This window comes from Lissotriton vulgaris, chromosome 4_1 (genome assembly GCF_964263255.1).
Source record: "Lissotriton vulgaris chromosome 4_1, aLisVul1.2, whole genome shotgun sequence".
NCBI classification, from domain to species: domain Eukaryota; kingdom Metazoa; phylum Chordata; class Amphibia; order Caudata; family Salamandridae; genus Lissotriton; species Lissotriton vulgaris.
The window spans coordinates 1,301,783,520-1,301,849,296 of record NC_141691.1 but is presented as its reverse complement, the minus strand read 5'-3'; the positions used below and the strand labels follow the sequence as shown (position 1 = coordinate 1,301,849,296).

At 41.7% G+C, this 65,777-nt stretch overlaps 16 non-coding genes across 16 annotated transcripts; all 16 read left to right on the top strand.

Moving 5' to 3' along the window:
- The first annotated feature begins 9,966 nt into the window (after positions 1-9,966).
- TRNAI-AAU (transfer RNA isoleucine (anticodon AAU)) lies at positions 9,967-10,040 on the top strand. Its single transcript has one exon. It is a non-coding gene; the product is annotated as a tRNA-Ile (tRNA).
- A 1,648-nt stretch (positions 10,041-11,688) lies between these two features.
- Positions 11,689-11,762, top strand: TRNAI-AAU (transfer RNA isoleucine (anticodon AAU)). The gene has a single exon. It is a non-coding gene; the product is annotated as a tRNA-Ile (tRNA).
- Positions 11,763-14,278: 2,516 nt separating this feature from the next.
- Positions 14,279-14,352, top strand: TRNAI-AAU (transfer RNA isoleucine (anticodon AAU)). The gene has a single exon. It is a non-coding gene; the product is annotated as a tRNA-Ile (tRNA).
- A 2,517-nt stretch (positions 14,353-16,869) lies between these two features.
- Positions 16,870-16,943, top strand: TRNAI-AAU (transfer RNA isoleucine (anticodon AAU)). Its single transcript has one exon. It is a non-coding gene; the product is annotated as a tRNA-Ile (tRNA).
- A 3,631-nt stretch (positions 16,944-20,574) lies between these two features.
- TRNAI-AAU (transfer RNA isoleucine (anticodon AAU)) lies at positions 20,575-20,648 on the top strand. The gene has a single exon. It is a non-coding gene; the product is annotated as a tRNA-Ile (tRNA).
- A 4,240-nt stretch (positions 20,649-24,888) lies between these two features.
- On the top strand, positions 24,889-24,962 carry TRNAI-AAU (transfer RNA isoleucine (anticodon AAU)). The gene has a single exon. It is a non-coding gene; the product is annotated as a tRNA-Ile (tRNA).
- A 789-nt stretch (positions 24,963-25,751) lies between these two features.
- Positions 25,752-25,825, top strand: TRNAI-AAU (transfer RNA isoleucine (anticodon AAU)). The gene has a single exon. It is a non-coding gene; the product is annotated as a tRNA-Ile (tRNA).
- Positions 25,826-28,340: 2,515 nt separating this feature from the next.
- TRNAI-AAU (transfer RNA isoleucine (anticodon AAU)) lies at positions 28,341-28,414 on the top strand. Its single transcript has one exon. It is a non-coding gene; the product is annotated as a tRNA-Ile (tRNA).
- Positions 28,415-30,066: 1,652 nt separating this feature from the next.
- TRNAI-AAU (transfer RNA isoleucine (anticodon AAU)) lies at positions 30,067-30,140 on the top strand. Its single transcript has one exon. It is a non-coding gene; the product is annotated as a tRNA-Ile (tRNA).
- A 733-nt stretch (positions 30,141-30,873) lies between these two features.
- On the top strand, positions 30,874-30,947 carry TRNAI-AAU (transfer RNA isoleucine (anticodon AAU)). The gene has a single exon. It is a non-coding gene; the product is annotated as a tRNA-Ile (tRNA).
- Positions 30,948-31,986: 1,039 nt separating this feature from the next.
- Positions 31,987-32,060, top strand: TRNAI-AAU (transfer RNA isoleucine (anticodon AAU)). The gene has a single exon. It is a non-coding gene; the product is annotated as a tRNA-Ile (tRNA).
- An 8,545-nt stretch (positions 32,061-40,605) lies between these two features.
- Positions 40,606-40,679, top strand: TRNAI-AAU (transfer RNA isoleucine (anticodon AAU)). The gene has a single exon. It is a non-coding gene; the product is annotated as a tRNA-Ile (tRNA).
- Positions 40,680-42,331: 1,652 nt separating this feature from the next.
- TRNAI-AAU (transfer RNA isoleucine (anticodon AAU)) lies at positions 42,332-42,405 on the top strand. The gene has a single exon. It is a non-coding gene; the product is annotated as a tRNA-Ile (tRNA).
- A 5,152-nt stretch (positions 42,406-47,557) lies between these two features.
- On the top strand, positions 47,558-47,631 carry TRNAI-AAU (transfer RNA isoleucine (anticodon AAU)). The gene has a single exon. It is a non-coding gene; the product is annotated as a tRNA-Ile (tRNA).
- A 15,237-nt stretch (positions 47,632-62,868) lies between these two features.
- Positions 62,869-62,942, top strand: TRNAI-AAU (transfer RNA isoleucine (anticodon AAU)). The gene has a single exon. It is a non-coding gene; the product is annotated as a tRNA-Ile (tRNA).
- Positions 62,943-65,454: 2,512 nt separating this feature from the next.
- Positions 65,455-65,528, top strand: TRNAI-AAU (transfer RNA isoleucine (anticodon AAU)). Its single transcript has one exon. It is a non-coding gene; the product is annotated as a tRNA-Ile (tRNA).
- The last annotated feature ends 249 nt before the right edge of the window (positions 65,529-65,777 follow it).

Sequence of the window (65,777 nt, the reverse complement as noted above, 5' to 3'; positions counted from 1 at the left end):
GACCAAGGACAGAGCCCGGGATGGGGAGGCCGCCCTCCCCGGGCCCTCACGGGCCCCGGCCGGAGCTGCTGAACTCAGCCGAGCGAGTGAAGGCTTCCAGGGCACAACGGAGCCCCGTCCCGGGGCTTTGGCAGTGTGGCAGGCCGGTGGATGGGGCTCAGGGCCGTAGCACACAACCCGGGGCCCGCCCGGGTCCCTGGACCCAGCCTGGGCTCCCAAGCCCCGAGGCGCAGGGGAAGCCTCCCCGGGCCCTCCGGACCCCGTCCCGGCCACCCTGCCACGCAGCAGGACCAAGGAGAGAGCCCGGGATTGGGAGCCCGCCCTCCACGGGCCCTCAGGGGCCCCGGCCGGAGCTGCTGAACTCAGCCGAGCGAGTGGAGGCTCCCCGGGCACGACGGAACCCCGCCCTGGTCCTTTGGCAGTGCGGCAGGCCAGGGGACCGGGCCCAGGGCCGTGGCACCCGACCCAGGGCCCGGCCGGGCCCCTGGACCCATCTGGGAGCCCAGAGGCACAGGGGACACCTCCCCGGGCCCTCCCGGACCCCATCCAGGGCTTCCTGCCACGCGGCAGGCACAGGAACGGACCCGGGGCTGGGGCAACATCCTGGCCCGCCCAGCTGCCGGCTGAGGACCGCTAGGCCGAGAGGGGTCCCAGAGTACCTTGTCCCTAGTAATCCGGAGGAAGGCTACCCCGCTTTCTTGGAACAAGTGCGCACCGTGAAGCTCCGGGGACCCTAGGCGCAAACGTGCCCGACCTCCTGGAGCCCTGGCTGGGATCCGGGAGGCAAATGGCACCTCATAGGGACTTCCAGGGAAGTTTGGCCATCTGGTTGCCCCCATCGGAAAGCATTGCGTGCGACCAGATGCCCGAGCCCTACCGTGCGACCAGATGGCCGGGATTGAAAGTGCTTCACACCCCGAGCCTTCGTGGTAGGGCTCCTGCCTGCCTGCCTGCCTTTCCTGCCTGCCTGCCTCCGTCCGCGGCGGACGGGAAAGACCATCCGCCATCCTAATTTACCCCAGGCTTAACGGGTCACCCTTAACATAGCCAGGACGATGGGGCCGATTATGATGGCGGACAGGAAAGACCGTCCGCGGAGGATGGGAAAGACCGTCCGCGGTGGCAACGGACAGGAAAGACCATCTGCAGGGCGGACGCGAAAGTGAAGGCCCGTCCCAGGCACTCGGCCATGCAGTGGAGAAGTGTGGCTCAATGGTTAGCGAGTCAGACCCTGATGCAGAGGTCTATCCCGGGACCAGGGTTCGATTCCCCGCCTCGGCGGGTCTTGGGCTCAAAATCCCACGGAACTGATCATTTTCGCCTCGGTGCCTATCCCAATCATGGGGTCCCACTCACTAGCCTGGGAGGGGTGTCCTGCCTTGCCCTGATTCAGAATCACCAGACCACACGGAGGTCTGACTGACCCTCTCCCTAGTAATCCGGAGGAAAATTACCCTCTTTTCTTGCAATCCGTGCACATGAGGTGACAGAGGGGACCCAAGGCGCGAAAGTACCCAACCTCCTGGAGCCCTCGCTGGGATCGGAGAGGCAAATGGCACCTCATCGGGACTTCCAGGGAACCCCGGCCACCTGGTCGCCCCATTGGAAAGCATTGCGTGAGACCAGATGGCTGGGCTCGAAAGTGCTTCCCACCCCGAGCCTTCGCGGTAGGGTTCCCGCCTGCCTGCCCACGCAAGGCAGGGCTCAGGGACACCGGCTGGGCCTCAGGCAAGGGGTGGACCACCAGAGCTCTCGGGCCTGGACGCCCGGGGGGTGGACTGCCTGGGACCCATTGGAGCACGTCCATGGTCGGACTCCCAATTCCGACAAATTCGTACGGACTCCTACCGACACGGATCGGAATCGAGCCCATTCTGACCCAGCAGATTTCAGGTTGACTTGCTATATACTTTACGTACGAATTTATTGGGGCCGATTCCGATCCGGTACATAGCACATCCGACCGAATGTCTGGGAATCACGGTTCGATCCCCAGCGCCGGCGGCAGAAAAGCCCAGCACCATGTGACTCTGAGGAATAGCTGACGCCGCGGCTAGGGCGGCTGACTCCGAAATCTGGAGATCACGGTTCGATCCCCGGCGCCGGCGGCAGAAAAGCCCAGCACCATGTGACTTTGAGAAATAGCTGACGCCGCGGCTAGGGCGGCTGACTCGGAAATCTGGAGATCACGGTTTGATCCCCGGCGCCGGCGGCAGAAAAGCCCAGCACCATGTGACTCTGAGGAATAGCTGACGCCGCGGCTAGGGCGGCTGACTCGGAAATCTGGAGATCACGGTTCGATCCCCGGAGCCGGCGGCAGAAAAGCCCAGCACCATGTGACTCTGAGGAATAGCTGACGCCGCGGCTAGGGCGGCTGACTCGGAAATCTGGAGATCACGGTTCGATCCCCGGCGCCGGCGGCAGAAAAGCCCAGCACCATGTGACTCTAAGGAATAGCTGACGCCGCGGCTAGGGCGGCTGACTCGGAAATCTGGAGATCACGGTTCGATCCCCGGCGCCGGCGGCAGAAAAGCCCAGCAGGATGGTCAGCACCTTCTCCTCCCACTCGGTGTATGGTAGGGGCTCCGGGGGGGTTCCACCGCCTGTGTGGTTGGCCCGGAGGAAGTTCCTGGCTCTAATGGACTTCACCCGGGTCTTCAGGTCGTGCCACCGCCTCTGGATGTCAGCCTTGGTTCTCGGGACGCTCCCGGAGGCATTGACCCTGGTCACGATACGGTCCCACAGGCTGTTCTTCCGAGCTATGCTCGTCTGCTGCACGAGGGATCCGAAGATGTGGGGTTCCACACGAATGATCTCTTCCACCATTACCCTGAGCTCGGTGTCAGAGAATTTAGGATTCTTTTTGGGTGCCATGGTGCTCGGGGGGTGTGTTTGTGTGGAGTTCGGAGGTGCTGGTGTGTGCTGTTTGGGTATGGTGTGGTGGGTGTTTGTGTGCAGGGTGTGTGTTATAATTGGAGCGGGTTGCGGCGCAGAAGATATGGGCAAAAGGCGTGCTCGTGGCAACTGAGGTTTTATTGCAGCGAACAGTTAATCTGTACCGCTTTTACGATTAGGGTGTTTCCGAGGGGACCGGCTTCTGCTCCGTCGGCGGTGGACGACCTTTTCCTTCTTCCGGGTCACGTCCGGTCTTCGGGGTGGGGTCTCTTCTTCCTCGGAGTCCGTCCCGACTATCGGAGTAGCTCTCCAGCAATCACCCAGAGAGAAAAGGAAAAGAAAAGTGTCAGGGGTAGGTTCCAAACAACGATCGGTGCAGGGGAGGGGAAGTGAGGGGACCACCGGTGCTCCAGTTAACGTGTGATCGGCGGGTTTAAGTGTGCCGGAAGGTTACCATGGTAGTTAAACGTCCCGTGGTGTTGTACCTAGTGTACGCTGACCTCCTACCCAGCCCCTTAATCGGTAACGTACCTGGAGAAGCCACGCACCTCCCCTGGGTGAGTGGCTGGGCGGCTCGTGGGAACGGTGGCCTCCTGGCTTTCCTCCGTCCGTGGCAGGCGCCGACTCTGCTCGCGTTTCCACTCCTGTCGTCCGGCTCCCTTCTTTCGCTCTCGCTGATCGGCTCTCGACGTTTCCACTGGTGTCTCCCGCTCTCTCCTCCTGGGGTCCAATCCTCCGGTCTGCAACTTCCTCCTCTCGAATCTCCGTCCTCCGCACGCTCTCTCCTTCCGTCCTCCAGGTGAACAAGCACACCTGAGACTCGTCTGGTTCTCCTTTTGAGGGGCAGGGCGGATAGGTCGGCTCCTCCCACTCGGCGTTTTCTCCAGAGTTAAAGGGCCATTCCATGGCGTTCGATTCCGTCCAGCTTGCACCCGGGTCCTGTGATTGAGACAGAGAGAGGGGAGGGGAGGGAACAAGAGTTAGGTCGGACCTCCCCTCGGTCATCCTCTTTGCGCGAGGGAGACCAGCACCGGGAGGCTCTGAGTCCTGCATGCCCTCCGAGACCCTTTTGTACACCCCGTTACACACCTCCCCCCTAGGACGCTCCCGATCGGGGAGGGGATGGCGAGACAGGTAGTCCGCATTGACGTTCTCAGTTCCCTTCTTATGGTGCACAGTAAATGAATAAGGCTGGAGCGCCAGGAACCAGCGCATGACCCTGGCGTTGTTGGACTTATTCCTTGACATCCACAAGAGGGGAGCCTAGTCAGTGTACAGGTGGAACGGTCGACCCTCGAGATAGTAGGCTAGTTTTTCAATAGCCCACCGTACTGCCAAACACTCCTTTTCGATGGTGGCATACTTTAACTCCCTAGGAAAGAGTTTGCGGCTGACGTATACAACCGGGTGTTCCAGCCCGTCTTTGCCTGTCTGGGACAATACGGCGCCTATGCCGTACTCTGAGGCATCTGTATGAAGCAGAAACGGGACTGAGAAATCTGGTGAGGTGAGCACAGGGGTAGTGGTTATGATGCGCTTTAGCTGGTTGAAGGCATCGGCCATGCATTCTGTGGGCTTGATGGGGGCGTTGGATCTCCCTGGCTGGCGTAGAGCATCCGTAAGGGGGGCTGCAATGTCCGCAAAGAGTGGGATGAACCTCCTATATTACCCCACCAACCCTAGGAAGGCCCTCATTTCTTTTCGGGTGGAGGGGAAAGGGGTGTCCACTATAGCCCTGACTTTCTCTATCTGCGGTTCTATCATGCCATGTCCCAAGACATAACCGAGGTACTCACCTTCTGGTAGGCTAGACGGGATTTCTTGGCGTTTACTCGTAGTCCCGCTTTCTCCAGTTCCTGAAACACCTGATGGATATGCTGTAAATGTTCTTACAAGGTTTTGCTGTGTATGACGATGTCGTCTAAATAGGCCGATGCCATGGAAGATACGGGGGCAAGAACGGTGTTCATGTGCCTTTGGAAGGTGGCAGGTGCCCCGTGGAGCCAGAACGGGAGGACGGTGAACTCATAATGCCCTTCGTGTGTGCTGAAGGCGGTCTTCTTCTTGTCCTCCTCCCGTAAGGGCACCTGCCAATATCCTTTAGTAAGGTCGAGTGTCGTGATGTATCGGGCTTCCCCAAGGCGTTCTATGAGTTCATCCACGCGAGGGATCGGGAATGCATCGAATTCCGAAATCTCATTGAGGGCTCGGAAGTCCATACAAAAGCGCCGACTACCGTCTGGCTTGGGAATCATGACGATAGGACTGGACCATTGGCTGGTTGACGGCCTTATTACCCCTAGCTCCAACATGTCTTGTACTTCTTTCTTTATGGCGGTTCGCCTGGCTTCAGGAACTCGGTAGGGTTTGATATTAATGACCTTTTCAGGCGGGGTATTTATTCGATGTTCGGCCAGGTTGGTTAATCCGGGCTGGTCGGAGAACAATCCCTCATGTTGTTGGAGTATTGTCTGTATATCCTTTTTTTGATCTTGAGTCAGCTCATCATTGATATTCAGCTGGTCTTGCGTGGAAGTAGACGGATCAATACTAGTCAGGATTTGCACATCGGTGGGAGGGGCTCCTAACCATTTCTTTAGAGAGTTTATATGGTAGGTTTGCGTTTTTCGGGGTCCGATCTGTAGGCTATATGTGGTTTTACCAATGGTTTTGACCACTCGGAAGGGTCCAGTCCAACTGGCACGAAACTTCTGAGTGGAGGAGGGTAACAATACGAGGGCCCATTCACCTACCCTCAACTGTCTCCACTTCTTGCCTTTGTCGTAGATTTGTTTCTGTTTTTGCTGACTGGTCCCCAGGTTGGCATAGGCCAGGTCTCTGAGCTTTCCCAGTTTGGATTTGAGGTTCTGGGCATAATCCAGAGTGGCTGAGGTTTCTTCGGGAACCTCGTTCTCCCAGGCTTCTTTTGTCATCTCCATCAGAGAGCGGGGTTGTCGACCGTATAAGAGCTCAAACGATGAAACGCCGAGACTGCTTTGGCGTTGCCCTCTTATGACATATAGAGCCAAGGGAAGGATTTGGTCCCATTCAGTCCCATTGACCTCCATCATTTTCCTCAATGTTGTCTTTAGGGTTCGGTTATAGCGCTCCACTAGGCCATCCGTCTGCGGATGGTACACAGAAGTCCTGATCTGGTGCACGTCTAGACACTTGCATACTTCCTTCATCAGACGGGAGACGAATGGGGTCCCCTGATCTGTCAGTAGCTCTTTTGGGAACCCCACACGGCTAAACAGCTCGATCATTCTTTCCGCGACTTGCTTCGTGGTGGTAGCCGTGAGGGGGAAGGCCTCCGGGAACCTGGTGGCGTAATCCACCAACACCAGCACATACTGGTGTCCTTTTCGGGTTTTTGGTAACGGGCCGATGATGTCCATACCGACTCTTTCAAACGGTTTTCCGATAATGGGGAGCAGCTGGAGAGGCACCGCCGGAGGTCTTGTCATGTTCATTGTCTGGCATATACTGCATTCCTGGCAATAACGCTGGGCGTCCTTATATATACCGGGCCAGTAAAAAAACCGTAATATGAGTTGGGTGGTCTTTTCGCTCCCGGTGTGCCCAGCCACTAGATGGGTGTAGGCGAAGAATAGAATTTGTACTCGGTATGAGACAGGCACCAGCAGCTGTTCTGGTTCGCCTTCCTTGGCCTGTCGGTACAGTAGCTCCTTGGAAATGAGGAATCGGGGGTATCTGGGATGAGGATCATCCATCTCCCTGTGGGCCTGCTCCCAGGCGTTCAAGAGGGTAGTGTCGTTTATCTGGGTGAATTTGAAGCTCCGGTCCATGACCCAGGGTTCAGGAGTTAGAAGGGCCGATTTCGGGGTTTGAGCGCTGTTTTCTCCTGTTCCTAGACTCTGCCTGAACCAGTGAAGGAATCGTGGATTGTCAGTGCCTATTATCAAAGGCTCCGGGAGGGTATTGAGGACACCTACCCTGACTAGCTGCTGGGGGCCTCCTTTGGGGGCTATGGGTATTTGAGCAAGCGGGTAGGTCCGAACATCCCCGTGTACACATCATATGGCCACGGTTTGGGGACCGAGGTATTGTGACCTGAGAACATGATGGGCCTGAATAACAGACTGCCGGCACCCTGAGTCTAATAGAGCCTGAATGGCCGCTCCGTTCACCTGTACACTCACCCGATATGTGCTCCCCATCTCGGCTGAGTATAGTACTGTCCGTGGCAGGTATCCCACCTCCATCGGTTCTTCTTGTGATTTCTTGGTGGGGCAAAACCTGGCGATGTGGCCCCAGTTCCCACAATCAAAACATTGTGGTCCAGAGCTGGATGGAATCTCAGGCTTCCAGCTACGGGGTTTCGGAGGTTCGAGGGGCCGCGGGACGGGGCGTCTCTCTTGTTTCATTGGTGGCTTCTGGGGGCGTTCATGTTCCCACCCCGAGGAGCGGGGTTGTGCTCTAGAGAACGTGGTGGCCGTCTCCACGGCTTCAACAGTGGTCAGGTTGTGATGTTGGCGGAGCCAACGTTGCGTAGCATAGGGAAGGGCTTCCAGGAATTGTTCGAGATATATACGGTCCATAATCTCAGTCTTAGTGCTGGTGGTAGGGGTCAGCCACTTATCGGCGGCCATCTTCAGTCTCACGAATAGGGTTTTAGGGGTCTCTCCGGGGGTGCCCCGTTCTTTCCGAAACCTTATTCGGTAGGCCTCGGTGTCCAGCCCTAGGTGATCGAGAATGATTTTCTTTACATCTTGGTAGGAAGTATCCCCGTTGGAGTTAGCGACCTGGTAAGCGGCTTGCGCCTCACCAGATAAGAGGGCCGCCAAGAAGAAGGGCCACTTGCTGATGGGCCACCCACAGGCCCTTGCGGCCCTTTCAAAATTCAGCAAGAATGCATCAGGGTTGTCTCCTGCATGGTATTTCTGCAGGGCCACTGCAGAGGAGCCGTGGGGGATAGTTCCTTCTCCTCTAGATCCCCCTGTGGCGACTGGATCCACCCAGGGTTGTTGTGTTTCCTCTCTGGCTGCAAGGGCTTTCTTTAGGATCTCACGGTCAGCCTGGGCCGAGGTCAACTGCTGTTCCGCCACCCAGCCAAGCTTCTCCTGTCCTTTAACGAGCTCTTGCAAAATGGTCTCCATCTCTGTATCGAGATTCAGGTTGCCCGCATTCTCCACCACTGTTACAATTGGAGCGGGTTGCGGCGCAGAAGATATGGGCAAAAGGCGTGCTCGTGGCAACTGAGGTTTTATTGCAGCGAACAGTTGATCTGTACAGCTTTTACGATTAGGGTGTTTCCGAGGGGACCGGCTTCTGCTCCGTCGGCAGTGGACGACCTTTTCCTTCTTCCGGGTCACGTCCGGTCTTCGGGGTGGGGTCTCTTCTTCCTCGGAGTCCGTCCCGACTATCGGAGTAGCTCTCCAGCAATCACCCAGAGAGAAAAGGAAAAGAAAAGTGTCAGGGGTAGGTTCCAAACAACGATCGGTGCAGGGGAGGGGAAGTGAGGGGACCACCGGCGCTCCAGTTAACGTGTGATCGGCGGGTTTAAGTGTGCCGGAAGGTTACCGTGGTAGTTAAACGTCCCGTGGTGTTGTACCTAGTGTACGCTGACCTCCTACCCAGCCCCTTAATCGGTCACGTACCTGGAGAAGCCACGCACCTCCCCTGGGTGAGTGGCTGGGCGGCTCGTGGGAACGGTGGCCTCCTGGCTTTCCTCCGTCCGTGGCAGGCGCCGACTCTGCTCGCGTTTCCACTCCTGTCGTCCGGCTCCCTTCTTTCGCTCTCGCTGATCAGCTCTCGACGTTTCCACTGGTGTCTCCCGCTCTCTCCTCCTGGGGTCCAATCCTCCAGTCTGCAACTTCCTCCTCTCGAATCTCCGTCCTCCGCACGCTCTCTCCTTCCATCCTCCAGGTGAACAAGCACACCTGAGACTCGTCTGGTTCTCCTTTTGAGGGGCAGGGCGGATAGGTCGGCTCCTCCCACTCGGCGTTTTCTCCAGAGTTAAAGGGCCATTCCATGGCGTTCGATTCCGTCCAGCTTGCACCCGGGTCCTGTGATTGAGACAGAGAGAGGGGAGGGGAGGGAACAAGAGTTAGGTCGGACCTCCCCTCGGTCGTCCTCTTTGCGCGAGGGAGACCAGCACCGGGAGGCTCTGAGTCCTGCATGCCCTCCGAGACCCTTTTGTACACCCCGTTACAGTGTGTTTGGGTGTGGGTTATGTGTCTGAATCAAATAGTTTGCTGTTGGTCAAGTCAAGTAAAGTATTGTCTCCTGCTGGCAGCTATGCTGTGATGCAGAGGATTTCGGGAGTGGGTGGGAGTCAATTTATAGTCTGTGTGTTGGCCCTGTGTGAATGTTGATTGGCAGTCAGGTGATAGGTGGGTGTGTTGTCAGGTGTGGTCTATGCAGTTCTTGGGGGTGGGTAATTGTGTCTTGTGTTTGGTTTAGATGTGTCACGTGGGTGGTCGTCCATTTTGCTGTGTTTGGTGATGGATTCTGTTGGTATGTATGCCATTGGATTGACTGTAGGGATGTTGGACTTCCGCTGTGGTGCCCCGTTTCTCATTGCATTGCTACCGCCGCGGACGTGGATCGCGGTGGCTACCGGGGTACTTACGGAGTTATCCTAATTGCGGACCCGGAAAGTTCGCAAGTATCGCGGGGGAGGTTGTTGTTCTCCTGGTCATGTGCGTACGCGGCGGTCGGTGTTTTGTAGGTTCCGTCTGCATGCCGCGGAATCAGGTGTACTTCGACCGCCGCGGACGGGGATTGTTGTGCTCCGTCCGCCGCTGTCGGCGTTTCGGTCACATTTGATCCTAATCGCTAATGCGGTTTTTCCGCGGCCAGGTCCGGAGTATCTTGCCACCTTCCACGGCGGACGGAGCACGTTTCCGTCCGCCATCCTAATCGGCCCCTAAGTATGAAAATCTCTTTTGTATTGTAATTTTTCTAAAGTCATATTAGTTTCTTCATGTTGATATTATATATTTATAACTTCATGGTAAACCTCCGAAATTAAGCTTTCCAAATCTCCCGGGTTAACTATCATTAGCACTTCTTCATATGCTGGACTTCCAGCAATTTGTGCAAAAAGGCCTGTTAGCTCAGATGGTTAGAGCGTGGTGCTAATAACGCCAAGGTCACAGGTTCGATCCCTGTACAGGCCAAGTTTAATTGTTTGTAAAAAGATTAATTTTTCTTGTGTCTCATTTTTGACTGTTCACCTTGGATCAAACGCTGCTTGAAGGATTGGATGAATGCATTAGATATATTTGTAGAATTAATTATTATTCTGAAAGCTCCTGGAATATCTATTAATGGTTTTAAGTTCTAACGCCAAGTAACTAAATCTCTTATTTATTGCAATTTATTGAGGTCATTTTTGTTTTGTCTTGTTGATGAAATATAAAGATAGTATGAATGTACACAGCTGAATATAAGCTTTCCAACTATCCCGGGTTAACAATCGATAGCACTTCATCATCTGCTATTTCTTCAATAGTATGCTATATATTTATTGAGCCTATTAGTTTAGTCTTTAGAGCATAAAGTTAACAATGCCAAGGACATACTTTCAATCAGTCTCCAAGCCAATACTTGATGCTCCTTTAATGTTGAAAATAGATGTATTTTCTTCAGTATCATTTGTATGTCTATATTTCCTTCGAGGGGAGCTGACAGAATGATTAGATGAATCAATTGCATATAGGTGATGAATTGTTATTTATTGCTAAAACACATGGAAAAAACATTAATGGTTCTAAGTTCTAACACTAAGTATGAAAATCTTTTTTGCATTGTAATTTTTTTAAAGTCATATTAGTTTCTTCATGTTGATATTATATAAGTATAACTTCATGGTAAACCTCTGAAATTAAGCTTTCCAAATCTCCCAGGTTAACTATCATTAGCACTTCTTCATATGCTGGACTTCTAGGAATATGTGCAAAATGACCTATTAGCTCAGATGGTTAGAGCGTGGTGCTAATAACGCCAAGGTCACAGGTTCGATCCCTATACAGGCCAAGTTTAATTGTTTGAAAAAAGATTAATTTTTCTTGTGTCTCATTTTTGACTGTTTATCACCTTGGATCAAACGCTGCTTGAAGGATTGGATGAATACATTTGATATAGTTGTAGAATTAATTATTATTCTGAAAGCTCCTGAAATATCTATTAATGACTCTGAGTTCTAACGCCAAGTAACTAAATCTCTTATTTATTGCAATTTATTGAGGTCATTTTTGTTTTGTCTTGTTGATGAAATATAAAGATAGTATGAATGTAAACAGCTGAATATAAGCTTTCCAACTATCCCGGGTTAACAATCGGTAGCACTTCATCATCTGCTATTTCTTCAATAGTATGCTATGTATTTTTTGAGCCTATTAGTTTAGTCTGTAGAGCATAAAGTTAAAAATGCCAAGGACATACTTTCAATCAGTCTCCAAGCCAATACTTGATGCTCCTGTAATGTTGAAAATAGATGTATTTTCTTCTGTATCATGTGTATCTCTATATTTCCTTTGAGGGGAAGCTGATAGAATGATTAAATGAATCAATTGCATATAGGTGATGAATTGTTATTTATTGCTAAAACACATGGAAAAAACATTAATGGTTCTAAGTTCTAACACTAAGTATGAAAATCTCTTTTGTATTGTAATTTTTCTAAAGTCATATTAGTTTCTTCATGTTGATAATTTATATTTATAACTTCATGGTACACCTCTGAAATTAAGCTTTCCAAATCTCCCGGGTTAACTATCATTAGCACTTCTTCATATGCTGGACTTCCAGGAATTTGTGCAAAACGGCCTGTTAGCTCAGATGGTTAGAGCGTGGTGCTAATAACGCCAAGGTCACAGGTTCGATCCCTGTACAGGCCAAGTTTAATTGTTTGTAAAAAGATTAATTTTTCTTGTGTCTCATTTTTGACTGTTTATCACCATGGATCAAAAGCTACTTGAAGGATTGGATGAATACATTTGATATAGTTGTATAAATAATTATTATTCTGAAAGCTCCTGGAATATCTATAATTGGTTCTAAGTTCTAACGCCAAGTAACTAAATCTCTTATTTATTGCAATTTATTGAGGTCATTTTTGTTTTGTCTTGTTGATGAAATATAAAGATAGTATGAATGTAAACAGCTGAATATAAGCTTTCCAACTATTCCGGGTTAACAATCGGTAGCACTTCATCATCTGCTATTTCTTCAATAGTATGCTATATATTTATTGAGCCTATTAGTTTAGTCTTTAGAGCATAAAGTTAACAATGCCAAGAACATACTTTCAATCAGTCTCTAAGCCAATACTTGATGCTCCTTTAATGTTGAAAATAGATGTATTTTCTTCAGTATCATTTGTATGTCTATATTTCCTTCGAGGGGAAGCTGACACAATGATTAGATGAATCAATTGCATATAGGTGATGAATTGTTATTTATTGCTAAAACACATGGAAAAAACATTAATGGCTCTAAGTTCTAACACTAAGTATGAAAATCTCTTTTTTATTTTAATTTTTCTAAAGTCATATTAGTTTCTTCATGTTGATATTATATATTTATAACTTCATGGTAAACCTCCGAAATTAAGCTTTCCAAATCTCCCGGGTTAACTATCATTAGCACTTCTTCATATGCTGGACTTCCAGGAATTTGTGCAGACTGGCCTGTTAGCTCAGATGGTTAGAGCGTGGTGCTAATAACGCCAAGGTCACAGGTTCGATCCCTGTCCAGGCCAAGTTTAATTGTTTGAAAAAAGATTAATTTTTCTTGTGTCTCATTTTTGACTGTTTATCACCTTGGATCAAACGATGCTTGAAGGATTGGATGAATACATTTGATATAGTTGTAGAATTAATTATTATTCTGAAAGCTCCTGGAATATCAATTAATGGTTCTAAGTTCTAACACCAAGTAACTAAATCTCTTATTTATTGCAATTTATTGAGGTCATTTTTGTTTTGTCTTGTTGATGAAATATAAAAATAGTATGAATGTAAACAGCTGAATATAAGCTTTCCAACTATCCCGGGTTAACAATCAGTAGCACTTCATCATCTGCTATTTCTTCAATAGTATGCTATATATTTAGTGAGCCTATTAGTTTAGTCTTCAGAGCATAAAGTTAAAAATTACCAAGGACATACTTTCAATCCGTCTCCAAGCCAATACTTGATGCTACTTTAATGTTGAAAATAGATGTATTTTCTTCTGTATCATGTGTATCTCTATATTTACTTTGAGGGGAAGCTGATAGAATGATTAAATGAATCAATTGCATATAGGTGATGAATTGTTATTTATTGCTAAAACACATGGAAAAAACATTAATGGTTCTAAGTTCTAACACTAAGTATGAAAATCTCTTTTGTATTGTAATTTTTTTAAAGTCATATAAGTTTCTTCATGTTGATATTATATATTTATAACTTCATGGTAAACCTCTGAAGTTAAGCTTTCCAAATCTAACGGGTTAACTATCATTAGCACTACTTCATATGCTGGACTTCCAGTAATTTGTGCAAAATGGCCTGTTAGCTCAGATGGTTAGAGCGTGGTGCTAATAACGCCAAGGTCACAGGTTCGATCCCTGAACAGGCCAAGTTTAATTGTTTGTAAAATGATAAATGTTTCTTGTGTCTCATTTTTGACTGTTTATCACCTTGGATCAAATGCTGCTTGAAGGATTGGATGAATACATTTGATATAGTTGTAGAATTAATTATTATTCTGAAAGCTCCTGAAATATCTATTAATGGTTCTAAGTTCTAACGCCAAGTAACTAAATCTCTTATTTATTGCAATTTATTGAGGTCATTTTTGTTTTGTCTTGTTGATGAAATATAAAGATAGTATGAATGTAAACAGCTGAATATAAGCTTTCCAACTATCCCGGGTTAACAATCGGTAGCACTTCATCATCTGCTATTTCGTCAATAGTATGCTATGTATTTATTGAGCCTATTAGTTTAGTCTGTAGAGCATAAAGTTAAAAATGCCAAGGACATACTTTCAATCAGTCTCCAAGCCAATACTTGATGCTCCTTTAATGTTGAAAATAGATGTATTTTCTTCTGTATAATGTGTATGTCTATATTTCCTTTGAGGGGAAGCTGATACAATGTTTAGATGAATCAATTGCATATAGGTGATGAATTGTTATTTATTGCTAAAACACATGGAAAAAACATTAATGGTTCTAAGTTCTAACACTAAGTATGAAAATCTCTTTTGTATTGTAATTTTTCCAAAGTCATATTAGTTTCTTCAAGTTGATAATTTATATTTATAACTTCATGGTACACCTCTGAAATTAAGCTTTCCAAATCTCCCGGGTTAACTATCATTAGCACTTCTTCATATGCTGGACTTCTAGGAATTTGTGGAAAATGGCCTGTTAGCTCAGATGGTTAGAGCATGGTGCTAATAACGCCAAGGTCACAGGTTCGATCCCTGTACAGGCCAAGTTTAATTGTTTGAAAAAAGATAAATGTTTCTTGTGTCTCATCTTTGACTGTTTATCACCTTGGATCAAACGCTGCTTGAAGGATTGGATGAATACATTTGATATAGTTGTAGAATTAATTATTATTCTGAAAGCTCCTGAAATATCTATTAATGGTTCTAAGTTCTAACGCCAAGTAACTAAATCTCTTATTTATTGCAATTTATTGAGGTCATTTTTGTTTTGTCTTGTTGATGAAATATAAATATAGTATGAATGTAAACAGCTGAATATAAGCTTTCCAACTATCCCGGGTTAACAATCGGTAGCACTTCATCATCTGCTATTTCTTCAATAGTATGCTATATATTTATTGAGCCTATTAGTTTAGTCTTTAGAGCATAAAGTTAACAATGCCAAGAACATACTTTCAATCAGTCTCTAAGCCAATACTTGATGCTCCTTTAATGTTGAAAATAGATGTATTTTCTTCAGTATCATTTGTATGTCTATATTTCCTTCGGGGGGGAAGCTGACACAATGATTAGATGAATCAATTGCATATAGGTGATGAATTGTTATTTATTGCTAAAACACATGGAAAAAACATTAATGGCTCTAAGTTCTAACACTAAGTATGAAAATCTCTTTTTTATTTTAATTTTTCTAAAGTCATATTAGTTTCTTCATGTTGATATTATATATTTATAACTTCATGGTAAACCTCCGAAATTAAGCTTTCCAAATCTCCCGGGTTAACTATCATTAGCACTTCTTCATATGCTGGACTTCCAGGAATTTGTGCAGACTGGCCTGTTAGCTCAGATGGTTAGAGCGTGGTGCTAATAACGCCAAGGTCACAGGTTCGATCCCTGTCCAGGCCAAGTTTAATTGTTTGAAAAAAGATTAATTTTTCTTGTGTCTCATTTTTGACTGTTTATCACCTTGGATCAAACGATGCTTGAAGGATTGGATGAATACATTTGATATAGTTGTAGAATTAATTATTATTCTGAAAGCTCCTGGAATATCAATTAATGGTTCTAAGTTCTAACACCAAGTAACTAAATCTCTTATTTATTGCAATTTATTGAGGTCATTTTTGTTTTGTCTTGTTGATGAAATATAAAAATAGTATGAATGTAAACAGCTGAATATAAGCTTTCCAACTATCCCGGGCTAACAATCAGTAGCACTTCATTATCTGCTATTTCTTCAATAGTATGCTATATATTTAGTGAGCCTATTAGTTTAGTCTTCAGAGCATAAAGTTAAAAATTACCAAGGACATACTTTCAATCCGTCTCCAAGCCAATACTTGATGCTACTTTAATGTTGAAAATAGATGTATTTTCTTCTGTATCATGTGTATCTCTATATTTACTTTGAGGGGAAGCTGATAGAATGATTAAATGAATCAATTGCATATAGGTGATGAATTGTTATTTATTGCTAAAACACATGGAAAAAACATTAATGGTTCTAAGTTCTAACACTAAGTATGAAAATCTCTTTTGTATTGTAATTTTTTTAAAGTCATATAAGTTTCTTCATGTTGATATTATATATTTATAACTTCATGGTAAACCTCTGAAGTTAAGCTTTCCAAATCTAACGGGTTAACTATCATTAGCACTTCTTCATATGCTGGACTTCCAGTAATTTGTGCAAAATGGCCTGCTAGCTCAGATGGTTAGAGCGTGGTGCTAATAACGCCAAGGTCACAGGTTCGATCCCTGAACAGGCCAAGTTTAATTGTTTGTAAAATGATAAATGTTTCTTGTGTCTCATTTTTGACTGTTTATCACCTTGGATCAAATGCTGCTTGAAGGATTGGATGAATACATTTGATATAGTTGTAGAATTAATTATTATTCTGAAAGCTCCTGAAATATCTATTAATGGTTCTAAGTTCTAACGCCAAGTAACTAAATCTCTTATTTATTGCAATTTATTGAGGTCATTTTTGTTTTGTCTTGTTGATGAAATATAAAGATAGTATGAATGTAAACAGCTGAATATAAGCTTTCCAACTATCCCGGGTTAACAATCGGTAGCACTTCATCATCTGCTATTTCGTCAATAGTATGCTATGTATTTATTGAGCCTATTAGTTTAGTCTGTAGAGCATAAAGTTAAAAATGCCAAGGACATACTTTCAATCAGTCTCCAAGCCAATACTTGATGCTCCTTTAATGTTGAAAATAGATGTATTTTCTTCTGTATAATGTGTATGTCTATATTTCCTTTGAGGGGAAGCTGATACAATGTTTAGATGAATCAATTGCATATAGGTGATGAATTGTTATTTATTGCTAAAACACATGGAAAAAACATTAATGGTTCTAAGTTCTAACACTAAGTATGAAAATCTCTTTTGTATTGTAATTTTTCCAAAGTCATATTAGTTTCTTCAAGTTGATAATTTATATTTATAACTTCATGGTACACCTCTGAAATTAAGCTTTCCAAATCTCCCGGGTTAACTATCATTAGCACTTCTTCATATGCTGGACTTCTAGGAATTTGTGGAAAATGGCCTGTTAGCTCAGATGGTTAGAGCATGGTGCTAATAACGCCAAGGTCACAGGTTCGATCCCTGTACAGGCCAAGTTTAATTGTTTGAAAAAAGATAAATGTTTCTTGCGTCTCATCTTTGACTGTTTATCACCTTGGATCAAACGCTGCTTGAAGGATTGGATGAATACATTTGATATAGTTGTAGAATTAATTATTATTCTGAAAGCTCCTGAAATATCTATTAATGGTTCTAAGTTCTAACGCCAAGTAACTAAATCTCTTATTTATTGCAATTTATTGAGGTCATTTTTGTTTTGTCTTGTTGATGAAATATAAATATAGTATGAATGTAAACAGCTGAATATAAGCTTTCCAACTATCCCGGGTTAACAATCGGTAGCACTTCATCATCTGCTATTTCTTCAATAGTATGCTATATATTTATTGAGCCTATTAGTTTAGTCTTTAGAGCATAAAGTTAACAATGCCAAGAACATACTTTCAATCAGTCTCTAAGCCAATACTTGATGCTCCTTTAATGTTGAAAATAGATGTATTTTCTTCAGTATCATTTGTATGTCTATATTTCCTTCGGGGGGGAAGCTGACACAATGATTAGATGAATCAATTGCATATAGGTGATGAATTGTTATTTATTGCTAAAACACATGGAAAAAACATTAATGGCTCTAAGTTCTAACACTAAGTATGAAAGTCTCTTTTGTATTGTAATTTTTCTAAAGTCATATTAGTTTCTTCATGTTGATATTATATATTTATAACTTCATGGTAAACCTCAGAAATTAAGCTTTCAAATCTCCCGGGTTAACTATCATTAGCACTTCTTCATATGCTGGACTTCCAGGAATTTGTGCAGACCGGCCTGTTAGCTCAGATGGTTAGAGTGTGGTGCTAATAACGCCAAGGTCACAGGTTCGATCCCTGTACAGGCAAAGTTTAATTGTTTGAAAAAAGATACATTTTTCTTGTGTCTCATTTTTGACTGTTTATCACCTTGGATCAAAAGCTACTTGAAGGATTGGATGAATACATTTGATATAGTTGTAGAATTAATTATCATTCTGAAAGCTCCTGGAATATCTATAATTGGTTCTAAGTTCTAACGCCAAGTAACTAAATCTCTTATTTATTGCAATTTATTGAGGTCATTTTTGTTTTGTCTTGTTGATGAAATATAAAGATAGTATGAATGTAAACAGCTGAATATAAGCTTTCCAACTATCCCGGGTTAACAATCAGTAGCACTTCATCATCTGCTATTTCTTCAATAGTATGCTATATATTTAGTGAGCCTATTAGTTTAGTCTTTAGAGCATAAAGTTAAAAATGCCAAGGACATACTTTCAATTAGTCTCCAAGCCAATACTTGATGCTCCTGTAATGTTGAAAATAGATGTATTTTCTTCTGTATCATGTGTATCTCTATATTTCCTTTGAGGGGAAGCTGATAGAATGATTAAATGAATCAATTGCATATAGGTGATGAATTGTTATTTATTGCTAAAACACATGGAAAAAACATTAATGGTTCTAAGTTCTAACACTAAGTATGAAAATCTCTTTTGTATTGTAATTTTTCTGAAGTCATATTAGTTTCTTCATGTTGATAATTTATATTTATAACTTCATGGTACACCTCTGAAATTAAGCTTTCCAAATCTCCCGGGTTAACTATCATTAGCACTTCTTCATATGCTTGACTTCCAGGTATTTGTGCAAAATGGCCTGTTAGCTCAGATGGTTGTTATTTATTGCTAAAACACATGGAAGAAACATTAATGGTTCTAAGTTCTAACACTAAGTATGAAAATCTCTTTTGTATTGTAATTTTTTAAAGTCATATTAGTTTCTTCATGTTGATATTATATAAGTATAACTTCATGGTAAACCTCTGAAATTAAGCTTTCCAAATCTCCCGGGTTAACTATCATTAGCACTTCTTCATATGCTGGACTTCCAGGAACTTGTGCAAAATGGCCTGTTAGCTCAGATAGTTAGAGCGTGGTGCTAATAACGCCAAGGTCACAGGTTCGATCCCTGTAAAGGCCAAGTTTAATTGTTTGAAAAAAGATTAATTTTTCTTGTGTCTCATTTTTGACTGTTTATCACCTTGGATCAAACGCTGCTTGAAGGATTGGATGAATGCATTTGATATAGTTGTAGAATTAATTATTATTCTGAAAGCTCCTGGAATATCTATTAATGGTTCTAAGTTCTAACGCCAAGTAACTAAATCTCTTATTTATTGAAATTTATTGAGGTCATTTTTGTTTTGTCTTGTTGATGAAATATAAAGATAGTATGAATGTAAACAGCTGAATATAAGCTTTCCAACTATCCCGGGTTAACAATCGGTAGCACTTCATCATCTGCTATTTCTTCAATAGTATGCTATATATTTATTGAGCCTATTAGTTTAGTCTTTAGAGCATAAAGTTAACAATGCCAAGAACATACTTTCAATCAGTCTCTAAGCCAATACTTGATGCTCCTTTAATGTTGAAAATAGATGTATTTTCTTCAGTATCATTTGTATGTCTATATTTCCTTCGAGGGGAAGCTGACACAATGATTAGATGAATCAATTGCATATAGGTGATGAATTTTTATTTATTGCTAAAACACATGGAAAAAACATTAATGGCTCTAAGTTCTAACACTAAGTATGAAAATCTCTTTTGTATTGTATTTTTTCTAAAGTCATATTAGTTTCTTCATGTTGATAATATATATTTATAACTTCATGGTAAACCTCCGAAATTAAGCTTTCCAAATCTCCCGGGTTAACTATCATTAGCACTTCTTCATATGCTGGACTTCCAGGAATTTGTGCAGACTGGCCTGTTAGCTCAGATGGTTAGAGCGTGGTGCTAATAATGCCAAGGTCTGAGGTTCGATCCCTGTACAGGCCAAGTTTAATTGTTTGAAAAAAGATTAATTTTTCTTGTGTCTCATTTTTGACTGTTTATCACCTTGGATCAAACGATGCTTGAAGGATGGGATGAATACATTGTATATCGTTGTAGAATTAATTATTATTCTGAAAGCTCCTGGAATATCTATTAATGGTTCTAAGTTCTAACACCAAGTAACTAAATCTCTTATTTATTACAATTTATTGAGGTCATTTTTGTTTTGTCTTGTTGATGAAATATAAAAATAGTATGAATGTAAACAGCTGAATATAAGCTTTTCAACTATCCCGGGTTAACAATCAGTAGCACTTCATCATCTGCTATTTCTTCAATAGTATGCTATATATTTAGTGAGCCTATTAGTTTACTCTTCAGAGCATAAAGTTAAAAATGCCAAGGACATACTTTCAATCCGTCTCCAAGCCAATACTTGATGCTCCTTTAATGTTGAAAATAGATGTATTTTCTTCTGTATCATGTGTATCTCTATATTTCCTTTGAGGGGAAGCTGATAGAATGATTAAATGAATCAATTGCATATAGGTGATGAATTGTTATTTATTGCTAAAACACATGGAAAAAACATTAATAGTTCTAAGTTCTAACACTAAGTATGAAAATCTCTTTTGTATTGTAATTTTTTTAAAGTCATATAAGTTTCTTCATGTTGATATTATATATTTATAACTTCATGGTAAACCTCTGAAGTTAAGCTTTCCAAATCTCCCGGGTTAACTATCATTAGCACTTCTTCATATGCTGGACTTCCAATAATTTGTGCAAAATGGCCTGTTAGCTCAGATGGTTAGAGCGTGGTGCTAATAACGCCAAGGTCACAGGTTCGATCCCTGTACAGGCCAAGTTTAATTGTTTGTAAAAAGATAAATGTTTCTTGTGTCTCATTTTTGACTGTTTATCACCTTGGATCAAATGCTGCTTGAAGGATTGGATGAATACATTTGATATAGTTGTAGAATTAATTATTATTCTGAAAGCTCCTGAAATATCTATTAATGCTTCTAAGTTCTAACGCCAAGTAACTAAATCTCTTATTTATTGCAATTTATTGAGGTCATTTTTGTTTTGTCTTGTTGATGAAATATAAAGATAGTATGAATGTAAACAGCTGAATATAAGCTTTCCAACTATCCCGGGTTAACAATCGGTAGCACTTCATCATCTGCTATTTCTTCAATAGTATGCTATGTATTTATTGAGCCTATTAGTTTAGTCTGTAGAGCATAAAGTTAAAAATGCCAAGGACATACTTTCAATCAGTCTCCAAGCCAATACTTGATGCTCCTTTAATGTTGAAAATAGATGTATTTTCTTCTGTATAATGTGTATGTCTATATTTCCTTTGAGGGGAAGCTGATAGAATGTTTAGATGAATCAATTGCATATAGGTGATGAATTGTTATTTATTGCTAAAACACATGGAAAAAACATTAATGGTTCTAAGTTCTAACACTAAGTATGAAAATCTCTTTTGTATTGTAATTTTTCTAAAGTCATATTAGTTTCTTCATGTTGATAATTTATATTTATAACTTCATGGTACACCTCTGAAATTAAGCTTTCCAAATCTCCCGGGTTAACTATCATTAGCACTTCTTCATGTGCTGGACTTCCAGGAATTTGTGCAAAATGGCCTGTTAGCTCAGATGGTTAGAGGGTGGTGCTAATAACGCCAAGGTCACAGGTTCGATCCCTGTACAGGCCAAGTTTAATTGTTTGAAAAAAGATTAATTTTTCTTGTGTCTCATTTTTGACTGTTTATCACCTTGGATCAAACGCTGCTTGAAGGATTGGATGAATGCATTTGATATAGTTGTAGAATTAATTATTATTCTGAAAGCTCCTGGAATATCTATTAATGGTTCTAAGTTCTAACGCCAAGTAACTAAATCTCTTATTTATTGCAATTTATTGAGGTCATTTTTGTTTTGTCTTGTTGATGAAATATAAAGATAGTATGAATGTAAACAGCTGAATATAAGCTTTCCAACTATCCCGGGTTAACAATCGGTAGCACTTCATCATCTGCTATTTCTTCAATAGTATGCTATATATTTATTGAGCCTATTAGTTTAGTCTTTAGAGCATAAAGTTAACAATGCCAAGGACATACTTTCAATCAGTCTCTAAGCCAATACTTGATGCTCCTTTAATGTTGAAAATAGATGTATTTTCTTCAGTATCATTTGTATGTCTATATTTCCTTCGAGGGGAAGCTGACACAATGATTAGAGGAATCAATTGCATATAGGTGATGAATTGTTATTTATTGCTAAAACACATGGAAGAAACATTAATGGTTCTAAGTTCTAACACTAAGTATGAAAATCTCTTTTGTATTGTAATTTTTTAAAGTCATATTAGTTTCTTCATGTTGATATTATATAAGTATAACTTCATGGTAAACCTCTGAAATTAAGCTTTCCAAATCTCCCGGGTTAACTATCATTAGCACTACTTCATATGCTGGACTTCCAGGAATTTGTGCAAAACGGCCTGTTAGCTCAGATGGTTAGAGCGTGGTGCTAATAACGCCAAGGTCACAGGTTCGATCCCTGTACAGGCTAAGTTTAATTGTTTGTAAAAAGATTAATTTTTCTCGTGTCTCATTTTTGACTGTTTATCACCTTGGATCAAAAGCTACTTGAAGGATTGGATGAATACATTTGATATAGTTGTAGAATTAATTATTATTCTGAAAGCTCCTGGAATATCTATGATTGGTTTTAAGTTCTAACGCCAAGTAACTAAATCTCTTATTTATTGCAATTTATTGAGGTCATTCTTGTTTTGTTTTGTTGATGAAATATAAAGATAGTATGAATGTAAACAGCTGAATATAAGCTTTCAAACTATCCCGGGTTAACAATCAGTAGCACTTCATCATCTGCTATTTCTTCAATAGTATGCTATATATTTAGTGAGCCTATTAGTTTAGTCTTTAGAGCATAAAGTTAAAAATGCCAGGGACATACTTTCAATCAGCCTCCAAGCCAATACTTGATGCTCCTTTAATGTTGAAAATAGATGTATTTTCTTCTGTATCATGTGTATCTCTATATTTCCTTTGAGGGGAAGCTGATAGAATGATTAGATGAATCAATTGCATATAGGTGATGAATTGTTATTTATTGCTAAAACACATGGAAAAAACCTTAATGGCTCTAAGTTCTAACACTAAGTATGAAAATCTCTTTTGTATTGTAATTTTTCTAAAGTCATATTAGTTTCTTCATGTTGATATTATATATTTATAACTTCATGGTAAACCTCCGAAATTAAGCTTTCCAAATCTCCCGGGTTAACTATCATTAGCACTTCTTCATATGCTGGACTTCCAGAAATTTGTGCAAAATGGCCTGTTAGCTCAGATGGTTAGAGCGTGGTGCTAATAACGCCAAGGTCACAGGTTCGATCCCTGTAAAGGCCAAGTTTAATTGTTTGAAAAAAGATTAATTTTTCTTGTGTCTCATTTTTGACTGTTTATCACCTTGGATCAAACGCTGCTTGAAGGATTGGATGAATGCATTTGATATAGTTGTAGAATTATTTATTATTATGAAAGCTCCTGGAATATCTATTAATGGTTCTAAGTTCTAACGCCAAGTAACTAAATCTCTTATTTATTGCAATTTATTGAGGTCATTTTTGTTTTGTCTTGTTGATGAAATATAAAGATAGTATGAATGTAAACAGCTGAATATAAGCTTTCCAACTATCACGGGTTAACAATCGGTTGCACTTCATCATCCGCTATTTCTTCAATAGTATGCTATATATTTATTGAGCCTATTAGTTTAGTCTTTAGAGCATAAAGTTAACAATTCCAAGAACATACTTTCAATCAGTCTCTAAGCCAATACTTGATGCTCCTTTAATGTTGAAAATAGATGTATTTTCTTCAGTATCATTTGTATGTCTATATTTCCTTCGAGGGGAAGCTGACACAATGATTAGATGAATCAATTGCATATAGGTGATGAATTGTTATTTATTGCTAAAACACATGGAAAAAACATTAAAGGCTCTAAGTTCTAACACTAAGTATGAAAATCTCTTTTGTATTGTAATTTTTCTAAAGTCATATTAGTTTCTTCATGTTGATATTATATATTTATTACTTAATGGTAAACCTCCGAAATTAAGCTTTCCAAATCTCCCGGGTTAACTATCATTAGCACTTCTTCATATGCTGGACTTCCAGGAAATTATGCAGACCGGCCTGTTAGCTCAGATGGTTAAAGCGTGGTGCTAATAACGCTAAGGTCACAGGTTCGATCCCTGTACAGGCCAAGTTTAATTGTTTGTAAAAAGATAAATGTTTCTTGTGTCTCATTTTTGACTGTTTATCACCTTGGATCAAATGCTGCTTGAAGGATTGGATGAATACATTTGATATAGTTGTAGAATTAATTATTATTCTGAAAGCTCCTGAAATATCTATTAATGGTTCTAAGTTCTAACGCCAAGTAACTAAATCTCTTATTTATTGCAATTTATTGAGGTCATTTTTGTTTTGTCTTGTTGATGAAATATAAAGATAGTATGAATGTAAACAGCTGAATATAAGCTTTCCAACTATCCCGGGTTAACAATCGGTAGCACTTCATCATCTGCTATTTCTTCAATAGTATGCTATGTATTTATTGAGCCTATTAGTTTAGTCTGTAGAGCATAAAGTTAAAAATGCCAAGGACATACTTTCAATCAGCCTCCAAGCCAATACTTGATGCTCCTTTACTGTTGAAAATAGATGTATTTTCTTCTGTATCATGTGTATCTCTATATTTCCTTTGAGGGGAAGCTGATAGAATGATTAAATGAATCAATTGCATATAGGTGATGAATTGTTATTTATTGCTAAAACACATGGAAAAAACATTAATGGTTCTAAGTTCTAACACTAAGTATGAAAATATCTTTTGTATTGTAATTTTTTTAAAGTCATATAAGTTTCTTCATGTTGATATTATATATTTATAACTTCATGGTAAACCTCTGAAATTAAGCTTTCCAAATCTCCCGGGTTAACTATCATTAGCACTTCTTCATATGCTGGACTTCCAGTAATTTGTGCAAAATGGCCTGTTAGCTCAGATGGTTAGAGCGTGGTGCTAATAACGCCAAGGTCACAGGTTCGATCCCTGTACAGGCCAAGTTTAATTGTTTGTAAAAAGATAAATTTTTCTTGTGTCTTATTTTTGACTGTTTATCACCTTGGATCAAACGCTGCTTGAAGGATTGGATGAATACATTTGATATAGTTGTAGAATTAATTATTATTCTGAAAGCTTCTGAAATATCTATTAATGGTTCTAAGTTCTAACGCCAAGTAACTAAATCTCTTATTTATTGCAATTTATTGAGGTCATTTTTGTTTTGTCTTGTTGATGAAATATAAAGATAGTATGAATGTAAACAGCTGAATATAAGCTTTCCAACTATCCTGGGTTAACAATCGGTAGAACTTCATCATATGCTATTTCTTCATTAGTATGCTATGTATTTATTGAGCCTATTAGTTTAGTCTGTAGAGCATAAAGTTAAAAATGCCAAGGACATACTTTCAATCAGTCTCCAAGCCAATACTTGATGCTCCTTTAATGTTGAAAATAGATGTATTTTCTTCTGTATAATGTGTATGTCTATATTTCCTTTGAGGGGAAGCTGATAGAATGATTAGATGAATCAATTGCATATAGGTGATGAATTGTTATTTATTGCTAAAACACATGGAAAAAACATTAATGGTTCTAAGTTCTAACACTAAGTATGAAAATCTCTTTTGTATTGTAATTTTTCTAAAGTCATATTAGTTTCTTCATGTTGATAATTTATATTTATAACTTCATGGTACACCTCTGAAATTAAGCTTTCCAAATCTCCCGGGTTAACTATCATTAGCACTTCTTCATATGCTGGACTTCCAGGAGTTTGTGCAAAATGGCCTGTTAGCTCAGATGGTTAGAGCGTGGTGCTAATAACGCCAAGGTCACAGGTTCGATCCCTGTACAGGCCAAGTTTAATTGTTTGTAAAAAGATTAATTTTTCTTGTGTCTCATTTTTGACTGTTTATCACCTTGGATCAAATGCTGCTTGAAGGATTGGATGAATACATTTGATATAGTTGTAGAATTAATTATTATTCTGAAAGCTCCTGGAATATCTATTAATGGTTCTAAGTTCTAACACCAAGTAACTAAATCTCTTATTAATTGCAATTTATTGAGGTCATTTTTGTTTTGTCTTGTTGATGAAATATAAAAATAGTATGAATGTAAACAGCTGAATATAAGCTTTCCAACTATCCCGGGTTAACAATCAGTAGCACTTCATCATCTGCTATTTCTTCAATAGTATGCTATATATTTATTGAGCCTATTAGTTTAGTCTTTAGAGCATAAAGTTAACAATGCCAAGAACATACTTTCAATCAGTCTCTAAGCCAATACTTGATGCTCCTTTAATGTTGAAAATAGATGTATTTTCTTCAGTATCATTTGTATGTCTATATTTCCTTCGAGGGGAAGCTGACACAATGATTAGATGAATCAATTGCATATAGGTGATGAATTGTTATTTATTGCTAAAACACATGGAAAAAACATTAATGGTTCTAAGTTCTAACACTAAGTATGAAAATCTCTTTTGTATTGTAATTTTTCTTAAGTCATATTAGTTTCTTCATGTTGATAATTTATATTTATAACTTCATGGTACACCTCCGAAATTAAGCTTTCCAAATCTCCCGGGTTAACTATCATTAGCACTTCTTCATATGCTGGACTTCCAGGAATTTGTGCAAAATGGCCTGTTAGCTCAGATGGTTAGAGCGTGGTGCTAATAACGCCAAGGTCACAGGTTCGATCCCTGTAAAGGCCAAGTTTAATTGTTTGAAAAAAGATTAATTTTTCTTGTGTCTCATTTTTGACTGTTTATCACCGTGGATCAAACGCTGCTTGAAGGATTGGATGAATGCATTTGATATAGTTGTAGAATTAATTATTATTCTGAAAGCTCCTGGAATATCTATTAATGGTTCTAAGTTCTAACGCCAAGTAACTAAATCTCTTATTTATTGAAATTTATTGAGGTCATTTTTGTTTTGTCTTGTTGATGAAATATAAAGATAGTATGAATGTAAACAGCTGAATATAAGCTTTCCAACTATCCCGGGTTAACAATCGGTAGCACTTCATCATCTGCTATTTCTTCAATAGTATGCTATATATTTATTGAGCCTATTAGTTTAGTCTTTAGAGCATAAAGTTAACAATGCCAAGAACATACTTTCAATCAGTCTCTAAGCCAATACTTGATGCTCCTTTAATGTTGAAAATAGATGTATTTTCTTCAGTATCATTTGTATGTCTATATTTCCTTCGAGGGGAAGCTGACACAATGATTAGATGAATCAATTGCATATAGGTGATGAATTGTTATTTATTGCTAAAACACATGGAAAAAACATTAATGGCTCTAAGTTCTAACACTAAGTATGAAAATCTCTTTTGTATTGTAATTTTTCTAAAGTCATATTAGTTTCTTCATGTTGATATTATATATTTATAACTTCATGGTAAACCTCCAAAATTAAGCTTTCCAAATCTCCCGGGTTAACTATCATTAGCACTTCTTCATATGCTGGACTTCCAGGAATTTGGGCAGACCGGCCTGTTAGCTCAGATGGTTAGAGCGTGGTGCTAATAACGCTAAGGTCACAGGTTCGATCCCTGTACAGGCCAAGTTTAATTGTTTGAAAAAAGATTAATATTTCTTGTGTCTCATTTTTGACTGTTTATCACCTTGGATCAAACGATGCTTGAAGGATTGGATGAAGACATTTGATATAGTTGTAGAATTAATTATTATTCTGAAAGCTTCTGGAATATCTATTAATGGTTCTAAGTTCTAACACCAAGTAACTAAATCTCTTATTTATTGCAATTTATTGAGGTCATTTTTGTTTTGTCTTGTTGATGAAATATAAAAATAGTATGAATGTAAACAGCTGAATATAAGCTTTCCAACTATCCCAGGTTAACAATCAGTAGCACTTCATCATCTGCTATTTCTTCAATAGTATGCTATATATTTAGTGAGCCTATTAGTTTAGTCTTCAGAGCATAAAGTTAAAAATGCCAAGGACATACTTTCAATCCGTCTCCAAGCCAATACTTGATGCTCCTTTAATGTTGAAAATAGATGTATTTTCTTCTGTATCATGTGTATCTCTATATTTCCTTTGAGGGGAAGCTGATAGAATGATTAAATGAATCAATTGCATATAGGTGATGAATTGTTATTTATTGCTAAAACACATGGAAAAAACATTAATGGTTCTAAGTTCTAACACTAAGTATGAAAATCTCTTTTGTATTGTAATTTTTTTAAAGTCATATAAGTTTCTTCATGTTGATATTATATTTTTATAACTTCATGGTAAACCTCTGAAATTAAGCTTTCCAAATCTCCCAGGTTAACTATCATTAGCACTTCTTCATATGCTGGACTTCCAGTAATTTGTGCAGAATGGCCTGTTAGCTCAGATGGTTAGAGCGTGGTGCTAATAACGCCATGGTCACAGGTTCGATCCCTGTACAGGCCAAGTTTAATTGATTGTAAAAAGATAAATGTTTCTTGTGTCTCATTTTTGACTGTTTATCACCTTGGATGAAACGCTGCTTGAAGGATTGGATGAATACATTTGATATAGTTGTAGAATTAATTATTATTCTGAAAGCTCCTGAAATATCTATTAATGGTTCTAAGTTCGTACGCCAAGTAACTAAATCTCTTATTTATTGCAATTTATTGAGGTCATTTTTGTTTTGTCTTGTTGATGAAATATAAAGATAGTATGAATGTAAACAGCTGAATATAAGCTTTCCAACTATCCCGGGTTAACAATCAGTAGCACTTCATCATCTGCTATTTCTTCAATAGTATGCTATATATTTAGTGAGCCTATTAGTTTAGTCTTTAGAGCATAAAGTTAAAAATGCCAAGGACATACTTTCAATCAGTCTCCAAGCCAATAAGTGATGCTCCTTTAATTTTGAAAATAGATGTATTTTCTTCTGTATAATGTGTATGTCTATATTTCCTTTGAGGGGAAGCTGATAGAATGATTAGATGAATCAATTGCATATAGGTGATGAATTGTTATTTATTGCTAAAACACATGGAAAAAACATTAATGGTTCTAAGTTCTAACACTAAGTATGAAAATCTCTTTTGTATTGTAATTTTTCTAAAGTCATATTAGTTTCTTCATGTTGATAATTTATATTTATAACTTCATGGTACACCTCCGAAATTAAGCTTTCCAAATCTCCCGGGTTAACTATCATTAGCACTTCTTCATATGCTGGACTTCCAGGAATTTGTGCAAAATGGCCTGTTAGCTCAGATGGTTAGAGCGTGGTGCTAATAACGCCAAGGTCACAGGTTCGATCCCTGTACGGGCCAAGTTTAATTGTTTGAAAAAAGATTAATTTTTCTTGTGTCTCATTTTTGACTGTTTATCACCTTGGATCAAACGCTGCTTGAAGGATTGGATGAATGCATTTAATATAGATGTAGAATTAATTATTATTCTGAAAGCTCCTGGAATATCTATTAATGGTTCTAAGTTCTAACGCCAAGTAACTAAATCTCTTATTTATTGCAATTTATTGAGGTCATTTTTGTTTTGTCTTGTTGATGAAATATAAAGATAGTATGAATGTAAACAGCTGAATATAAGCTTTCCAACTATCCCGGGTTAACAATCGGTAGCACTTCATCATCTGCTATTTCTTCAATAGTATGCTATATATTTATTGAGCCTATTAGTTTAGTCTTTAGAGCATAAAGTTAACAATGCCAAGAACATACTTTCAATCAGTCTCTAAGCCAATACTTGATGCTCCTTTAATGTTGAAAATAGATGTATTTTCTTCAGTATCATTTGTATGTCTATATTTCCTTCGAGGGGAAGCTGACACAATGATTAGATGAATCAATTGCATATAGGTGATGAATTGTTATTTATTGCTAAAACACATGGAAAAAACATTAATGGCTCTAAGTTCTAACACTAAGTATGAAAATCTCTTTTGTATTGTAATTTTTCTAAAGTCATATTAGTTTCTTCATGTTGATATTATATATTTATAACTTCATGGTAAACCTCCGAAATTAAGCTTTCCAAATCTCCCGGGTTAACTATCATTAGCACTTCTTCATATGCTGGACTTCCAGGAATTTGTGCAGACCGGCCTGTTAGCTCAGATGGTTAGAGCGTGGTGCTAATAACGCCAAGGTCACAGGTTCGATCCCTGTACAGGCCAAGTTTAATTGTTTGAAAAAAGATTAATTTTTCTTGTGTCTCATTTTTGACTGTTTATCACCTTGGATCAAATGCTGCTTGAAGGATTGGATGAATACATTTGATATAGTTGTAGAATTAATTATTATTCCGAAAGCTCCTGGAATATCTATTAATGGTTCTAAGTTCTAACGCCAAGTAACTAAATCTCTTATTTATTGCAATTTATTGAGGTCATTTTTGTTTTGTCTTGTTGATGAAACATAAAAATAGTATGAATGTAAACAGCTGAATATAAGCTTTCCAACTATCCCGGGTTAACAATCAGTAGCACTTCATCATCTGCTATTTCTTCAATAGTATGCTATATATTTAGTGAGCCTATTAGTTTAGTCTTCAGAGCATAAAGTTAAAAATGCCAAGGACATACTTTCAATCCGTCTCCAAGCCAATACTTGATGCTCCTTTAATGTTGAAAATAGATGTATTTTCTTCTGTATCATGTGTATCTCTATATTTCCTTTGAGGGGAAGCTGATAGAATGATTAAATGAATCAATTGCATATAGGTGATGAATTGTTATTTATTGCTAAAACACATGGAAAAAACATTAATGGTTCTAAGTTCTAACACTAAGTATGAAAATCTCTTTTGTATTGTAATTTTTTTAAAGTCATATAAGTTTCTTCATGTAGATATTATATATTTATAACTTTCATATTCATATGCTGGACTTCCAGGAATTTGTGCAAAACGGCCTGTTAGCTCAGATGGTTAGAGCGTGGTGCTAATAACGCCAAGGTCACAGGTTCGATCCCTGTACAGGCCAAGTTTAATTGTTTGTAAAAAGATACATTTTTCTTGTTTCTCATTTTTGACTGTTTATCACCTTGTATCAAAAGCTACTTGAAGGATTGGATGAGTACATTTGATATAGTTGTAGAATTAATTATCATTCTTAAAGCTCCTGGAATATCTATAATTGGTTCTAAGTTCTAACGCCAAGTAACTAAATCTCTTAATTGCAATTTATTGAGGTCATTTTTGTTTTGTCTTGTTGATGAAATATAAAGATAGTATGAATGTAAACAGCTGAATATACGCTTTCCAACTATCCCGGGTTAACAATCAGTAGCACTTCATCATCTGCTATTTCTTCAATAGTATGCTATATATTTAGTGAGCCTATTAGTTTAGTCTTTAGAGGATAAAGTTAAAAATGCCAAGGACATACTTTCAATCAGTCTCCAAGCCAATACTTGATGCTCCTGTAATGTTGAAAATAGATGTATTTTCTTCTGTATCATGTGTATCTCTATATTTCCTTTGAGGGGAAGCTGATAGAATGATTAAATGAATCAATTGCATATAGGTGATGAATTGTTATTTATTGGTAAAACACATGGAAAAAACATTAATGGTTCTAAGTTCTAACACTAAGTATGAAAATCTCTTTTGTATTGTAATTTTTCTAAAGTCATATTAGTTTCTTCATGTTGATAATTTATATTTATAACTTCATGGTACACCTCTGAAATTAAGCTTTCCAAATCTCCCGGGTTAACTATCATTAGCACTTCTTCATATGCTCGATTTCCAGGTATTTGTGCAAAATGGCCTGTTAGCTCAGATGGTTGTTATTTATTGCTAAAACACATGGAAGAAACATTAATGGTTCTAAGTTCTAACACTAAGTATGAAAATCTCTTTTGTATTGTAATTTTTTAAAGTCATATTAGTTTCTTCATGTTGATATTATATAGGTATAACTTCATGGTAAACCTCTGAAATTAAGCTTTCCAAATCTCCCGGGTTAACTATCATTAGCACTTCTTCATATGCTGGACTTCCAGGAACTTGTGCAAAATGGCCTGTTAGCTCAGATGGTTAGAGCGTGGTGCTAATAACGCCAAGGTCACAGGTTCGATCCCTGTACAGGCCAAGTTTAATTGTTTGTAAAAAGATAAATGTTTCTTGTGTCTCATTTTTGACTGTTTATCACCTTGGATCAAATGCTGCTTGAAGGATTGGATGAATACATTTGATATAGTTGTAGAATTAATTATTATTCTGAAAGCTCCTGAAATATCTATTAATGGTTCTAAGTTCTAACGCCAAGTAACTAAATCTCTTATTTATTGCAATTTATTGAGGTCATTTTTGTTTTGTCTTGTTGATGAAATATAAAGATAGTATGAATGTAAACAGCTGAATATAAGCTTTCCAACTATCCCGGGTTAACAATCAGTAGCACTTCATCATCTGCTATTTCTTCAATAGTATGCTATATATTTAGTGAGCCTATTAGTTTAGTCTTTAGAGCATAAAGTTAAAAATGCCAAGGACATACTTTCAATCAGTCTCCAAGCCAATAAGTGATGCTCCTTTAATGTTGAAAATAGATGTATTTTCTTCTGTATAATGTGTATGTCTATATTTCCTTTGAGGGGAAGCTGATAGAATGATTAGATGACTCAATTGCATATAGGTGATGAATTGTTATTTATTGCTAAAACACATGGAAAAAACATTAATGGTTCTAAGTTCTAACACTAAGTATGAAAATCTCTTTTGTATTGTAATTTTTCTAAAGTCATATTAGTTTCTTCATGTTGATAATTTATATTTATAACTTCATGGTACACCTCCGAAATTAAGCTTTCCAAATCTCCCGGGTTAACTATCATTAGCACTTCTTCATATGCTGGACTTCCAGGAATTTGTGCAAAATGGCCTGTTAGCTCAGATGGTTAGAGCGTGGTGCTAATAACGCCAAGGTCACAGGTTCGATCCCTGTAAAGGCCAAGTTTAATTGTTTGAAAAAAGAATAATTTTTCTTGTGTCTCATTTTTGACTGTTCATCACCGTGGATCAAACGCTGCTTGAAGGATTGGATGAATGCATTTGATATAGTTGTAGAATTAATTATTATTCTGAAAGCTCCTGGAATATCTATTAATGGTTCTAAGTTCTAACGCCAAGTAACTAAATCTCTTATTTATTGAAATTTATTGAGGTCATTTTTGTTTTGTCTTGTTGATGAAATATAAAGATAGTATGAATGTAAACAGCTGAATATAAGCTTTCCAACTATCCCGGGTTAACAATCGGTAGCACTTCATCATCTGCTATTTCTTCAATAGTATGCTATATATTTATTGAGCCTATTAGTTTAGTCTTTAGAGCATAAAGTTAACAATGCCAAGAACATACTTTCAATCAGTCTCTAAGCCAATACTTGATGCTCCTTTAATGTTGAAAATAGATGTATTTTCTTCAGTATCATTTGTATGTCTATATTTCCTTCGAGGGGAAGCTGACACAATGATTAGATGAATCAATTGCTATGGCTGAGATACCCGCCACCCCCTCTCAACACAATCCCCAAAAGGAGGGAAACCGGAAACAGTTCTTAAAGTTTTTGGATGTGGGAGGGAGTGACCCTCCCGGCCGTATTTATTAAAACAAAAAATTAAAACATTAAACGTTTCACGTTATGTACAATTTCATTATCACATTGCGATGTTTGGCTAACCTTAACATATTCTCTAATACAGAGGTTCTCCTAGCCGAACTAGCATCCTACAAAACATTCTCTAGAAACACTGAAATTGTACATCCTAACGTTTAAGGGCCAACGGCAAGGTCATAACCGGTGTCAAGATCCCTAACCAGACTTACCCCTCCCACTTGGGAGGGGCGACAGCACAGAGGCTTACCTCAAGTGCAACTACTAACAATTTCCCTTGTCTTGACGGGGGCACTTAAGACTCGACGCCATTTAAAGGTCGTTCGAAGACTTGTGTGTGGTATCTAGAAGGTATCGTGGACCTCACCCCACCCCACACAACTTACCGCATCTGCCGTCGCAGATGACACTGGCCCCGGGAAATTCCCCAGGAGGGGGCTGTAACCCCTCCTACAAAGGAAGGGGCCTTGACCGCCTTTCCTTTACTTCCGGCGACCCGCCCTTAGACGGGACCGCCTCCCCATTGAGGGGCCAATGGCCACCTCTCCCGAGCGCTCCCATCCGTGTTGGGTGACGCCCACTCATAGGGATCTACCAATTAGTGCTCACCGATCATGACCTTACCGCCTACCAAAAATAAATACGACAATTCTTACTCAAACCTATGAAAACATTGGTCGCTACGACCGAAAGAACATGATAAAAATGCAACACTACGTCAAATCATTTTAATCGTAACCATCTACACGATATTCATCATACTTTATTATGATCAACAACAAACTGATACTTTCACAGCCTGTAAACGAAATGGGAAAACACATACTCATAAATTCACTTTATTGCACAACAACTTGCTGTCCTCAGGGGCTGGTGGGTGGGTCAAAATTGGCTCTTCGTTCTGTCCCGAGCTCACGTGTAGCGAGGAGGTGCAGCTTCGGAGCACAAGAACAAGAGGACGTCTTCTGGTCTTGCGTCTCTTTTTATCCGTCTTCAGGGCGGGCGAAAACCCGCCCCTGCCTGCCCCTAGGGCGGGGCTGGCTACGTCGGTGTCTAGGCCAGCCCACTCTAGGGCGGGAAAAAGCGCGCCCTGGCTACGCCGCTTCGGGCATACCAGCCGAGACGCGCCTCCCGCCCCAAAATGGCTTCCCGGGGGGATCGAGGCACTCCGCCATACGTTCGGGGGGACCGAGTGGTCGCCCCTTTCCATATGGCTGAGATACCCGCCACCCCCTCTCAACACAATCCCCAAAAGGAGGGAAACCGGAAACAGTTCTTAAAGTTTTTGGATGTGGGAGGGAGTGACCCTCCCGGCCGTATTTATTAAAACAAAAAATTAAAACATTAAACGTTTCATGTTATGTACAATTTCATTATCACATTGCGATGTTTGGCTAACCTTAACATATTCTCTAATACAGAGGTTCTCCTAGCCGAACTAGCATCCTACAAAACATTCTCTAGAAACACTGAAATTGTACATCCTAACGTTTAAGGGCCAACGGCAAGGTCATAACCGGTGTCAAGATCCCTAACCAGACTTACCCCTCCCACTTGGGAGGGGCGACAGCACAGAGGCTTACCTCAAGTGCAACTACTAACAATTTCCCTTGTCTTGACGGGGGCACTTAAGACTCGACGCCATTTAAAGGTCGTTCGAAGACTTGTGTGTGGTATCTAGAAGGTATCGTGGACCTCACCCCACCCCACACAACTTACCGCATCTGCCGTCGCAGATGACACTGGCCCCGGGAAATTCCCCAGGAGGGGGCTGTAACCCCTCCTACAAAGGAAGGGGCCTTGACCGCCTTTCCTTTACTTCCGGCGACCCGCCCTTAGACGGGACCGCCTCCCCATTGAGGGGCCAATGGCCACCTCTCCCGAGCGCTCCCATCCGTGTTGGGTGACGCCCACTCATAGGGATCTACCAATTAGTGCTCACCGATCATGACCTTACCGCCACAGGTCCGGATAGTTGACCGGCTATCCGGACCCCCCACAAAACTCCTACCTAAAGGTCATGTTTTAACGATTTTAACCAAGCTAAGAAGTCTCCTATGAGTAACTCATTGCCCACCCTCGACAAATGCACACCATCCCCCAGATACATACTGTCATCATTAATACAACTATGCGAGATCGAATGCAATGTCTTGGAACGGAACAACCTACTCACTTTGTTATTCAATTTTCTAACCGAATGATTTAAAGCAGGGATCGAGATAGCCCCCCGCCATACTTTTCGTGGGATCATATGAGACCACGCAATTATGCACCCCGGAACTCTCCTCGCTAACCAACTTACCGTGGAAAGCATAGACTCCAGGAGAAGTCGTCTACCGGTGGTGACCAAATCATTGCCCCCCAAATGCACTATGACTATGGACGGCGGTGACCTCATCCGCTCTAACAAACCCTCAAAGAATGCCTGAAACTGGTCAATACAGAGACCGCCCCTTCCGTAGAAGGACACTCTGTACCCGTATTCCCCAGGTACGTGAATCATGTCACCTGCTTTGAATACGTCTGCGGCCCGTCTCACGTATGAGTGGCCCACGACCCACACCTCCTTCCTCACAGCCGGTGATGTGCGACCGCTGGCCTGGTGTTGGGTCGACTGCACAGTCCGCCCTGCCGCGTAGGCTTGCGCAACTGAAAACAAACAAAAGACAAGAAGCGTGAGTACATGATTACAGCTTCACAACATGTGCAATCGCACGTACCTCTTATAACAATTGGAGGACCAGCGCCCCACACGTTTCACTTGTTCTACATTAAGACCCCTGGCTGTAGCTTCAGTGGCAGCCCCTATTCGAAAGGAATGGGTCCCGAATTCGCCCGGGTCCAAGCCCGCTGCGGCAATGGCCATTGCAAGCACCCGCTGAAACTGAAACCTCGTCAGCGGGGTGGCGTCTGCATGCCTCAACAATGTCCCCCCCCACGATGCCACCCTTCGTGCTAGGTAATCTTCTAAGCACTGTACCGGACACATGGATGACCCGGGGGTCCGGCGAATGATCGTGCAGTCCCCCCTCCCATCTTGGTCGGTCTTGGACCTGAGAAAGGAGACAATCATCGCATCGCCCCTGATCTGAACATGCTCCCTGCACAAGCCCCCCGACACATCCTGTTTGTTCCTTGCAACCAGCTCACTAACTCTCATAGCCCCGTGAAATGCCAGCGTAAATGCAGTCCGGAACAAACAGGTTTCGAAAGGAGACGAGCATGTGTTAGGGAGTGTGGCCAGTAACTGGGACAACCTATCTAGACCTATCGGTCGTCTTACGTCTACTCTGCGACCCTCTAGGCGTTGCCACCCACGCAGCGCCTTTTGTACTGTAAAAGACGCTGTCGGGTCCTGGATGCCATGGGCCCTGGCAACAAAGGAAATGGCGGCACGATGCCTTTGGGCCGTAGCCACCGATTTCCCAGCCCTACGTAAAGACATCAGAAAAAGTACTACCCACTCTTCCTGACCCCAAAGTCCCCCTCTCTCTGCCCCCAAAAAGGCTAAATAGGCCTGAAACGCCCCTTCATATGCCTTCCTTGTCCTGGGTGCTAGACTCTCTCCCACGAGGTGACGAAGTTCGGGGCACCGAGAGACCAGAGAGCTTCGGGGAAGGGTGCCGGCTCTGGGTCCGCTGAAGGAAGGAAACCCGAGAAAGCCTGCATGTGAAAACGAGACAGTGCATCAGCAGCCTGATTCATCACCCCTGGGACATGTTTTGCTCTGAATATCACGTTCAGTTGCATACACAGTAAGACAATTTCTTTGAGCAGCCTCAAAATCAATTTACAACGGGCTGCCTGACTATTGATGCATTCTACCACGGTCATATTGTCGGACCAGAACACAACAGAATGATCTCTGAACCCTTCTGGCCAGGTTCTCAGGGCCACCAGAATGGGAAATAGTTCAAGGAAAGCGATATTACTCGTCAGCCCCTTCTCGTGCCACCATAGGGGCCACTTTTGTGCAGACCATTTTGTGCCGAAGATGGCGCCAAAACCTATGCTTCCTGCTGAATCTGTCCATAGCCCAAGCTCTTCGGAGGACACGGCTGGCTTGTTCCAGACGACTCGGCCATTGAAGTCCGCCAAGAATGCTAACCAAATCCGCATGTCCTGGCGGACCTCAGCCGATAACCTCGTGCGATGATGACCCTCCTTTAGGCCAACCATCGCTTGGGCAATTGAGCGGGAAAAGGGGGGAGCCATTGGGATCACCCTCAAGGCAAAGTTCAACTTTCCCACTAATTGTTGCAACTGATGCAGTGTAACTTTGGATGCATTTAAACATACTTGGAGGGCTGCCCTGAATTTCGACACTTTGCTAGCTGGTAAACGGAAGCACCCCTCCCTTGAGTCCAACTCGATCCCCAAAAACTCGAGGCAAGTCGTGGGACCCATAGTTTTACCCGGTGCCAATGGCACGCCAAGATGACCCATCAACACACAGAATTCAGCTAAGGCCTGGGCACATTCGGGATTTCCGGCGGGGCCAAGGAACAAAAAGTCGTCAAGGTAGTGCATTACATTTCGGAAACCCGTTTTCTTAGTGAACACCCATTGCAGGAAAGTACTGAATTGCTCAAAGTAAGCACATGATATAGAGCATCCCATTGGCATACACCTATCCATGTAAAATGACCCCTGGAACCCGAATCCCAGAAGACGCTGATCGTCTGGGTGTACCGGGAGCAACCGGAACGCTGACTCGATATCTGATTTCGCCATCAACGTCCCGGGCCCCAGGCGATTCAAGATGGCTACTGCCTCATCAAACGATGCGTATCGCACCGAACAAACTTCTGGATCAATTGCGTCGTTCACCGAAAGACCATGTGGAGCAGACAGATTATGGATCAAACGAAACTCACCTGGGTCCTTCTTGGGGACCACCCCTAACGGAGAACAAACGAAATCCGGTACCGGGGGTACACTAAACGGGCCGGCGACCCGTCCCCGGCTAACCTCTTTCTGAATTTTCTCTTGTACTACAGATGTATGTTGTAAAACGGAAAGTTGATTTATGCACATCCCTACACCCTGAAAGTCCCCTACCGGGATGCGGAAACCATGTGTAAAACCGTTCCGCAGCACCCCGGCAGAAGTACGATCCGGGTATTCACTGAGCCAGGGAATCATTGCCAAGGTATCAATCGGGGTTGGTAAAGGCGCCCCTCGGCCTAGCTTAGACCTGTTTGGCGCCTCCCTTACCCCCATTCTCACTCGTTCTGGCTCTGCACGATGACTCAGGATGGGACGACCCACACGTACTACATTCGTGTTTGAATTTACACGATCCCGGAGGCCTGGTACATTTCCCTTTGTTGAAATTAAAACAGAAACCCTTTCTCCCTGTATTGCCTGCGGGCCTCGACTGGTCGTCGGTGCTCGTACTTGGTCGAAAGGGCATCCCCACATTTTGGCGGGAGTAATCAACAACATTGCTCCCAACCAATGGCATTCTTAACATTCCCGATTCTTTCATTTTATCCCATGTTACAGAATCGTAACAATCCCAAGTCAAACTCTTGTTATGTTCCTTTTCTTTCCTGAACAGATTGTCATAACAAAACCAATGGTTACCTTGATACGCTGTCGAGTAACCCATAATTCGTGATTGATAAATGGGAAACTCAGGAAGCAACTCGGGCCTACGTTCCCCCAAAATCGATGTAAAAATACCCCACGCATTGCCCCAGTTGCCAATATTCTCATTTACCTTAAAGGCGGCCATTTTTGCGCGCCAAACACTCGGATGCATTAGGTCCTTCTGACTTTTAACATGCTCCACCTCATAATGATCAACAAGCAAGGAAAAAATATTCACGTACTCCCCCGCCCAGATCTTTTCCTTTATAGCTAAAGGCACATGTTGTCCCAATCTCTCTCTACGAGAGGGTGCTGACTCGTCCCTTGCAATCGCCAATGGCCGCTTACCTGAACCGGACGCAGCTTCTGCCGCTTGCGGCTTGTCTATCCCCGCCAACGGCGCAGCCACTTTAGCTGCCTCTCTCTTCTCACGAAGCCCTTTTATCAGCGCCTGTGCCTCGGCAGCCGTGGCGCCATCACTACTATCCCCCAACCATGCTGCTAGCTGTGCTGCCAGCTCGGGGGGCATGTCTTCCTTGGATGTCGGGGTGACGACAACGGGGATTGGATTCCCCTCCATCGGTACTGGGGTCGGCGCCTCGAGCGGGGCAGAGGGAACCGGGACGTCTCCACCGGCTGGAACCCTTCTCGGCCTCTTAGGTCTCCCTCCAGCCGGCGCAGGGCCCGAACCCTCCTCCCCGTCTCGCTCCGCCAACCGTTTCTTTATGTCGGACACCTCTTTGCAAAGGGCCCGCACCATCTGGTCGGTCGTCATTCTCTTTGCGCCTTTCTTGGGCATCTCTCCGAGGAAGTATCTAGAAGACAAAGAAAAAGATCAAAACGCTCAAAATTGGCTCTTCGTTCTGTCCCGAGCTCACGTGTAGCGAGGAGGTGCAGCTTCGGAGCACAAGAACAAGAGGACGTCTTCTGGTCTTGCGTCTCTTTTTATCCGTCTTCAGGGCGGGCGAAAACCCGCCCCTGCCTGCCCCTAGGGCGGGGCTGGCTACGTCGGTGTCTAGGCCAGCCCACTCTAGGGCGGGAAAAAGCGCGCCCTGGCTACGCCGCTTCGGGCATACCAGCCGAGACGCGCCTCCCGCCCCAAAATGGCTTCCCGGGGGGATCGAGGCACTCCGCCATACGTTCGGGGGGACCGAGTGGTCGCCCCTTTCCAATATAGGTGATGAATTGTTATTTATTGCTAAAACACATGGAAAAAACATTAATGGTTCTAAGTTCTAACACTAAGTATGAAAATCTCTTTTGTATTGTAATTTTTTTAAAGTCATATAAGTTTCTTCATGTTGATATTATATTTTTATAACTTCATGGTAAACCTCTGAAATTAAGCTTTCCAAATCTCCCGGTTTAACTATCATTAGCACTTCTTCATATGCTGGACTTCCAGTAATTTGTGCAGAATGGCCTGTTAGCTCAGATGGTTAGAGCGTGGTGCTAATAACGCCATGGTCACAGGTTCGATCCCTGTACAGGCCAAGTTTAATTGATTGTAAAAAGATAAATGTTTCTTGTGTCTCATTTTTAACTGTTTATCACCTTGGATGAAACGCTGCTTGAAGGATTGGATGAATACATTTGATATAGTTGTAGAATTAATTATTATTCTGAAAGCTCCTGAAATATCTATTAATGGTTCTAAGTTCGTACGCCAAGTAACTAAATCTCTTATTTATTGCAATTTATTGAGGTCATTTTTGTTTTGTCTTGTTGATGAAATATAAAGATAGTATGAATGTAAACAGCTGAATATAAGCTTTCCAACTATCCCGGGTTAACAATCAGTAGCACTTCATCATCTGCTATTTCTTCAATAGTATGCTATATATTTAGTGAGCCTATTAGTTTAGTCTTTAGAGCATAAAGTTAAAAATGCCAAGGACATACTTTCAATCAGTCTCCAAGCCAATAAGTGATGCTCCTTTAATTTTGAAAATAGATGTATTTTCTTCTGTATAATGTGTATGTCTATATTTCCTTTGAGGGGAAGCTGATAGAATGATTAGATGAATCAATTGCATATAGGTGATGAATTGTTATTTATTGCTAAAACACATGGAAAAAACATTAATGGTTCTAAGTTCTAACACTAAGTATGAAAATCTCTTTTGTATTGTAATTTTTCTAAAGTCATATTAGTTTCTTCATGTTGATAATTTATATTTATAACTTCATGGTACACCTCCGAAATTAAGCTTTCCAAATCTCCCGGGTTAACTATCATTAGCACTTCTTCATATGCTGGACTTCCAGGAATTTGTGCAAAATGGCCTGTTAGCTCAGATGGTTAGAGCGTGGTGCTAATAACGCCAAGGTCACAGGTTCGATCCCTGTACGGGCCAAGTTTAATTGTTTGAAAAAAGATTAATTTTTCTTGTGTCTCATTTTTGACTGTTTATCACCTTGGATCAAACGCTGCTTGAAGGATTGGATGAATGCATTTAATATAGATGTAGAATTAATTATTATTCTGAAAGCTCCTGGAATATCTATTAATGGTTCTAAGTTCTAACGCCAAGTAACTAAATCTCTTATTTATTGCAATTTATTGAGGTCATTTTTGTTTTGTCTTGTTGATGAAATATAAAGATAGTATGAATGTAAACAGCTGAATATAAGCTTTCCAACTATCCCGGGTTAACAATCGGTAGCACTTCATCATCTGCTATTTCTTCAATAGTATGCTATATATTTATTGAGCCTATTAGTTTAGTCTTTAGAGCATAAAGTTAACAATGCCAAGAACATACTTTCAATCAGTCTCTAAGCCAATACTTGATGCTCCTTTAATGTTGAAAATAGATGTATTTTCTTCAGTATCATTTGTATGTCTATATTTCCTTCGAGGGGAAGCTGACACAATGATTAGATGAATCAATTGCATATAGGTGATGAATTGTTATTTATTGCTAAAACACATGGAAAAAACATTAATGGCTCTAAGTTCTAACACTAAGTATGAAAATCTCTTTTGTATTGTAATTTTTCTAAAGTCATATTAGTTTCTTCATGTTGATATTATATATTTATAACTTCATGGTAATCCTCCGAAATTAAGCTTTCCAAATCTCCCGGGTTAACTATCATTAGCACTTCTTCATATGCTGGACTTCCAGGAATTTGTGCAGACCGGCCTGTTAGCTCAGATGGTTAGAGCGTGGTGCTAATAACGCCAAGGTCACAGGTTCGATCCCTGTACAGGCCAAGTTTAATTGTTTGAAAAAAGATTAATTTTTCTTGTGTCTCATTTTTGACTGTTTATCACCTTGGATCAAATGCTGCTTGAAGGATTGGATGAATACATTTGATATAGTTGTAGAATTAATTATTATTCTGAAAGCTCCTGGAATATCTATTAATGGTTCTAAGTTCTAACGCCAAGTAACTAAATCTCTTATTTATTGCAATTTATTGAGGTCATTTTTGTTTTGTCTTGTTGATGAAATATAAAAATAGTATGAATGTAAACAGCTGAATATAAGCTTTCCAACTATCCCGGGTTAACAATCAGTAGCACTTCATCATCTGCTATTTCTTCAATAGTATGCTATATATTTAGTGAGCCTATTAGTTTAGTCTTCAGAGCATAAAGTTAAAAATGCCAAGGACATACTTTCAATCCGTCTCCAAGCCAATACTTGATGCTCCTTTAATGTTGAAAATAGATGTATTTTCTTCTGTATCATGTGTATCTCTATATTTCCTTTGAGGGGAAGCTGATAGAATGATTAAATGAATCAATTGCATATAGGTGATGAATTGTTATTTATTGCTAAAACACATGGAAAAAACATTAATGGTTCTAAGTTCTAACACTAAGTATGAAAATCTCTTTTGTATTGTGATTTTTTTAAAGTCATATAAGTTTCTTCATGTTGATATTGGCTTTGGGGCCAGGAGGAGTTGGTAGTGAAATTCCTGCTGTCGTTACATCAGGCAGGCAAATCAGTGGCTACGGCCCAGAGGCATCGGGCCGCCATTTCCTTTGTGGCTAGGGCTCATGGGATCCAGGACCCGACAGCGTCTTTCGTTGTGCAAAAAGCGCTACGTGGGTGGCAACGCCTTGAGGGTCGCAGAGTAGATGAAAGGCGCCCGATAGGTTTGGATAGGTTGGCCCTGTTATTATCTATACTCCCTGCAACGTGTTCATCCCAGTATGAAACAGTGTTATTCCGAGCCGCTTTTACGCTGGCATTCCATGGGGCTATGCGGGTAAGCGAACTAGTGGCAAGGAACAAGCAGGATGTGATGGGGGGACTGTGCCGAGAGCACGTTCAGGTCAGAGGGGGGACAATGACTGTCTCGTTTGTCAGTTCCAAGACCGATCAGGGTGCGAGGGGTGACTGCATAATCATACAAAGGATTCCCGGGTCCTCCATGTGCCCGGTGAGTTGTGTAGAGGAATATTTAGCACAAAGGGTGGCATCATGGGGGGGGACCTTGTTGAGACACGCTGACGCCACCCCACTGACGAGGTTTCAGTTTCAGCGGGTGCTTGCGATGTCGATTGCCGCTGCGGGCTTGAACCCGGGCGAGTTTGGGACCCATTCCTTTCGGATAGGGGCTGCTACAGAGGCTACAGCCAGGGGTCTGAATGTCGAACAAGTTAAACGTGTGGGGCGTTGGTCCTCCAACTGTTATAAAAGGTATGTGCGGTTGCACATGTTGTGAAGCTGTAATGATGTACTCACGCTTCTTGTTTTTGTTTGGTTTCAGTTGCGCAAGCCTACGAGGCGGGGCAGACTATGCAGTCGACCCAACACCGGGCCAGCGGTCAGACATCACCGGCTGTGAAAAAGGAGGTGTGGGTCGTGGGCCACTCATACGTGAGGCGTGCCGCGGACGTATTCAAAGCAGGTGACATGATTCACGTGGCTGGGGAATACGGGTACAGTGTGTCCTTCTACGGAAGGGGCGGACTCTGTATTGACCAGTTTCAATCATTTTTCGAGGGTTTGCTAGGGCGGACGAGGTCACCGCCGTCTATAGTCATAGTACATCTTGGGGGCAATGATTTGGTCACCACTGGTAGACGACTTCTTCTTGAGGCGATGCTTTCCACTGTAAGTTGGTTAGCGAGGAGAGTTCCAGGGTGCACAATCGCATGGTCCCATATGATCCCACGAAAAGTATGGCGGGGGGCTATTTCTGTTTGTGCTCTGAATCATTCAGTAAGAAAAATTAATAACAAAGTGAGTAGATTGTTCCGTTCCAATACACTGCATTCTATTTCGCATGGTTGTATTACTGGTGACAGTATGTATTTGGGGGATGGTGTTCATTTGTCCCGGGTGGGGAACGAGTTACTCATAGGAGACTTGATAGCTTGGCTAAAGACTTTAAGACATGACCTTTAGGTAGGAGTGTTGTGGGGGGTCCGGATAGCCGGTCAAATATCCGGCCTGTGGCGGTAAGGTCATGATCGGTGAGCACTAATTGGAAGATCCCTATGAGTGGGCGTCACCCATTACGGATGGGAGCGCTCGAGGGAGGTGGCCATTGGCCCCTCAACGGGGAGGCGGTCCCTTCTAAGGATGGGCCGCCGAAAGGAAAGGAAAGGCGGTCAAGGCCCCTTTCTCGGTAGGAGGGGCTACAGCCCCCTCCTGTGGAATTTCCCGGGGCCAGGACATCTGCGATGGCAGATGTGGTAAGTTGTGTGGGGTTTGGGGGGGGTCTACGCTACCTTCTAGATACCTCACACGAGTCCTCGGACGACCTTTAAGTGGCGTCGAGTTTATTAGGGGCCCCCGTCAAGTCAAGGGAAATTGGTAGTTGCACTTGAGGTACACCTCTGTGCGGTCGCCCCTCACAAGTGAGGGGGATATTTCAGGTTTAGGGATCTTGACACCGGTTACGACCTTGCCGTTGGCCCTTAAACGTTAGGATGTACAATTACAAAATTTCAAGTTAATGTTTTGTAGGATGTTAGTTCGGCTAGGAGAACCTTTGTATTAGAGAATATGTTAAGGTTAGCCAAACATCGCAATGTGGTAATGAAATTGTACATAATATGAAACTGTTATTTTAATGTTTTAATTTTGTTTCATATTTTAATAAATACGGCCGGGAGGGTCACTCCCTCCCGTCTTCCAAAAGTTCAGAACTGTTTCCGGTTTCCCATCCTTGGGGATTGTGTTGAGAGGGGGTGGCGGGTATCTCAGCCATATGGAAAGGGGCGACCATTCGGTCCCCCCGAACGTATGGCGGAGTACCACGATCCCCCCGGGAAGCCATCTTGGGCGGGAGGCGAGTCTCGGCTGGTATGCCCGAAGCGGCGTAGCCGGGGCGCGCTTTTTTCCCGCCCTGGAGTGGGCTGGCCTAGACACTGACGCGGCCGGCCACGCCCTTGGGGCAGGCAGGGGCGGGTTTACGCCCGCCCTGAAGACGGATAAAAGGAGCAACAAGCCAAGAAAGCATCCTCTTGTTCCTGTGCTCTGAAGCTGCACCTCCTCGCTGCACGTGAGCTCGAGACGGAACGAAGAGCCAATTTTGACCCACCCACCAGCCCCTGAGGACAGCAAGTGGTTTTGAATAAAGTTTGATGTGGTAACTCTAATTTGTTTACAGGTTGGGATTATTATCGTGATAACTTTGAATATGCAATAAAGAATGGTCAATTTGTGGTATGTTTTGTAAATAAAGTAATCCTGCTCTAGTGTTTGATCAGTAAGCATGCTTTTAATAAAGTGGTTGTTGTTACTGTCTTTTAAGTAATTTAGTCATTTAGTCTAGAATTGTCGTATTTATTTTGGTCGGGCGGTAAGGTCATGATCGGTGAGCACTAATTGGAAGATCCCTATGAGTGGGCGTCACCCATTACGGATGGGAGCGCTCGAGGGAGGTGGCCATTGGCCCCTCAACGGGGAGGCGGTCCCTTCTAAGGATGGGCCGCCGAAAGGAAAGGAAAGGCGGTCAAGGCCCCTTCCTGGGTAGGAGGGGCTACAGCCCCCTCCTGTAGAATTTCCCGGGGTCCAGGACATCTGCGACGGCAGATGTGGTAAGTTGTGTGGGGTTTGGGGGGGGTCTACGCTACCTTCTAGATACCTCACACGAGTCCTCGGACGACCTTTAAGTGGCGTCGAGTTTATTAGGGGCCCCCGTCAAGTCAAGGGAAATTGGTAGTTGCACTTGAGGTACACCTCTGTGCGGTCGCCCCTCACAAGTGAGGGGGATATTTCTGGTTTAGGGATCTTGACACCGGTTACGACCTTGCCGTTGGCCCTTAAACGTTAGGATGTACAATTTCAAAATTTCAAGTTAATGTTTTGTAGGATGTTAGTTCGGCTAGGAGAACCCTTGTATTAGAGAATATGTTAAGGTTAGCCAAACATCGCAATGTGGTAATGAAATTGTACATAATATGAAACTGTTATTTTAATGTTTTAATTTTGTTTCATATTTTAATAAATACGGCCGGGAGGGTCACTCCCTCCCGTCTTCCAAAAGTTCAGAACTGTTTCCGGTTTCCCATCCTTGGGGATTGTGTTGAGAGGGGGTGGCGGGTATCTCAGCCATAGAGCATGGTGCTAATAACGCCAAGGTCACAGGTTCGATCCCTGTACAGGCCAAGTTTAATTGTTTGTAAAAAGATAAATTTTTCTTGTGTCTCATTTTTGACTGTTTATCACCTTGGATCAAACGCTGCTTGAAGGATTGGATGAATACATTTGATATAGTTGTAGAATTAATTATTATTCTGAAAGCTCCTGAAATATCTATTAATGGCTCTAAGTTCTAACGCCAAGTAACTAAATCTCTTATTTATTGCAATTTATTGAGGTCATTTTTGTTTTGTCTTGTTGATGAAATATAAAGATAGTATGAATGTAAACAGCTGAATATAAGCTTTCCAACTATCCCGGGTTAACAATCGGTAGCACTTCATCATCTGCTATTTCTTCAATAGTATGCTATGCATTTATTGAGCCTATTAGTTTAGTCTGTAGAGCATAAAGTTAAAAATGCCAAGGACATACATTCAATCAGTCTCCAAGCCAATACTTGATGCTCCTTTAATGTTGAAAATAGATGTATTTTCTTCTGTATAATGTGTATGTCTATATTTCCTTTGAGGGGAAGCTGATAGAATGATTAGATGAATCAATTGCATATAGGTGATGAATTGTTATTTATTGCTAAAACACATGGAAAAAACATTAATGGCTCTAAGTTCTAACACTAAGTATGTAAATCTCTTTTGTATTGTAATTTTTCTAAAGTTATATTAGTTTCTTCATGTTGATATTATATATTTATAACTTCATGGTAAACCTCCGAAATCAAGCTTTCCAAATCTCCCGGGTTAACTGTCATTAGCACTTCTTCATATGCTGGACTTCCAGGAATTTGTGCAGACAGGCCTGTTAGCTCAGATGGTTAGAGCGTGGTGCTAATAACGCCAAGGTCACAGGTTCGATCCCTGTACAGGCCATGTTTAATTGTTTGAAAAAAGATTAATTTTTCTTGTGTCTCATTTTTGACTGTTTATCACCTTGGATCAAACGATGCTTGAAGGATTGGATGAATACATTTGATATAGTTGTAGAATTAATTATTATTCTGAAAGCTCCTGAAATATCTATTAATGGTTCTAAGTTCTAACGCCAAGTAACTAAATCTCTTATTTATTGCAATTTATTGAGGTCATTTTTGTTTTGTCTTGTTGATGAAATATAAAAATAGTATGAATGTAAACAGCTGAATATAAGCTTTCCAACTATCCCAGATTAACAATCAGTAGCACTTCATCATCTGCTATTTCTTCAATAGTATGCTATATATTTAGTGAGCCTATTAGTTTAGTCTTCAGAGCATAAAGTTAAAAATGCCAAGGACATACTTTCAATCCGTCTCCAAGCCAATACTTGATGCTCCTTTAATGTTGAAAATAGATGTATTTTCTTCTGTATCATGTGTATCTCTATATTTCCTTTGAGGGGAAGCTGATAGAATGATTAAATGAATCAATTGCATATAGGTGATGAATTGTTATTTATTGCTAAAACACATGGAAAAAACATTAATGGTTCTAAGTTCTAACACTAAGTATGAAAATCTCTTTTGTATTGTAATTTTTTTAAAGTCATATAAGTTTCTTCATGTTGATATTATATATTTATAACTTTCATATTCATATGCTGGACTTCCAGGATTTTGTGCAAAACGGCCTGTTAGCTCAGATGGTTAGAGCGTGGTGGGGGCGTGGCTTGGGCGCCGATGGCGATGGTCGCCTGAGAGCTCGGCTCCGGGACTGAGCCCGGAATTATCCTGAACATCGGAGGCTGAGGGGCACCCCAGACCCCGCATTCGGTTGAGTGAGGCGACGACACCCTCCCGAAGGCCCTGGTGGAGTTTGGACGGAGGTGGCTTTGAAGAAATGCCGAAGTTTGCGAGGTGGCGGAGTGCGACCCAATATGGCGCCCGGACCCCTTTGTCCCCTTGATCGAACCTACGGAGTTGAGGAGGTCTCGCGGGTGTCGCCCGGCACCCGGCTTCACCAGCCTCAGTTGTTTTAGACATTGGACATTGGTTGGTTCGGACCCTCTACAGCGGGACCATACTTGTTTAGACGACCGGGCGGGTGCCCACGCGTTGGAGGGCACCGGGCACGGGTGCACTCAGTTCTAGGCAGTGGTCGGCACCGCGACTCCGCAACTAGCTGCGAGTTCCTGGCCACCCCAACTACATGGATGGCGCGACGCTCGGGCGCCACAGGACAACCCGGGGAGTTGGTGGCCCTCCCCCCGGAGCTATAGTGGGTGAACGGGCCTGCCCGACTCGGAGACGGGTGTCTCCGCCCCCTTATCGGTGCCCTCGGACGCCGTGGCGGTGGCGTGAGCCGAAACGGCGGAGTCTCCACAGGCTCTGGAGAAGGAGATCGCCCATTCTGGACTGGAGGGCGAAACCCCGGGAAAGTCGTGCTGGACACTTGCACACGGAGGCGACTACTCCGGGACCTTTGCGGAGAGCCCCTGGCAGCATGGGGAAACCTAAAGGAGCCAAGGGATCCAGCCAGGCCACCTCGGACTCTGAGGCCCAGGACAAGGAGGAACATGGAGATCCTAAAAGACCTGGTGGCGCACCACTCCAGCAACAATTCGACCGTGTACTGGAAGCCATAGAGGCAACTCGGTCGGCCCTACAACAGGACATTGCCCAGGTGGCGAGTGGCCTGGGCCTCCTTAGGGCAGACCACGGTAAACTCTCGGACCGGGTCAAGGAGGTGGAGAGCACGGTGAAGACTATCGAACCGGCGAAGAGAACCCTGGCTGCGACGATAAAGGATGCCATGTCCCGAATCGAGACCCTCGAACGGAGGGCGGAGGATGCGGAGGGCCGGAACAGGAGGAATAACATTCGGGTAGTGGGCCTGCCGGAAAAGGTTGAGGAGGGCGATATGGTGCGCTACCTGGAGACCTGGCTCCGAGACACGGTGGTCCCGGAGGGCCTGTCCTCCTTTTACACTCTGGAACGGGCCCACAGAGTTCCAGCGCAGCCCCCACAGCAGGGACGAGCCCCGAGGCCGGTGGTGGCGCGGTTGCTACATTTCCGGGACAGAGACCTGATCCTAAATGCCGCCAGACACAATGGCCCGTTCCAGGTTGCAAACAGCCAGGTGAATATCTTCCCTGACTATACCTACGAGTCGCAGCGCAAGCGGTTCTCCTTCCTGGCGGTTAAGCGTGAACTCAGGAGTGAGGGCATCCAATATTCACTCCTATTTCCCGCGAGGCTCCGAGTAATTGTCGACGACAAAACCCAGTTCTTCGACACCCCGGAGGAGGCCTGTGACTGGCTCGAACTGTACCGAACAGGGAAGGATGGTTACAACGCCTCGACCCATCAGGCGGAGGAGCCGGAACAAAGGAGGCGATCTAAAAGGGTCAGGAACCGCCGCGGCCGCACAGGAGGACCCTCGACAGCGGAGACATCGTCTGAGCGGAGGGGAGTGCTGGAAGTTCTGTCAGAACTGTCGGGAGCAAGGGGCGAAGACGTCGAAGAGGAGGAGGAAAACCCGGGTGCTCGGGGGGCACCATCGGACTCGGAAGACTCAGTGGCAGACAGTACCCACACACCGGTGATCACACCGAAATCGGTGGAGGACCTTTTGGACGGACAAGGGTAATGGGATAGGTTGCCTTGTTTTGGGTGGGGGCCCGGCAGGGGGGAGGCGGCTGCCGTTCTTTATTGCTGACAATGGTTGAGGGAGGGCTGGGAGGCTTCTACTCTTGCCCCGAAAGATTTTGACACGGGGGGGCTTATTATAGTCCTGGTAGCCTGGGCGACGAGGGCCCACTGCCTCCGCTCAGCCCGCACCTGGCCCATAAGGCCTTCCTACGGTGGCGACCGTAGGACTAGTGGGGTTTTTGGGGTTGTTCTCCGTAGAAGTTTGGATGGGATCTAGATGGCGCAGTTTGGGTCCTGTTCTGGGGTGGTTGGGAGGGGGTTTTGTTGGTTTTTGGGGGGTATGGTTCTGGTTGGGGAAAATGGCCGCCGACAGCGCTGGGAGGATTGATGTTTTTTCTTTGTGGGGACCCGGACGGGGAGACTGTGCAAGAACACTTTGGGACAATGGCTGATGTTGCTAACTTGAAATGTATTACTTGGAACGTGAGGGGGCTTCACACTATGTCTAGGCGTCACAAGGTCCACGCTTATTTAGTGCGTAGGGGAGTGCAAATGGCGCTGCTGCAGGAAACGCATCTGAACAAGGCGGAAGGGGCGGCGCTTCAGCGTAGGTGGCGAGGGCAGGTCTTCTCCACGGCGTACTCTGCTTATGCCAGGGGGGCGCTAATATGGATCAGGGCAGGAGTCCCCTTCCAGGTCACGAGGACAGTGTTGGACCCAGAGGGGCGCTTCGTGGCCATATCAGGCACGCTGGGAGGGAGGGACTTGAATGTTTGCTGTGTGTATGCCCCTAATGTGGACCAGACTGCCTTCCTTTCCGGGTTATCGGGCTCGTTGGCCTACTTTTTCACCGGTCCCCTCCTGCTGGGGGGAGACTTTAACTCCGTGGTAGATGTAGACATAGACCGCTCGCATCCCCCGCTCCCCGACTCCCCGGTCCGGCGGACGGCTAAGGGCCGTCACGATTGGCAGACCCGCTGGGGTTTGACGGACATATGGAGGGCGCAACACCCCGCATCTAGAGATTATTCGTACTTTTCGAGCCTTCATGAGCTGCATGTCAGACTGGACGGCTTTCTTGGTTCGTCCGAATTAGTCTCGGCAGCGGTCCGATCGGAGTATTTATCGCGGACCATTTCGGACCATAACCCCCTCCTGCTGGACATTCGCTGGTTCCCTGGGACGCCAGCGGTACCCACCTGGAAGATGCGCCCCGAGATCCTCGAGGACAGTGTCTTCAAGGCAGACCTAGGGGAGAGAATCACGGATTATTTTGCATCCAACGGCGGTTCCGCGAGTACTAGGGCGTTCGAATGGGACGCTTTCTAGGTGGTGGTGAGGGGGTACTGTATCTCTAAGAGGGTGGGCATGCGGCGTGTTATCCTGGCTGATTTAGACGCAGCGGACCGAACGCTCCGCGCGCTCGAAATTAGCCGACCCGGACGCCCGGAATTGCAGACACAAACGGTAGAGGCGAGGGAGAAGGTGGCGGTGGAGGTCGAACGGCTCCGCTGTTTCGATTATAAGGCCTACACGGTCCGATCTATAGCGGAGGGCGACAGGTCGAGCGCGTTACTGGCGTGGTTGGCCAACCCTACGCGCCACTCCCAAACGACGACTAGGATGCGTAGGGCGGATGGGACCGAGGTGTGCACCCAACCGGAGATTCTTACTTGCTTCCGGCATTATTACGAATGTTTATACCGCAGTCGCTCCGCGCGTGACCCAGACCCGCTCGATACCTATCTTCGCCCGCTGGAACTCCGCACAGTGGAACAAGAAGTGGCAGACACCCTGGGATCTGACATAGACTTGGGGGAGATCCGCGGGGCCATCAAACGGATGGCGAGGAACAAGACCCCGGGCCTAGATGGCCTGCCGGTGGAGTTCTATGCAGCTTATGCTGACCTTCTGGCCCCTCGTTTATTGGTGGTCTACAAGGAGGCAAAGAGGCTGGGTCGCCTCCCCGGCTCGATGTGTGAGGCGTTGGTGGTTCCTCTCCTCAAGCCGGGCCGAGACTCGGCTGACCCGGGGTCCTACCGTCCCCTCTCAATGCTGACGGTGGACTACAAAATATTGAGCAGCATCTTGGCCTCGAGGCTGTTAGGACATATGGGCTCCCTAGTACACGAGGACCAAGCCGGTTTCATCCCACGGCGAAATACGACCATGAACATCCGAAGGTTGTTTCGCTTGCTTGGGGAACCATTCGTGGATGCCCCGTCCCCGGTAGTTTTGTCGGTGGACCTGGAGAAGGCGTTTGATAGCCTGGAGTGGGGCTACTTAAGCGCGGTATTGCGGAAATTCGGCCTCGGGGAGGGATTTATCAAATGGACGGCAGTTCTTTACGCTTCCGCTTCAGCCAGGGTTAGATCGGGCCCTCTGATTTCATCGCGATATCCGGTGGAGCGTGGCACGAGGCAAGGGTGTTCCTTATCCCCGCTTCTTTTTGCACTAGCGGTGGAGCCACTAGCGATGCATCTTCGCTCGGGAGCCCACTATACGGGCTTATGGACAGCAGCGGGCCCGCATTACGTCTCGCTCTATGCGGATGACCTGTTGCTCTTCCTGGAGGACCCGGTCGACGCATTACGGGGAGCGGAATTAGCGCTAACGGAGTTCGGTGAAGTCTCAGGCCTACGAGTGAACTGGTCTAAGACCTGCCTCTTCCCGATGCGTAGGGGTGTCCCCGCTCCGGCGCTATGTAGGGAGATCAGATGGGAACCCGACTGCTTTAAATACCTTGGGGTATTTGTGTACCACGACCAGCCCGACCTCCTAGACGGAAACATTGCCCATTGCATACGAGCACTCCGAGGCAGCATGGATTTTTGGGCCACGCTCCCGCTCTCCGTGGCGGGACGCATCGCCCTGCTCAAAATGGTGGCGCTCCCCCGACTATTGTATTACTTTCGGACTTTGCCGATCTGGGTCCCTCCGGCTACGTTTCGCCGCTTGCGTTCTATGGTGGTCGGGTTCCTTTGGGGCACGGGCCGACGGCGGGTGGCCCTCACTACCCTGATGAGGCCGAAGGACGAAGGGGGGCTCGCTGTGCCGGACTTTGAGAAGTACTACTTGGCGGCGCAGCTCCAGACATACACCCAGGAGATAGCCAGGGAGTTCAGAGGCCCGGAAGACGGTAGAGGGACGGGTATGGCCAGGCACGTCCTCTCCTTTATCGCGCTGCGACAGCGTTTAGTCCTTCGGGACCTGTCGATGGAGGAACGGACTATCCGACTCTGTTGGAATCGAGCCCATAACAGAGGTCACCTGCGGACCCCATATGCACCTGAAATACCATTGGGGATGCTGACGGCCCTCCCCCACGGAGGAGATTGGTCGCGACTGGCGGACTGGGAGGAATCGGGTTTACAGCTCGTCAGGGACCTGTATGAGGACGGAGTGCTCCTGTCCTTCCAGGATCTCATTGACCGCTTTGGGATCCCCCGGGGCGACTTTCTGCTGCACTCGGCCATTGTGCGAGTGATCCAGGCGTACTGGCAAAACGGACTAGAGGAGCCTCAGTTGTCCCAGGTGTGCCAGTATGTAATGATGTCGGCGGGCACAGTGAAGGCGGTCACGTGCCTCTACGGCAGGTTGATTACTGAAGGGTTGGTCCCTCTCACCACACTGAAGTTCCGCTGGGAAGAGGACATCGGTAGGGAGATCCCGGAGACGACCTGGTCCCAGCTGGTGAGGCGAGCATGGAAGGGTACACGTAGCGCCCGTTTCCAGCGGGTCCACTACTATGTTCTCCATAGGGCGTACCTGACCCCGGTTAAGATCAGGCGTTATTTTGCCACAGCCTCGGCGGAATGCCCTAGGTGCCCGGCTCAGGAGGCGGACCTCCTACACATGCTATGGGCCTGTCCCGGATTGACGTCCTACTGGCAGGAGGTGGCGGCGACTTTAGAAGAGGTGACGGGGAGGCACTTATCGTTCGATGCGGCGGTAGGGCTACTGCACTGGTTCCCCCATACCCCCCGGAATAAAATCACCAGTAAATTTATAGACCTGGGGCTCCTACTGGCTAAGCGAGAGGTGACCAGGAACTGGAAGGCACGTGCTGGTCCTACGGGCAGCAGATGGCACGGTGAACTTTTGAAATGGGCGGCGGGTGAGAGCGCGCTGCGATATCAGTTGGCTTGGAGGCATAGCAATGAGAAGGCGCAGGAGGCCGCGTTAGAATGGGAAACGTTGGTGCAGGCCCTCAGGGATTATTGTACCCCCAGCGACTCCGAAAACGAAGAAGCAACTAGACCCGAGTCCCGTTAGATACTAGCATTAACAGCACTATCACCTTCCCCGAGGGTCAAGCAGTGGATCCTACAGTGATAAAACTCCCTGGCGCTGATGGTGGGGGGGGGGGGAGGGGGGAGTTTCACAATGACCTGTAGTTTGAGGGGGGGGGTATTTTTTTGGGGGGTTGGGGTTTGTTTAGAAAAGCAGATGACGGACAGTGTGCTATCCGGACCAGCTCCAGCATCCTACTGACCCCAGATACATTCGCTGTCCAACCCCAGGAATATGGGCCGCTTGGCTGTATAGCAATGCTATGGAAGGGGGTCGGTGGGCTATATCTTGTAAGAGTTGGCTATAATATGATGCTGGTCGTTACTGTATTGTTGTACTAATTCCTGCAATAAAAATATATTTTAAAAAAAAAAAAATGGTTAGAGCGTGGTGCTAATAACGCCAAGGTCACAGGTTCGATCCCTGTACAGGCCAAGTTTAATTGTTTGTAAAAAGATACATTTTTCTTGTGTCTCATTTTTGACTGTTTATCACCTTGGATCAAAAGCTACTTGAAGGATTGGATGAATACATTTGATATAGTTGTAGAATTAATTATCATTCTAAAAGCTCCTGGAATATCTATAATTGGTTCTAAGTTCTAACGCCAAGTAACTAAATCTCTTATTTATTGCAATTTATTGAGGTCATTTTTGTTTTGTCTTGTTGATGAAATATAAAGATAGTATGAATGTAAACAGCTGAATATAAGCTTTCCAACTATCCCGGGTTAACAATCAGTAGCACTTCATCATCTGCTATTTCTTCAATAGTATGCTATATATTTAGTGAGCCTATTAGTTTAGTCTTTAGAGCATAACGTTAAAAATGCCAAGGACATACTTTCAATCAGTCTCCAAGCCAATACTTGATGCTCCTGTAATGTTTAAAATAGATGTATTTTCTTCTGTATCATGTGTATCTCTATATTTCCTTTGAGGGGAAGCTGATAGAATGATTAAATGAATCAATTGCATATAGGTGATGAATTGTTATTTATTGCTAAAACACATGGAAAAAACATTAATGGTTCTAAGTTCTAACACTAAGTATGAAAATCTCTTTTGTATTGTAATTTTTCTAAAGTCATATTAGTTTCTTCATGTTGATAATTTATATTTATAACTTCATGGTACACCTCTGAAATTAAGCTTTCCAAATCTCCCGGGTTAACTATCATTAGCACTTCTTCATATGCTGGACTTCCAGGAACTTGTGCAAAATGGCCTGTTAGCTCAGATGGTTAGAGCGTGGTGCTAATAATGCCAAGGTCACAGGTTCCATCCCTGTAAAGGCCAAGTTTAATTGTTTGAAAAAAGATTAATTTTTCTTGTGTCTCATTTTTGACTGTTTATCACCTTGGATCAAACGCTGCTTGAAGGATTGGATGAATGCATTTGATATAGTTGTAGAATTAATTATTATTCTGAAAGCTCCTGGAATATCTATTAATGGTTCTAAGTTCTAACGCCAAGTAACTAAATCTCTTATTTATTGAAATTTATTGAGGTCATTTTTGTTTTGTCTTGTTGATGAAATATAAAGATAGTATGAATGTAAACAGCTGAATATAAGCTTTCCAACTATCCAGGGTTAACAATCGGTAGCACTTCATCATCTGCTGTTTCTTCAATAGTATGCTATATATTTATCGAGCCTATTAGTTTAGTCTTTAGAGCATAAAGTTAACAATGCCAAGAACATACTTTCAATCAGTCTCTAAGCCAATACTTGATGCTCCTTTAATGTTGAAAATAGATGTATTTTCTTCAGTATCATTTGTATGTCTATATTTCCTTCGAGGGGAAGCTGACACAATGATTAGATGAATCAATTGCATATAGGTGATGAATTGTTATTTATTGCTAAAACACATGGAAAAAACATTAATGGCTCTAAGTTCAAACACTAAGTATGAAAATCTCTTTTGTATTGTAATTTTTCTAAAGTCATATTAGTTTCTTCATGTTGATATTATATATTTATAACTTCATGGTAAACCTCCGAAATTAAGCTTTCCAAATCTCCCGGGTTAACTATCATTAGCACTTCTTCATATGCTGGACTTCCAGGAATTTGTGCGGACCGGCCTGTTAGCTCAGATGGTTAGAGCGGGGTGCTAATAACGCCAAGGTCACAGGTTCGATCCCTGTACAGGCCAAGTTTAATTGTTTGAAAAAAGATTAATTTTTCTTGTGTCTCATTTTTGACTGTTTATCACCTTGGATCAAATGATGCTTGAAGGATTGGATGAATACATTTGATATAGTTGTAGAATTAATTATTATTCTGAAAGCTCCTGGAATATCTATTAATGGTTCTAAGTTCTAACACCAAGTAACTAAATCTCTTATTTATTGCAATTTATTGAGGTCATTTTTGTTTTGTCTTGTTGATGAAATATAAAAATAGTATGAATGTAAACAGCTGAATATAAGCTTTCCAACTATCCCGGGTTAACAATCAGTAGCACTTCATCGTCTGCTATTTCTTCAATAGTATGCTATATATTTAGTGAGCCTATTAGTTTAGTCTTCAGAGCATAAAGTTAAAAATGCCAAGGACATACTTTCAATCCGTCTCCAAGCCAATACTTGATGCTCCTTTAATGTTGAAAATAGATGTATTTTCTTCTGTATCATGTGTATCTCTATATTTCCTTTGAGGGGAAGCTGATAGAATGATTAAATGAATCAATTGCATATAGGTGATGAATTGTTATTTATTGCTAAAACACATGGAAAAAACATTAATGGTTCTAAGTTCTAACACTAAGTATGAAAATCTCTTTTGTATTGTAATTTTTTTAAAGTCATATAAGTTTCTTCATGTTGATATTATATATTTATAACTTCATGGTAAACCTCTGAAGTTAAGCTTTCCAAATCTCCCGGGTTAACTATCATTAGCACTTCTTCATATGCTGGACTTCCAGTAATTTGGGCAAAATGGCCTGTTAGCTCAGATGGTTAGAGCGTGTTGCTAATAACGCCAAGGTCACAGGTTCGATCCCTGTACAGGCCAAGTTTAATTGTTTGTAAAAAGATAAATGTTTCTTGTGTCTCATTTTTGACTGTTTATCACCTTGGATCAAATGCTGCTTGAAGGATTGGATGAATACATTTGATATAGTTGTAGAATTAATTATTATTCTGAAAGCTCCTGAAATATCTATTAATGGTTCTAAGTTCTAACGCCAAGTAACTAAATCTCTTATTTATTGCAATTTATTGAGGTCATTTTTGTTTTGTCTTGTTGATGAAATATAAAGATAGTATGAATGTAAACAGCTGAATATAAGCTTTCCAACTATCCCGGGTTAACAATCGGTAGCACTTCATCATCTGCTATTTCTTCAATAGTATGCTATGTATTTATTGAGCCTATTAGTTTAGTCTGTAGAGCATGAAGTTAAAAATGCCAAGGACATACTTTCAATCAGTCTCCAAGCCAATACTTGATGCTCCTTTAATGTTGAAAATATATGTATTTTCTTCTGTATGATGTGTATGTCTATATTTCCTTTGAGGGGAAGCTGATAGAATGTTTAGATGAATCAATTGCATATAGGTGATGAATTGTTATTTATTGCTAAAACACATGGAAAAAACATTAATGGTTCTAAGTTCTAACACTAAGTATGAAAATCTCTTTTGTATTGTAATTTTTCTAAAGTCATATTAGTTTCTTCATGTTGATAATTTATATTTATAACTTCATGGTACACCTCTGAGATTAAGCTTTCCAAATCTCCCGGGTTAACTATCATTAGCACTTATTCATATGCTGGACTTCCAGGAATTTGAGCAAAATGGCATGTTAGCTCAGATGGTTAGAGCGTGGTGCTAATAACGCCAAGGTCACAGGTCCGATCCCTGTACAAGCCAAGTTTAATTGGATGAATACATTTGATATAGTTGTAGAATTAATTATTATTCTGAAAGCTCCTGAAATATCTATTAATGGTTCTAAGCTCTAACGCCAAGTAACTAAATCTCTTATTTATTGCAATTTATTGAGGTCATTTTTGTTTTGTCTTGTTAATGAAATATAAATATAGTATGAATGTAAACAGCTGAATATAAGCTTTCTAACTATCCCGGGTTAACAATCGGTAGCACTTCATCATCTGCTATTTCTTCAATAGTATGCTATATATTTATTGAGCCTATTAGTTTAGTCTTTAGAGCATAAAGTTAACAATGCCAAGAACATACTTTCAATCCGTCTCCAAGCCAATACTTGATGCTCCTTTAATGTTGAAAATAGATGTATTTTCTTCTGTATCATGTGTATCTCTATATTTCCTTTGAGGGGAAGCTGATAGAATGATTAAATGAATCAATTGCATATAGGTGATGAATTGTTATTTATTGCTAAAACACATGGAAAAAACATTAATGGTTCTAAGTTCTAACACTAAGTATGAAAATATCTTTTGTATTGTAATTTTTTTAAAGTCATATAAGTTTCTTCATGTTGATATTATATATTTATAACTTCATGGTAAACCTCTGAAATTAAGCTTTCCAAATCTCCCGGGTTAACTATCATTAGCACTTCTTCATATGCTGGACTTCCAGTAATTTGTGCAAAATGGTGTGTTAGCTCAGATGGTTAGAGCGTGGTGCTAATAACGCCAAGGTCACAGGTTCGATCCCTGTACAGGCACAGTTTAATTGTTTGTAAAAAGATAAATTTTTCTTGTGTCTTATTTTTGACTGTTTATCACCTTGGATCAAACACTGCTTGAAGGATTGGATGAATACATTTGATATAGTTGTAGAATTAATTATTATTCTGAAAGCTCCTGAAATATCTATTAATAGTTCTAAGTTCTAACGCCAAGTAACTAAATCTCTTATTTATTGCAATTTATTGAGGTCATTTTTGTTTTGTCTTGTTGATGAAATATAAAGATAGTATGAATGTAAACAGCTGAATATAAGCTTTCCAACTATCCTGGGTTAACAATCGGTAGAACTTCATCATATGCTATTTCTTCAATAGTATGCTATGTATTTATTGAGCCTATTAGTTTAGTCTGTAGAGCATAAAGTTAAAAATGCCAAGGGCATACTTTCAATCAGTCTCCAAGCCAATACTTGATGCTCCTTTAATGTTGAAAATAGATGTATTTTCTTCTGTATAATGTGTATGTCTATATTTCCTTTGAGGGGAAGCTGATAGAATGATTAGATGAATCAATTGCATATAGGTGATGAATTGTTATTTATTGCTAAAACACATGGAAAAAACATTAATGGTTCTAAGTTCTAACACTAAGTATGAAAATCTCTTTTGTATTGTAATTTTTCTAAAGTCATATTAGTTTCTTCATGTTGATAATTTATATTTATAACTTCATGGTAAACCTCCGAAATTAAGCTTTCCAAATCTCCCGGGTTAACTATCATTAGCACTTCTTCATATGCTGGACTTCCAGGAGTTTGTGCAAAACGGCCTGTTAGCTCAGATGGTTAGAACGTGGTGCTAATAACGCCAAGGTCACAGGTTCGATCCCCGTACAGGCCAAGTTTATTTGTTTGAAAAAAGATTAATTTTTCTTGTGTCTCATTTTTGACTGTTTATCACCTTGGATCAAACGATGCTTGAAGGATTGGATGAATACATTTGATATAGTTGTAGAATTAATTATTATTCTGAAAGCTCCTGGAATATCTATTAATGGTTCTAAGTTCTAACACCAAGTAACTAAATCTCTTATTTATTGCAATTTATTGAGGTCATTTTTGTTTTGTCGTGTTGATGAAATATAAAAATAGTATGAATGTAAACAGCTGAATATAAGCTTTCCAACTATCCCGGGTTAACAATCAGTAGCACTTCATCATCTGCTATTTCTTCAATAGTATGCTATATATTTATTGAGCCTATTAGTTTAGTCTTTAGAGCATAAAGTTAACAATGCCAAGAACATACTTTCAATTAGTCTCTAAGCCAATACTTGATGCTCCTTTAATGTTGAAAATAGATGTATTTTCTTCAGAATCATTTGTATGTCTATATTTCCTTCGAGGGGAAGCTGACACAATGATTAGATGAATCAATTGCATATAGGTGATGAATTGTTATTTATTGCTAAAACACATGGAAAAAACATTAATGGCTCTAAGTTCTAACACTAAGTATGAAAATCTCTTTTGTATTGTAATTTTTCTAAAGTCATATTAGTTTCTTCATGTTGATATTATATATTTATAACTTCATGGTAAACCTCCGAAATTAAGCTTTCCAAATCTCCCGGGTTAACTATCATTAGCACTTCTTCATATGCTGGACTTCCAGGAAATTGTGCAGACCGGCCTGTTAGCTCAGATGGTTAGAGCGTGGTGCTAATAACGCCAAGGTCACAGATTCGATCCCTGTACAGGCCAAGTTTAATTGTTTGAAAAAAGATTAATTTTTCTTGTGTCTCATTTTTGACTGTTTATCACCTTGGATCAAACGATGCTTGAAGGATTGGATGAATACATTTGATATAGTTGTAGAATTAATTATTATTCTGAAAGCTCCTGGAATATCTATTAATGGTTCTAAGTTCTAACACCAAGTAACTAAATCTCTTATTTATTGCAATTTATAGAGGTAATTTTTGTTTTGTCTTGTTGATGAAATATAAAAATAGTATGAATGTAAACAGCTGAATATAAGCTTTCCAACTATCCCGGGTTAACAATCAGTAGCACTTCATCATCTGCTATTTCTTCAATAGTATGCTATATATTTAGTGAGCCTATTAGTTTAGTCTTCAGAGCATAAAGTTAAAAATGCCAAGGACATACTTTCAATCCGTCTCCAAGCCAATACTTGATGCTCCTTTAATGTTGAAAATAGATGTATTTTCTTCTGTATCATGTGTATCTCTATATTTCCTTTGAGGGGAAGCTGATAGAATGATTAAATGAATCAATTGCATATAGGTGATGAATTGTTATTTATTGCTAAAACACATGGAAAAAACATTAATGGTTCTAAGTTCTAACTCTAAGTATGAAAATCTCTTTTGTATTGTAATTTTTTTAAAGTCATATAAGTTTCTTCATGTTGATATTATATATTTATAACTTTCATATTCATATGCTGGACTTCCAGGATTTTGAGCAAAACGCCCTGTTAGCTCAGATGGTTAGAGCGTGGTGCTAATAACGCCAAGGTCACAGGTTCGATCCCTGTACAGGCCAAGTTTAATTGTTTGTAAAAAGATACATTTTTCTTGTGTCTCATTTTTGACTGTTTATCACCTTGGATCAAAAGCTACTTGAAGGATTGGATGAATACATTTGATATAGTTGTAGAATTAATTATCATTCTAAAAGCTCCTGGAATATCTATAATTGGTTCTAAGTTCTAACGCCAAGTAACTAAATCTCTTATTTATTGCAATTTATTGAGGTCATTTTTGTTTTGTCTTGTTGATGAAATATAAAGATAGTATGAATGTAAACAGCTAAATATAAGCTTTCCAACTATCCCGGGTTAACAATCAGTAGCCCTTCATCATCTGCTATTTCTTCAATAGTATGCTATATATTTAGTGAGCCTATTAGTTTAGTCTTTAGAGCATAAAGTTAAAAATGCCAAGGACATACTTTCAATCAGTCTCCAAGCCAATACTTGATGCTCCTGTAATGTTGAAAATAGATGTATTTTCTTCTGTATCATGTGTATCTCTATATTTCCTTTGAGGGGAAGCTGATAGAATGATTAAATGAATCAATTGCATATAGGTGATGAATTGTTATTTATTGCTAAAACACATGGAAAAAACATTAATGGTTCTAAGTTCTAACACTAATTATGAAAATCTCTTTTGTATTGTAATTTTTCTAAATGTCATATTAGTTTCTTCATGTTGATAATTTATATTTATAACTTCATGGTACACCTCTGAAATTAAGCTTTCCAAATCTCCCGGGTTAACTATCATTAGCACTTCTTCATATGCTCGACTTCCAGGTATTTGTGCAAAATGGCCTGTTAGCTCAGATGGTTGTTATTTATTGCTAAAACACATGGAAGAAACATTAATGGTTCTAAGTTCTAACACTAAGTATGAAAATCTCTTTTGTATTGTAATTTTTTAAAGTCATATTAGTTTCTTCATGTTGATATTATATAAGTATAACTTCATGGTAAACCTCTGAAATTAAGCTTTCCAAATCTCCCGGGTTAACTATCATTAGCACTTCTTCATATGCTGGACTTCCAGGAATTTGTGCAAAACGGCCTGTTAGCTCAGATGGTTAGAGCGTGGTGCTAATAACGCCAAGGTCACAGGTTCGATCCCTGTACAGGCCAAGTTTAATTGTTTGTAAAAAGATTAATTTTTCTTGTGTCTCATTTTTGACTGTTTATCACCATGGATCAAAAGCTACTTGAAGGATTGGATGAATACATTTGATATAGTTGTAGAATTAATTATTATTCTGAAAGCTCCTGGAATATCTATAATTAGTTCTAAGTTCTAACGCCAAGTAACTAAATCTCTTATTTATTGCAATTTATTGAGGTCATTTTTGTTTTGTCTTGTTGAAATATAAAGATAGTATGAATGTAAACAGCTGAATATAAGCTTTCCAACTATCCCGGGTTAACAATCAGTAGCACTTCATCATCTGCTATTTCTTCAATAGTATGCTATATATTTAGTGAGCCTATTAGTTTAGTCTTTAGAGCATAAAGTTAAAAATGCCAGGGACATACTTTCAATCAGTCTCCAAGCCAATACTTGATGCTCCTTTAATGTTGAAAATAGATGTATTTTCTTCTGTATCATGTGTATCTCTATATTTCCTTTTTAGGGGAAGCTGATAGAATGATTAGATGAATCAATTGCATATAGGTGATGAATTGTTATTTATTGCTAAAACACATGGAAAAAACATTAATGGCTCTAAGTTCTAACACTAAGTATGAAAATCTCTTTTGTATTGTAATTTTTCTAAAGTCATATTAGTTTCTTCATGTTGATAATATATATTTATAACTTCATGGTAAACCTCCGAAATTAAGCTTTCCAAATCTCCCGGGCTAACTATCATTAGCACTTCTTCATATGCTGGACGTCCAGGAACTTGTGCAAAATGGCCTGTTAGCTCAGATGGTTAGAGCGTGGTGCTAATAACGCCAAGGTCACAGGTTCGATCCCTGTAAAGGCCAAGTTTAATTGTTTGAAAAAAGATTCATTTTTCTTGTGTCTCATTTTTGACTGTTTATCACCTTGGATCAAACGCTGCTTGAAGGATTGGATGAATGCATTTGATATAGTTGTAGAATTAATTATTATTCTGAAAGCTCCTGGAATATCTATTAATGGTTCTAAGTTCTAACGCCAAGTAACTAAATCTCTTATTTATTGAAATTTATTGAGGTCATTTTTGTTTTGTCTTGTTGATGAAATATAAAGATAGTATGAATGTAAACAGCTGAATATAAGCTTTCCAACTATGCCGGGTTAACAATCGGTAGCACTTCATCATCTGCTATTTCTTCAATAGTATGCTATATATTTACTGAGCCTATTAGTTTAGTCTTTAGAGCATAAAGTTAACAATGCCAAGAACATACTTTCAATCAGTCTCTAAGCCAATACTTGATGCTCCTTTAATGTTGAAAATAGATGTATTTTTTCAGTATCATTTGTATGTCTATATTTCCTTCGAGGGGAAGCTGACACAATGATTAGATGAATCAATTGCATATAGGTGATGAATTGTTATTTATTGCTAAAACACATGGAAAAAACATTAATGGCTCTAAGTTCTAACACTAAGTATGAAAATCTCTTTTGTATTGTAATTTTTCTAAAGTCATATTAGTTTCTTCATGTTGATATTATATATTTATAACTTCATGGTAAACCTCTGAAATTAAGCTTTCCAAATCTCCCGGGTTAACTATCATTAGCACTTCTTCATATGCTGGACTTCCAGGAATTTGTGCAAAATGGCCTGTTAACTCAGATGGTTAGAGCGTGGTGCTAATAACGCCAAGGTCACAGGTCCGATCCCTGTACAGGCCAAGTTTAATTGTTTGTAAAAAGATACATTTTTCTTGTGTCTCATTTTTGACTGTTTATCACCTTGGATCAAAAGCTACTTGAAGGATTGGATGAATACATTTGATATAGTTGTAGAATTAATTATCATTCTGAAAGCTCCTGGAATATCTATAATTGGTTCTAAGTTCTAACGCCAAGTAACTAAATCTCTTATTTATTGCAATTTATTGAGGTCATTTTTGTTTTGTCTTGTTGATGAAATATAAAGATAGTATGAATGTAAACAGCTGAATATAAGCTTTCCAACTATCCCGGGTTAACAATCGGTAGCACTTCATCATCTGCTATTTCTTCAATAGTATGCTATATATTTATTGAGCCTATTAGTTTAGTCTTTAGAGCATAAAGTTAACAATTCCAAGAACATACTTTCAATCAGTCTCTAAGCCAATACTTGATGCTCCTTTAATGTTGAAAATAGATGTATTTTCTTCTGTATCATGTGTATCTCTATATTTCCTTCGAGGGGAAGCTGATAGAATGATTAAATGAATCAATTGCATATAGGTGTTGAATTGTTATTTATTGCTAAAACACATGGAAAAAACATTAATGGCTCTAAGTTCTAACACTAAGTATGAAAATCTCTTATGTATTGTAATTTTTCTAAAGTCATATTAGTTTCTTCATGTTGATATTATATATTTATAACTTCATGGTAAACCTCCGGAATTAAGCTTTCCAAATCTCCCGGGTTAACTATCATTAGCACTTCTTCATATGCTGGACTTCCAGGAATTTGTGCAGACCGGCCTGTTAGCTCAGATGGTTAGAGCGTGGTGCTAATAACGCCAAGGTCACAGGTTCGATCCCTGTACAGGCCAAGTTTAATTGTTTGAAAAAAGATTAATTTTTCTTGTGTCTCATTTTTGACTGTTTATCACCTTGGATCAAACGATGCTTGAAGGATTGGATGAATACATTTGATATAGTTGTAGAATTAATTATTATTCTGAAAGCTCCTAGAATATCTATTAATGGTTCTAAGTTCTAACACCAAGTAACTAAATCTCTTATTTATTGCAATTTATTGAGGTCATTTTTGTTTTGTCTTGTTGATGAAATATAAAAAT